The 72089-nt window shown below is 33.9% G+C and overlaps 6 protein-coding genes and 1 long non-coding RNA gene across 7 annotated transcripts in view; 2 read left to right on the top strand and 5 right to left on the bottom strand.

The window, feature by feature from the left end:
- The window catches only part of LOC140055119 (uncharacterized), an 8161-nt gene extending 5712 nt beyond the window's left edge, over nt 1-2449 (top strand). Inside the window, exon 8 of the mRNA XM_072100334.1 lies at nt 1-2449. This exon is cut by the window's left edge and continues 973 nt beyond it. The gene's annotated coding sequence lies outside the window, so the exon portion shown is untranslated.
- Nucleotides 2450-7788: 5339 nt separating this feature from the next.
- LOC140055013 (uncharacterized) lies at nt 7789-10295 on the bottom strand. The gene is made up of 3 exons (XR_011846602.1): nt 10197-10295; nt 9714-9863; nt 7789-9217 (listed from the first exon to the last, which is right to left on the bottom strand). It is a non-coding gene; the product is annotated as an uncharacterized lncRNA (long non-coding RNA).
- Nucleotides 10296-12081: 1786 nt separating this feature from the next.
- Nucleotides 12082-15705, bottom strand: LOC140054428 (cystatin-A2-like). The gene is made up of 3 exons (XM_072099408.1): nt 15162-15705; nt 14125-14226; nt 12082-12795 (listed from the first exon to the last, which is right to left on the bottom strand). Exons 1-3 carry the CDS (start codon nt 15258-15260, stop codon nt 12676-12678), a joined length of 321 nt encoding a protein of 106 aa, XP_071955509.1. The 5' UTR covers nt 15261-15705; the 3' UTR covers nt 12082-12675.
- Nucleotides 15706-16378: 673 nt separating this feature from the next.
- LOC140054381 (serine/threonine-protein kinase 40-like) lies at nt 16379-42221 on the bottom strand. Its single transcript, XM_072099359.1, has 8 exons — nt 42061-42221; nt 40263-41579; nt 39588-39722; nt 38731-38964; nt 32573-32741; nt 25643-25787; nt 22223-22342; nt 16379-20713 (listed from the first exon to the last, which is right to left on the bottom strand). Exons 2-8 carry the CDS (start codon nt 41511-41513, stop codon nt 20434-20436), a joined length of 2334 nt encoding a protein of 777 aa, XP_071955460.1. The 5' UTR covers nt 41514-41579; nt 42061-42221; the 3' UTR covers nt 16379-20433.
- A 306-nt stretch (nt 42222-42527) lies between these two features.
- On the top strand, nt 42528-47465 carry LOC140054440 (large ribosomal subunit protein bL19m-like). Its single transcript, XM_072099425.1, has 5 exons — nt 42528-42623; nt 43170-43419; nt 44171-44301; nt 44630-44817; nt 46821-47465. Exons 1-5 carry the CDS (start codon nt 42554-42556, stop codon nt 47061-47063), a joined length of 882 nt encoding a protein of 293 aa, XP_071955526.1. The 5' UTR covers nt 42528-42553; the 3' UTR covers nt 47064-47465.
- Nucleotides 47466-50420: 2955 nt separating this feature from the next.
- On the bottom strand, nt 50421-52153 carry LOC140054237 (cystatin-A2-like). Its single transcript, XM_072099157.1, has 3 exons — nt 51954-52153; nt 51052-51153; nt 50421-50924 (listed from the first exon to the last, which is right to left on the bottom strand). Exons 1-3 carry the CDS (start codon nt 52047-52049, stop codon nt 50808-50810), a joined length of 315 nt encoding a protein of 104 aa, XP_071955258.1. The 5' UTR covers nt 52050-52153; the 3' UTR covers nt 50421-50807.
- Nucleotides 52154-52706: 553 nt separating this feature from the next.
- Nucleotides 52707-61280, bottom strand: LOC140054199 (bcl-2 homologous antagonist/killer-like). The gene is made up of 5 exons (XM_072099103.1): nt 61091-61280; nt 60327-60567; nt 59850-59993; nt 58418-58595; nt 52707-55716 (listed from the first exon to the last, which is right to left on the bottom strand). The coding sequence occupies exons 2-5, from the start codon at nt 60512-60514 to the stop codon at nt 55609-55611; spliced, it is 618 nt and encodes a 205-aa protein (XP_071955204.1). The 5' UTR covers nt 60515-60567; nt 61091-61280; the 3' UTR covers nt 52707-55608.
- Between the last annotated feature and the right edge of the window lie 10809 nt (nt 61281-72089).

The raw sequence follows: 72089 nt of genomic DNA, 5'->3' as shown, positions 1-72089 counted from the left end.
ATTGTGGAATGAAAGAAGCAATGGTGTCTGCTATTGACCATCTCAATATGGAAAGAAGAAAGCAGTAAAGTCTGCTATTGACCATCTCAATATGGAATGAAGAATAAATTGATTTCTGTTATTGACCATCTCAATGTGGAACGAAGAAAGCAGTGATGTCTGCTATTGACCATCTTAATGTGGAAAGGAGAAAGCAGTCATGTCTGTTATTGACCATCTCATTGTGGAATGAAAGAAGCAGTGGTGTCTGCTTTTGACCATCTCAATATGGAAAGAAGAAAGCAGTGAAGTCTGCTATTGTCCATCTCAATGTTGAAAGTAGAATTTGATGTTTTCTATTGACTCTCACAATTCCAATATGGAATTAGAGAATTGTAGCTTATCTCTTTCCTAGCAGCGCCTTCCATGTGAGCTATCACAATATCTGCAGCATCTATCCTGGTAACCTTCCACAAATGCATCAATATTATTTGCGCTGTATTTGGTTTTATTTACCGTTTGTTATTGTATACAAAAAATAACAGAATGGTCTGTACAGCAATGGTAAAATACAAGTTTAAAGGTAAGGAAATACTAGCAACCATAAAAGCTGATGGTTTTCTGCCTGATTTGTCTCCGTGATTGTTTTGAGTGTAAAAGATATGTATATGAACTAATCGCTCATGAACTCAGGAATCCGACATGAACTCGGGAATCCGACAGTATAAACATAAACTGTAGCAGTACTTTTCGCAACAAAGCCATCAGTTTCACCTCTAAGTTTGCCATTAGGGATACGGCAGGATTTGCTTCTCCATATCCATACATTTATTCTTTGAATGCTAGCTTTACTTTCTTTCGTGCCCCCAAGTGCAAAACAAGATACTTGCTCTTACTTGTGTGTCTTACCACTTCTCCATGCGCGTCACTAATCTATCTGCACTGCATGTATCCAGTCTTCGATTTGTTGCCCAATGTTTTCGTGTGTAGCTTTAAAACAGTAAACTCAGCTTATACTACAGTATGGTTGCCTCCTGTTCTGTTAAGTGGGGTACCAATCCAATTGATACCTGTCCTCTATCGGCTTTTAATCCTATTTTTTCTATTCCTTGATAAAATAAATTTTTTTGTTGTATAACATTTTTCAGTGTTTTGTAGCCTTGGATTTGATGCTTTGGTTCAATTATATAAACTCTGGACTGTCATACTTTTGTCCACTCAATTAAGAGGCCAGTGTAGTTGCCAAGAAATGTTTGCAGCTCCTAGACGATTCCGGGTGAATTGTTGGATTATGTCTTTTTTTTTCGTCTTCTCTCGTCTCGTCTTCTTTAGACTATGTCAAATAATTTATTTCTGGTCGTTTAATCTTATATTACAAGTTGTTTTGAAAAGATTTCGGCCTTTTATTCAGTTCAGTGTTCTCTCTGGGAAAGCATTGTTAAGCCGGCGACGAGTTTGGAGAAGCATTTTGAATTTGTGAGTAAGCTCGTCTAATGTTGATGTCGTCTGGTGACTTCTCTTGATTTGATTTGGGTAATTAGGAAAATTCTCTCTGATCCATCTAAGTTTAATTAATTATGTTATCGAACTTACTCATTCAGTCGGTTCATATATTTTTTGTGATACCTTTTACTTCAAAGTCATCAAGTTATCTGTCCTGAAAGTTTTGTTATGTACGAAGAGTATCTGTGTCCATAACTGTGATATGGTTTCGTAAAATTACCTATATTGTCAAATCTGTAGGGATAACTCTGTTAGAGTTTTCCAGTAACTGAGTCCATTTCTTCTTCTTTCTTTAAGACCTAAGACCATACAGTATCGTACCTTTATATTTGGCTGGACTTGTGCATCGCCGTTGTAGAGGTGGCATGTTTTTCTCCTCTTACCTATCGACGCAAAATATGCTTGTCGGTCAGGTCAGTTGCTGCTATAGGCCTATGTATCTTTCCTGATAAGTTGGCGGGTAAACATTTGAGCCAACACGGAGCAAAAGCAAATGATTCGGGGTCAGAGGCTAAGGGTTCATTTCACCTCACCGGTTCAGGTGAAATGGCCCCTGTAAAAAACACAATACAAATCATGGCCAAAAGAGACTTTTAAACTCTTTTGCTTAAATTTATTTCTCATACAGTACTAACATGAGGTTTACTATCATTTCAACAATTGAATAATATTAAATTTATGATATTATTTGTAATGTATGAGATTGTAATAAATTACCATTCCCTAACATATAGAGTAACATAGTATTTACATGAACATTCTAGAATAAGATGTTTTGATTTAAGAAATCATGTATAATTAATAAGAACAATCAAGAACATTCCAGAAGTGCTATTAATAGAAACTGTAATCATGTAATAATGAGAAGTATAAAGAATGATCTAGAAGGATAGGAGCATCTTGTATATAAAGGGATGTAAACTATTGTAAGGTTGTTGGATTAGAGGTTGGATATTGTATTGTAAAGTCATTGTAAAGCTGTTGTTTAAAGTGCTTACTGGATTGTTAAAAGTTGAAGTTGATTGAAATTAAAGCTTTGTTTTGAGTTATTTTACAACTTTGTGGATTTTGTGTGTATACTTTTATGTCACAAGGGAGTTCCTAAAGTATTTTCAACCGCTCGGAAACATACGTGAGAGGAGTTCGTGACATAATTTGGTGGCAGCGGTGTTCGACAAAATTTGGTGGCAGTGGTGTTCAGCCTAATTTGGTGGCAGCGGTGTTCAGCCTAATTTGGTGGTAGCGGTTATTTCGATCTACTGTTCGACTTAACTGTGTATTTTTCTACTGTTGTGATATTTTGTGGTAGCAGTTTGATCTACTGTATTTTGCCATAGAGTGGTGGCTGTTGTAGGATCAACTATACTTTTATTGATATTTTGAGGAAGCGGTACTTACGATACTGTGATATTTTACGGAAGCCGTGGTGCTACGTTTTGTCTAATCGTAAGTACACACACATTGTTTTAAGAACAGTACATTATCTATTTGGAACAGTAGACTTGTGAACGTCTCGGTAACTACGATTAACTAGTAAGAAGACCCTCATCCAGATTTAAAATATGGCTGATAAACAATCAACAACAAGATCCAGTAGAGAATACAGCGGCGGCGATGAATCTGATTCTGATGTAGAATCGGTTCAGTCAATACAACCTGAACAACAGGCAGAAGAGTCTGGACCAACCAGTGGACATAACCCTACAGGGGCTGACTCATCTTCAAAAAATGTTTGGTTGTTGATGCAGCACCAAATGCAACAGTTGAATCTTATGATGCAGCAGCAAATGCAACAGCAAATGCAGCAACAGAATCTTATGATGCGGCAGATGATAGAACATTTTTTTTAGAAAAAGTTTCAAAATAGGAAACACAAAAATCGAAACAACCAGGAGAAAACAGTGAAAGGCACTCCTGAAGTTGACACTAGAGATCATGCTAGAAAAGAAAAACTAAGAGAGGAAAACGAATTAAATTCGGAAAAAGCTTCTGGGGTTATTTCACGTCAGTTAGATGATGTGGTTAATTTTCAAGAAGAATTTGGACATTTAGATGGCCAACTACTCAGTGACAACCCTCCAAAGGAAAAAGTTCATAAAACCAGAAGTGAGAAACGAAAAGTTAGGAAAGAGTTTGCAAAAACAAAGGAAGCTCAATCTAGCCAAGATAGTGAATTAGACATTTTAGATATTGGCAGAGATAAAATTAAGGATTTTCAGGTTATGGATAGAACTCTAATTCCACTTCGAGAACAGATGTTAGTACAGAAAGATGATGACACTATAAAGATAGTCTGTAAGGATGGAATGTTATTTAGGCAAGTTTTCACTAAACACCAGACAGAACCAATAGAGCAATTAGTAGTTCCATACCCTTGCCGTAATAGTGTATTGAAAGTATCACATTATATTCCTTTGGCAGGTCATTTAGGTAGGAAAAAGACATTAGATAGGATAAAGCAAAGATTCTTTTGGCCTGGTATTAGAAAGGATGTGACTGAATATTGCAACACTTGTGAGAATTGTCAGAAAACTTCAAAGTATAAAACTAAATTGAAGGCACCGATGATTCCTATGTCAGTAATTAGTGAACCATTCCGACAAATTTACATGAATATTGTTGGTTCATTATTAGTTTTCATTAATAATTATGTTCTATATGTTATTATGGCGTATTTAAGTTTTATAAACTAGGAGTGGGTTAAATTTTGCCACGTCCGTGTATACTTGCCCCTCAAAACTCCAAGAAAGAGTTTTGAGCTCAGAAAGAGGGGGGAGTGTAATAAATTACCATTCCCTAACATATAGAGTAATATAGTATTTACATGAACATTCTAGAATAAGATGTTTTGATTTAAGAAATCATGTATAATTAATAAGAACAATCAAGAACATTCCAGAAGTGCTATTAATAGAAACTGTAATCATGTAATAATGAGAAGTATAAAGAATGATCTCGAAGGATAGGAGCATCTTGTATATAAAGGGATGTAAACTATTGTAAGGTTGTTGGATTAGAGGTTGGATATTGTATTGTATTTTACAACTTTGTGGATTTTGTGTGTATACTTTTATGTCACAAGGGAGTTCCTAAAGTATTTTCAACCGCTCGGAAACATACGTGAGAGGAGTTCGTGACAGAGATATTAATAATAAAATAATAAGAAAATCATTCTCTTAACAGTACAGAATTTTTCAGTACAGAATCTTTCGCTAATACAGTTCAGCATTAAGTTTATGTGCATACAGTACAGATAAATTCAGCCTTAATTGCACAAGACTCATGAAACTAAAGTACTGCACACTTGGCATGCTATCCACTCTTCTTCGAATTCATCGTCATAGAAAAAACCATTGCACACCCCACAATAATTCTTAATGTCATCATCTGCTCCTTCGGGAATTGTATTGTTCTGTTTTGCTTGAGCCTTTTCTTTTCCTTTATTATTTCCTCCCTTCTTTCCTTTTCCAGTTGTTTTTCCTTTTTTTTTTCTGTCCAGCAGCACTTTCTGCTTGATTGATTGATTGATTGATTTTATTCGATATTCATACATAAAAAGTTAAAATATACAATGTATTAAAAGAATACCTGGATCCTTTAAACTATCCACATAAGCTAGTGATGTGATCAATCCGGCCCTTCGTTTGGCCTTGCCGACAATTCTTTCCACAGTTGGTAGCTGTATTATTTTATCAAATGTTTAAAAGTCAGCCATTGTTAGGACACATGGAGCAGACGGTCCAGGTATGTCTTCTGGTTCTTCCAGGATTGCTGGGTCATCTGCTGGGTTGTTGGTTGTCTGGATTTGGTCTCTCTGAAAATGTTAACGGTCATAGGCTTCATCTGGAATTGCTTGGGGCTTAAATGGAAATATCCCACATGCCTTGAATCCAGACACTGCATTGTTGACTGTTGGCAGTCTTTCCCCATGTGTTGTAGAAAAGGGCTGGGAATTTGTATTTTGTAATACCTTTTCCTGGATGGTTTCTCATCCAGTTGTTGGTAGCTGCTTTTATAATACGACTTCATTGACTTGAAAAGGGTCCTGTCAAGTGGCTGCAAGTATTTGGTGGTGTGTGATGGTAAGCAAACCATTATAATGTCATTAGCCATTGCAAATTTAATGGCATCAATAGACTGTACATAAGAACCATGCCAGTCCATTATCAGGATGACTTTTCCTACTGATGCGTGCTGTCTGAAATGTTTTAACCAATCCAAAAAATCTCTTTATTAATGTAGCTGGTGTCCGACATGGCCAGTTTAGATCCAGGAGTTAGCCATTCATCCTTCCTTCTCTTGCCTTTCATGATATATGTATGGTGGTACATAACCGCCAGCAGCATTACACCAACCAACATTTTCTCCCCTCTCGGCATTTTTTATGGAAACTACAGAGCGCTTCCCCTTCACAGCAAGCACCTTTCCTGGTTTGTTTACCAATTGACAGCCAGACTCATCCATATTGTAGATTTTGCTGGGTGAGTTGCGCAGGTGTTCACTGTTCAGAATACCTTCTAATATATATATAATATATATAGTTTCCTACCACAACACGATTCATAGCCACTGCACGGCCCCTTGATAATCCTTTTGCTTGCCGAATGGAAATGTGTGGATGCCAAATTGTCCGTTATTAAATATGCGAAAATCAACTTTCCAATTTCTGCCACCAAATTAAACTTAAGTTAGAAATCTGCAAAAAAAAAAGGAAAAAAAGCTATTGTTTCATTTATCGGTAAACATATTAATGCAATTTCCGCAACTGATCTGAAATACTCTTACTTTTATAGTAAATATAATGGCAATGTTTTCCTGTTTAGGTTTGTACTGAATGCCTAATTCACTTTCAAACACTCAATAACAATTGCAACAAATATACAAATGATTTTGCAATCCAAAATTAAGAAATGTTTAAGAAGTAGGTTTAAGTGTGCTTTGTTTTGTCTGTATTCCTACATGTATTATATTATGTAAGGTGGCAAGCTCCTCGCTGTTGACTTCAAATTAAAACAATATACTGTAATCTGTATACTATACGTATGTATGTAATTTTCCTTACTATTTTCTTCGAAAATTCTGTATCTTCAAGTTTCTTCTCGAATTCTTCTAATTCATCAACAGTTGTCAATGGAAGTCCGAATGTCTTGTGTTCATCAATTTCAACAACATTAACATTGACCTTTTCTGTTTGAAGTCTAGCAAAAGGGAGGTGTTGCGTTCCAGTTGCTTTTGCACATTACCAAAACTTTAAAAACTGTGGGTTGAAATCCTGCAAGTTATCAAAAGAAAGTGGAAAGAACGGAATATCACAGATATGTTTAACTGTTAAATCAGTATACAATATTTTATTTATTTTTATTATATTTTATATCTTTTTACATTCATAGAAAAGTAAAACGTCGCAAGAAGTATCAGAGCAAACAAGAAAAAAGTCACTTTCTCGCGGTTTTCATTACGGAACTTGTAGAACCCGGATTGAAGCTATTGAGCTTTGACTCTGAGGAGGTTTAGGCCTACTACTTCGATGTGGGGTGTCTGGCATTGGTGATGGTGGTAGACTCGGGCTCGTAAAGTCCTCATCTTCCGAAAAATCTTCTTCTGACTGCTGATCATCTGGGTACTCTAATAAAAATATCGGTTGAACCAAAAACAATAAACAAACAAATTAGAAAATAACAGACAAGTGGGCTACCCGATGTGCATACATTGCGGTATGATAGAAGGGTTAGGTATAGTAAGGGCTAGCCCATAATATGGCCCCGAATTTCCCCATAAGGGCCCCACATTATTTGTTACCTAGGAAGAGGAGGTGTAGGTTGAATTCTTCTCACGCTGACGTTCTCTTTGGGACGGGATGGCATACACCTTGACATTTGTCAACAAACAATCTTTTTATTTTATCTATTTATAAACATATTTCTACTGGATGACAATATCAACGTTGTCTCACAAAGGGGACATTGTTGTTTTTCAAAAGGTCCAGCATAAAACATAACATACATGATTATATAATACATCGTTTCTTAAAAATAGTAAAACATGTTAAAATTAAACAGTCTAAAATAATACTAAAATGTGAAAACCATACATTAAAAATACAAAATTATGATTAAAAATCTAAGTTAACAAAGATGTTCATAAAATTATATAATACATAGTTTCTTTAAAATAGTAAAAATGTTAAAATTAAACAGTCTAAAATAATACTAAACTTTAAGAACCATACATTAAAAATACAAAATTATGATTAAAAATCCAAGTTAACAAAGATGTTCATAAAAAGAATACACCACATAAAAAATACATTAAACAGATTTAAAACGTGTTTAAAGTATTTCCCTAGATAAAAAAAATGTGTTTTTATAACTCGATTTGAACGCATTAATAAAGATTGAATTTTGAATGTCAAAATGTATGTTATTCCATATGTTTGCCCCTGCTACCCTCAGTGATTGTTCTTTCATTTTATTCGTGTTTTGTATCGGGGGAACAACATTTAATGTCTCAGAAGATAATTGTTTAACTATGTTTTCACCCCTACTGTTTATGAAGTCGTGGTTCTTTGTAGTTATTCTTGCCGCTCGTTTTTTAAACCTAAATATTTTAATTATATTTGTTTCAGATGTATTTCCCCATACAGAAATGGCATAGTCGCTACATGGCTGTATAGTCATTCTAGAAGGCTTTTGTTTAGAAATCTACTTACTTTGTTAAAAATTGTAAAATGTGGGTCCAAGTGACTTACACAGATCCCTAACATGATAGTTCCACGTTAAATGTTCGTCAATTTCTACACCTAGATATCGAGTGTGCTTAGAATTGTCAAGCTTTTTACCATTTAAGAAAATACAGTATTAATATCACCATCTGGGCTAGAACGTTTTTCCCTCGAATTAACATAACTTTTGTTTTCTTTCTGACGGGCATTGTCTCCCATTCTCCAGTATTCATTACAAATAGCTTCCCTGTCTTTTTCTGAAAATTTATCAGAGCACCTGAACCTACCATTTTCACAGTTGGATGGCTGGGAAGGCTGCTGCTTTTTTATGTCTCTTGAGTCAGTATGCGCTTGATCAGTTACACATGCTTGCTTCCTTTTTTTTTTTCCAAGATGCAGTTTGGGACATTTTTTTTATTGTGAACCTGTTTTGAATAGGTGGGTGTCCCACTTTTGCATTGATTGGTTGCTCCCCCTCTTCAATGACTGGTGGTTGTTTAACTCCAGCTAAGACAAGTGGCTGCGCCTCTTCAATGGTTGGCGGCTGTCTAACTTCAATGATTGGTGGCTGCCCATCACTTGTAATGACTGGTGGCTGCAAATCTTATACAACTGGCTGTCTGCTTTCATCAATATGTGGCTGCCCTTCTTCTGCAATAGATGGCTGACAATTGCTTCCTCCCTGTTGTTTTATAGTTCGTTGTCGGCTGATCTTCTTCTACGGATAGAGGTTGTCCAACATCAATGACTGGTGGCTGCCCATCACCTGCAGTGACTGGTGGCTGCAACTCTTTCACAACTGACTGTCTGCTTTCTTCAATATGTGGCTGTCCTTCTGGAATGGATGGCTGACAATTGCTTCCTCCCCCGTTGTTTTCTAGTTCGTTGTCGGGTTTATTGTGTAACCACAGTCGTCTCTTCTTCAGAGCTGGTGATGTAGTCAGATTCACCAGTGTCTTCGTAGTCCTTATCAGTGTCCGAGTCATCAATTTCACTAAAACTGTCGCTTAACGTCTGCAACACCTGCGATGCGTTGAATGTTTTATCTGAAGCCGATTTTCCACTAGGCGAATTTGTTCGAGCGAATCGAATGCGTCAGGTTATACGCATGCGTATTCATGTTTCCATCTTCCAAATCCCTATCTACGCATGCGTATTCATGTTTCCATCTTCCAAATCCCTATCTACGCATGCGTATAAACTAACGCTTTCGATTCGCGCTAACAAATTCGCCTAGTGAAAAATCAGCTTGAGGGTGGAAATTCACACATAACCACCATAAAAAAAGATTTGAAATAGGCTAGATGTAATGAAAATCATGATACATCATACAAGTAATAAACACAAAATTATAAAAACAGGGCCCCCTCTTATATAAATTTGACTGAATGCAGGCCCGTAGCCAGGGAGGGGGTTTTATGGTTCGGGCGAACCCCCCCCCCCCCCCCTTTACAGCGAACCCCCCTTAACCGACTGCGAACCCCCATCCCCGACATGCCCAATACCTCACCCTCATCTCCGAAAATCGTCCAAATACGTGCCCGTAATTCGTAAACTCGTTCGGAATAACTCATACAGTACCTTCTTCCCTGTATGAGCGTACTTCGAGCGATATAGTCTGTAAATTTCTAAGAGTTGCAAATGAATTGCCGATTTTAACCTGAAAAATAAATGTTTGGTCCCTGCATTCAACATGATATTGACGCGTCTCACAGCGAGCTAGGGGACGAACGATTCGTACAAAGGACACCGCCAGACAACTGCGTACCAATTGTTTAGATCACTGGCAGTCAGGCAGCATGCATAAAGTATATAGCCTTCCGACATACATCAGTATTTATGTGTGGCTATGAAGTATAATGTATGTATGTAGTGAATATTAATATTTTACACTATAATATCTATGGTATCATGTACTGTAGTTCACATTATGGCATTCGATTATTTTTTTCTAGACCACCAGCCGATACGTACTCAAATGTATCAATATCACCTATTTACATTGGCATATTTAATTTCCTCAACAAATTGCTGTAAATAAATATTATAGATAGAGCTATAATAAGAATTGCATTTGCCTTCACCCAGTGTGCTTTTTCGTGGCTTCTCCTAGACGTACGTTCGCATTGAACTTGAACGCAAAACAAAATATCGAGTAAATGATCAAACAATCGGCGGATTCCGCACAGAGCACGCGCATCTAACATACGGCAACAAATGTTATCGTTTAAATAGTCCACGAGTCCAAGTACGATCGTTTTGCTCATTGGTAGAATGCTGCATGAGAGTGTCTTTTCCGGCCATCTAGGGGTGTCATTCAACAAAATTTGCTTCGCCTCAGGCCCCACCCCAGGGGGGCGGGGGGGGGGGGGGGGTGACCCAAATACTTAGTGTGCGAACCCCCCCCCCCCCCCCCCCTTGACAGATCCTGGCTACGGCCCTGGAATGGCATTGATTACCGGAACTTTGCGCCACCTTGAATATCATATTTTGCCGCAGGTTCAACGTTTGAACCAAAAGGCTTCAGGCTGATTTTTGTAGTTTTGCTTATTTCGGGCAGTTGGTGGTAAAGGGTGGTTGCGTCCTTTTCGATGCGATGTGGTGCGCCCGCATCACGCGACGCAACTTTGGTAAGGTGATGTCACGGCGGCATTCCAGGTACCTGCGTAAGGCCGACTCTGGTACTACTTACGGCACGTACAACTTCTTCTAGTATCATAGAATCCGGAATAGACTTCAGTTTTCGATTTAGTTGATCTTTTTTTCCCGGCTCCCCAATATGTCCAGATATCTTTAAATCTCGCGTAGTTAGCTAACCATGCCCGCATCTGTAGATGGGGTGGTGTTGGTCGTGGTGACTTCATGGGGCGATTTTTAATGACTAAATAGTCCGAATGGTAGATCATGTGGCCATCCATAGGTAATAACCAATCAATCACAATGGTTCTAACACGTTGTTAATTTGTATTATAATGTAAATGCCAGAATGTGTACGGTATTCTATCAATTCTATGTCAATGTCAAAGTATTCTAGTTCTCTATCTACACTTTCAAACTAGTTTGACAAAAAAAGGTGTGATGTGCCCAAATATAGTTATATGTCCAAATATGGTGGTGATATGACATCATGTTCACATTTTTTAGTCCCATCAAGTTTGGTAGTGTAGACAGAGCTTAATAGATAAAAAATGCACATGTCCATTCGTTTGCGTTGTGGGAACTTTATAGATACCGTAATATTGTGTGAACTTTTTTTATCATTATTAATATTTTAGGATCAAAGTTCGGATAATAACAAAAGCATATAGTATACTATAATGTATAATTAACAAATGTATGTTAACAAATATATTCATATTGGAATAAAATAGCTCGTATCGAATAAGAAGTACAGGAACTTGAAAAGAAAGCCCAACATAACGATGTGATCTTTCTAAATAAATAAAAGAAAAAGGTGTGAACTGAAATAACAAAGCCCTTGACAGACATAAAGTGTACGACGTATTGTGTGTTTTTACGCTGGATTATTGTTCATTGAAATTTGTCTGTAAACAATATTATTGAATAAAATCTGTCAACCCCAAGGTCATTTTACCAACATATGGGTGGAAATTATTTGTAAAGTATCTGTGAAAATACATGTTCTATTTTATTTTCCACTCGCATTTCAAAGCAGCAACCACAATAGGCCTAACTCTATACATTAGGCAACAACAATAACTCTATACACATTGAACAAACAATCCTGGCGGTATAAAATAGTCATTTTATGTTATTGTTTATGATTGTTTTGTCCATATAAGAATATTGTTTAAGTAGACCTTACATTGTAAACTTTGTATAATCACGTCATGTTTAATAATAAAAACATAACAAAAATCGATTCAATTTTATATTACCATTGTTCAATGTTGTTCTTAATAAATAATTTTTACAAATCCAATTTTTCCTAATTTAAAATGATCTCTTAACTTATTCAAAACATGAATGTGTTATGTCTCCAAGCTTAATTGATCAGATTAGACCTATACCCTACTTTATACTAAGTACATTATGCTGGTGGCACTCGAACCCACTACTTCTGGGTCGCTAGGAGTAGGCCTAGAGCCCATGAAGTCAAACATCTGACTAGCTCCCTGACGCAAATAATTAGTTATTAAATGTTACATGTCCAAAGATATTAACAGAATACAAATAAAAAAATAATAATAAAAAAACTGTTTGAGACATTATTTTTAGTACTGTAATAGTAGCCAACGATCAAGTGTAGGCCATATTACTTTATCCATCGTTCGATTAGTTCAGTGAGAAGCCTAGGTTTCTCATGGCCTGTATTTCATAAGAATACTAAATATAACTGGCTAGGCATGTTATTCAATCGGCTTAAAATTAGGCAGTCATCAGTTACAAGCTTCACCTGGCCTTTTTAATTTATAATAACAAAAATGCAGTATTTCCGGCTTTTTTTTTCTTCAGAAATAAAGGATTTCATCACTCTTTGCTTTGTTGTCCACGAGACAGGTAAATGTGACGTCACCGCCAAATACCTTGTGAATTTTCATATGAATGTAGTTGTTTTCTTCAGTTCGAACCTGAAAAATAAAACAAGTTTTAGATAATAAATTGTTAGGATATTTTACAGTATAATTAGCACTACTTTACATAAAACACAAAAACGTAGAATCGGCCTACGAACGGTACCGAAAAACATGTCACTTCTGCAAAAACCCATAGCCTATTATAGCCTATAGACCTAATAAAATATGTTTAATACATATTTTAATACGCCTAAAGCCACTCTAAAAATTATGTATGAGTAAAATAAACGCATGTAGAGGCCTATGCGATACTGTACAACACTAAAAAATTCTGTTGAATTAAGCCGTGTGAAAGTTCTTATTTTTGTAATGTGTTTTTCACAATTACTGTTTGTGTTAATTTAGCTTGGAAGACGCGTTTGTTAATGGCAATACATTTTATGAATCTATTTTATTAGTAGTAATAAGAAATATATTGTGTTTCGATTGTTTGGAATTGAAGAATATCTAACAAAAGTAACAAATTACAAACATAGACAAATTATGACTAAGATACGACTAGGAATTTTAGAATTAGAAATTGAAAAAGGAAGATGGAATTGTATAAATAGAAATGAAAGATTATGCAAATTATGTGCTTTACAATCAATTGAAGATGAATATCATTTCACTTTAGTTTGTCCATTTTATTCAGATATTAGAACTAAATATATGTTTTCCTTTTATACAAACAACCAAACTAAATTCAAATATATTTATCTTATGTCTGCCACAAATACTGATCTTATTGTTAAACTTGGAAAATATTTATTTTTTTCATTTAAACGTAGAACAGAATTTTTATACGCACTCAACTGATATTTATTTAATATTGTATTACATTGTATATTATTTGGGCCAAAGGCCATATATAATAAATGTTTCTTGGATCTCCAAGAAAGAAAGAAAGATTGTGAAGATATACCAGTGATATTATGACAGTACATCACTGACTGATGGCTGATAAATCAAACTGTTATCTTCGTTGGGACTTAGCACCAGATGGGTAACAGTGGGAACATTATGGTCACAGAAGGTAACACATTATCCATATTGTTCAAATCTTTTAGAAGGACAAATTATATCCAAACAAGGCCACTCCATTTGGTACAACTCCCTACCTACATGTAGTCACAGAGAATGTTCTTCTCATCTTTAAGCCGATTTTCCACTAGGCGAATTTGTTCGCGCGAACAAATTCGCCTAGTGGAAAATCGGCTTTAGGCCTACTCAACCTAAACAATATTCTCCCATGGTTGTCATTACGATTATATGTCTATAATTGTTTAAAATATCCAATCACGTACGTCATGTAATAATACATGTGTATTTAAAACAAATCACCTTTACAAAATAGTTGACACCATTAACAAGTTGAGTAGCAAATTGAGTAGCTTCATAGTGTGTAAAACTCCTTCCGACTGCTTGTTCGGCCTTACAACGAACCTATAAATAAATAGTTTACACTGGTTTATTTTTAGAATAGGGCCATGGTTTTATAACATGTTTTGTAGGCCTATACAACAGGCCAATTAGGGCTATGTCCATTTTAAGTTTTAAAAACAGCCAAAAAAAACTATAATCAATTATTCTAAAATAAACCTTTTAAAATACATTACGCGTTAAAATTTGTTCTTCTTTAATTGTATTATACCTGATATTAAACACACTGTAGCTTTTACCCTCAACTTTAACAGAGAGGAGGGCCTAAAGTGTCAATTATTTATAGGCCTAAAGGCTACGGTATTTTACCGTAGATAGGATGGGGAAGTTGACTGAAATGTAGGAGAGTTTCGATATTTCCATATCGTATTTTATTGCACAAAAAATATATATAATAAATATATAAAATTAAAAAATCGAAAAATCTAACGTTGGTGGGGGGTGGGGGTCGTGGGTGTCCTATATTGGGCCAGGTCTGCCTCTCTGTATGACATAGTCATAGTCATAGTCATAGTCATATATACTTTATTGTCCATTTAAAAAAACAGAAATGTGATTTGAAAACTGGCAAAAACAAAAATATAAAATACAATTTACAAAAAAACACAAAAAGTTAAGAGGCTAAAAATTGTTAAAATTAGATAAAAATTATCGGTTACATTTTACCTTTGTACTCTGGAGTTATATAAGTGTATAGCATTAGGTACAAACGAGCACCTAAACCGTTTTGTTTTGGTATTAAGTGCATGACATGATACGTGTAAAAAGATACATAACACCCCCCCCCCCCCCCACCCCCGAAACCACATACACCTGGGCTAATAAATTAGTAATAACCGTAAACAATACAGTAAAAACATTTTATAAGGTCTATTATTAATTGTGCACAATGTTAGATCTGTTCAACTAAATCGCAATTAATAAGGTGTTAAACTTACCTCATTCATCATAGATTGTATTTCATTGTTTGATTCTTGTGTATTTGTCAACGTACACATCATCATCGAAGCCTCTGCTGTCTGTATATCGGCCGCCATGGTAAAATACCAATGGCCTCAAGAGGGTCCTACAGCTTACTTTTTCAAAACCTTGAGTCAATATATTTTACGTGCTTTGCATCGATTAATCATGCAGCGAACCACCAACATAAACACAAGTTACTAAATGAACACAGCCGTTTGCCGATTCCCGCAATACAACTCCTGTAACTAATAACAGTAACTTAAGTTAATCAAAAATAGTTTAAATCCGGCTGTAGATATTTAATGAATGTTATTTGTGATCTGAATTCCACGAACCCTCGCGGATTAAGCGAACAAGAGATGACTCATAAGATAGGCTGCTAACTGCTTCTACTTCCAATCACTGATAGTCAATACAAATACAAATAGTTGTCTGAGCTACCGATAGTTTACAGTACAGGTATGTGTTGAAAGATAACGTTTGACTTGTACGCATAGAAATTGATCGATTGCGTGTATATAGCACCAACCAATTAGGAATGATTTTGACACATCAGTGTGTTATATCAATTGACATTGTCTGGCCTATATATTTACATTGTTCATTTGTATTATCATTAACCTGGGACAACTCGTGTCAAGTTCATAAAACCGTGGTAAACGTACACAACAGATTGTGAAGTTTTTGGATGGGTGATCATTGGAATTTTCTTGCAAACAATACAAAGTTATACCACATTTGATGACTTCACAAAATACAACAATAAAATCTCTGTTGAAATTTCAATCTTTTAGATTGAATTTCTTTCATTAAGAAAGAATACAACACACCTACATAAGACAAAAAAAGACAGAATGAACACACATTGAGCAGGGAGGTAACGTTAATATATAGACCTATTTGTCAAAGGAAAGCTTAGATAATTCTTTTCTTTTTTTCTATTAATTACGCATGTCTGAAGTTGGGAAAATATGAACGGGGCTACCCTTGAAATTTACGTTTTCACCCTATTATGACTGAAACACCATAAATAAAAATTAATGGATTGTTTTTTCTGGACAATGTCTACTGAATTTTAAAATTACTTCAAAACACCGGTTGAATTGATCAAAATACGTGAGCACGTTCTTTCTGGCGTAAATTGTAAGATTTTTAATCAGACTCTTTTTCACAATATTTTCAGAAAACTCACAACTTCTATGTAAATGAATGTTTTTTAATATACAATCATATTTTTCAGAATACAGTAATGAACTAATTAAGTACAATTTATAGTTTTAACAAGGCATATAATTAGCAGTTTTTTCTTAATTGTATTTTCACTTCCGATTTCAGTAGTATTTTAATTTTAACAATAACGGTCTGTAATCAATACTACTTCATTAACACCAGTGAGCCCTGGTTAAAACATACAACGTTATAGACCTTCTAGTTAGGGAATATCTTGATTTTTCTGTGAAAAAATTATTAACAAAGGTTTTTTTGCAGATTCATACTCTATCACATACATTCAGATGTATTAATGTAAAATGTTGAATGGTCAATTAAATAAAAAATCGTCCACTACTACTGAAGAATATTGTAAGACTTTTAAAACTAAGTAACAATAAGTGTATCAATTAAACCTATAGCACTCAAATCACAATTTAAAATAGTTTACGGTATTAATTATTTAAGCTCTAATTGTATGCATTGTGTAAACTTAGCATTGTATTTTAACATGGTACAGCATCAATCATAAATATTAACCGTCAGTATTTTCCATTTTTAATGATATACACAGCATCATGAATTTTAATATATAAATGCGGTCTAATTACAGCATAGGCTAACTCATCCAAATAATAAATTTAACATTGAACTAAATTACGTCTTCAGAAATACATTTTATTTAGGCCCAAATAACAGTTTTAGCCGAACATCAATCATAATTTAATCAGGTTTTAATAGAGTATGTATTCTTCATAAAGATGTACAACAATAAACTTACTAGTTGGTTAGCTAGACGAAATTGTGTGTTTTTTCTTTAATTATAAAATTAATTATATGACATAATAAAAGCCTGTTATGCGTTTCAGACGAAATTAATGGATTCGTCTTCAAACTTTCACAATTACAATTGAACCTCTAATATAAGGACACATTCAGGACCTAGTATCTACTAGGATTTGGCCGTATAAATAAAGATGTATGTCCCTCAAAATCATGAAAAATAAAAATTTATAAAATCCGCCCATTTTGTAGTTTTAATGAAGTTATTCACTTCCACAGAAAAACAAATAATTTGACTACTTTTGGGTTGTTTTTTTTTTCGATCCAATTTTTGGTCAAAAGTAGGCCTAAATGTAACAATTATTTTTTTCAGGAGGGCAATTAAAATATTATGTAATGTTTTCCTCGTTCATTTCGCGGGAATAAGGTTGTCTCTATGGGTTCTATACTGAATTAGTTTATGCTTCGATCGTTTATCCATGTTTTATGATATACCATTCACTAATAAAATGTACCTAAAACTATTATATAATTTTTTTAATTTATTATATTACTCTACTCACGATCCAAAATTGTGTAGGAATATATTCACTCCTTTATGATTTATAATTTGTTTAAATTCACAAACCATGAATAGTAACAATGTGCTTTAAACTATTTCAACCAACATGGCGGTAAAAGGAACTTGTGCTATATCAATCAACTATTTTTTTTCAATAATCAAAAAACCAATCATTATGTCCAATAAATTAATTCAATCAATAGTTCATTGTTTACGAAATTGTTACAAATCAATCTATTTTGTTATAAATAATATTCATCGCTGATTTTTTTAAATCATTATTTTTTAAATTGTAAACCAACAAATAGGCATACACTGTGTGTATCTTCAATCATCCTTTGTAACAACTTATTACAGTATTTAATTATTTAGTATTTAAACACAATAAACAAATAAAACATATATTTATTTATATTTAAAACATCATATTTAGGTGATTATTCTGTAAAATGACCAACTGACATACCATACTACTGGGTGAAGTAAAGTAAATAAATATTCAAATGTGTAGGGCTAAGATGGTACAGTATCTATACAAACAGAAGGGTAAATTGAATAGCTTTCATATCAAGATATACGACAATGATTTTGTCATCCTTTGATAAGGAAAGACTTGGATGAATTGGGTACGACAAAACATGCAGTTTGAAGGAAGAGAGACATTTAGTTAAGAAAAATAGCAGATAATAGTAAGTGGCCATCTAAGCACTACAGTGATGTCCAGACTAGTGGACATCAACTACGCACTAAAGTGATGTCCAGACTAGTGGACATCAACTACGCACTACAGTGATGTCCAGACTAGTGGACATCAACTACGCACTACAGTGATGTCCAGACTAGTAGACATCAACTACGCATTAACAATACATGTTATCTTTAGGAAGTTCACCACACAGAAGCCCTCTAAAGGATGCTGCAAGCGCTTGATAAGTTTAAACATAGCCTACGGCTGACAAGATTTTATTTCCTACAATAAACCCAACAACCCAAGTGCAACTCTTACTTTATAAAGTTCAGTGTCATTAATTTGTATTCACCAGTCTGAAACCAAGACCAGTTTTGAAACAAACAAAAATGTGTGCAATATTGACTAATTTTAAGTGCAACAAAAAATGTACACAGAATTATCTGCAAATACCTCAAATAGTATACATGCAAAAGCACACACCTCCAATAATAGTATGTGTACTACACTGACTCATACAGATTTGTGTGCGCTTCCTATAATTGTGTGTACACATACACAAATATGTGTCACACAACTGCATGTTGCGTAAAATACATACAAAATCATGTGTACACAACACAAAATATCATGTGTACACATACAGAATTGTGTGCACACAACAACAAAGGTGTGTATCACAAACATGAGTGTGTGTGTCTACACATATACAATTGTGGGCCCAAACTACCAAAAATATACATACAAAATAGTTGGTGCACACATTTAAAAGGCACTGACATAACTGACAACTTAAGGGCATCACTGATAGCTTTTTATACCAGTACATGATAATTTGGATTACCAGCCCCCAAAAAATGTGAAAACATGTTAAAGCCATATGCACATACAAATACTTATGGCCATACCCAGAGATAGTATTCTATAATATTAAATATATTTCAGATATATATGGAAACAAATATAATTTGTATATAATATGTAAAATTACAGTATAAGTAATAACAAGTAATGTAGAAGAGTGTATATATAATTTATGTATTAAAGCTAGAGTTTTCACAACACTGTACATCATTGGTGTAAGAACTTATGTACAGTCTAACAGCTATTTACCCAAAAACGGGTATTTATTTTTTATTTAAGTTAATGATGCATGGTTTGCAAAGCTAAAAATATTTTGTACATAAATTAAGCACAATAATTCAATTAATTAATTTATCATTACAGTAAATAATTAAATTATTAATAATAATAATTGTGTACAAATAATATAGTCTTATAAAAACAATGTATTACAGTACTGTGTGTGTTGCTTTTAGTAAATACTGAAATAAAAATCACACATTTGAATTCAAGTACATAATACTAATGTAACAAAGATCTGGGTGGCTATTCATTTCCCACAATTCATTCTACTAGCTACAAGAAAAAAATTATTATTATTTTTATTATTATTATTTACTTTCATGTTTTCTTTGTTCTTTTCCAATGTTTTCTTTAATCATGACGCTATGTACTTCATAGCATAATATGGAAGAAAGAAAAAAACTTTCATTTAATTAATTAATTACATTATTTGTAATAAAATAATGATTAAATTATTTTTGAAATTTAAAAAAAGTGATTCAATACAATGGTTACATTATTTGTAAAAAAATGTATTTAATACACAATGTTGTGGTCACATTATTTGTAATAAAAACATGTATTTAATACACAATGTTGTGGCCACATTATTTGTAATAAAAAAATTATTTATTATACAATATTGTGGTCACATTACTGTATTTGTAATAAAAAAATGATTTAATATACCATGTTTGCAGTCACATTATTTGTAATAAAAAAATTGTTTAATATATACCATGTTGCTGTCACATTAATTGTAATAAAAAAATGTTTAATATATACCATGTTGCTGTCACATTATTTGTATATTGGAAAACAATTGTTTAATATACAGTTTTGTAATTACATTATTTGTATATTGGAAAATAAACCAATATTATTGAGATATAATGTGACGGTGCGTAATCATTTCTGCTTGGGTCAGAGGTCGAGCATCATCTTCAACTCGTCTGATTTGTGGCATACCTATGTGTGAAGTAATTTTCCTAATTGATGCTAATGGCTTGTGTTCTGCTTTCATTGAAAGCTCAGCCTTTTTTAGTTTCGTCTCTAGTTCTGTTGGTTCTACTTGCTGTTCTTCCTTCTCCTCGTCTTCGACTACATCATCGATGTCTGGAACAACTTGCAGTGTATCCTTATGTGACCGCATACTGTTCCTAGAAGCATAGAAAACAACTTTTATAGCTGCTTTATAGTAAAACCAGGGGGTTGAATTCCTGGTAAGGCTAAGGAAAAAGCATTAAGGTTCTCATCAGAAGACCTATCAGCTCTCCCGATAATGGCAGGAGTCTTCTAATAATGGCAGGAGTCTCCTGATAATGGCAGGAGTCTTCTAATAATGGCAGGAGTCTCCCGATAATGGCAAGAGTCTCCTGATAATAGCAGGAGTCTCCCGATAATGGCAAGAGTCTCCTGATAATAGCAGGAGTCTCCCGATAATGGCAAGAGTCTCCTGATAATGGCAGGAGTCTCCCGATAATGGCAAGAGTCTCCCGATAATGGCAGGAGTCTCCCGATAATGGCAGGAGTCTCCCGATAATGGCAAGAATCTCCTGATAATAGCAGGAGTCTCCCGATAATGGCAAGAGTCTCCTGATAATAGGGAGTTTTCGCAATCTTACAAATACGATAACGAAAACGGATACGTCACACACACGTATTCGTTTTTCGTAAGCCAGGAAAAATCTGTTTCGCATGGCAACAAAATATTGAGGCTGCCGTCCAAAATATGACTGCAGTAAATTTGAGCGAAGCGCAGGTACGTGTTGCTTGGTGCTTGGCTCCCTAGGCCTAGCGTAACATCAAAGCGAGTGAGGACTTTAAAAACTGCTATTTATCAAAATTTACCTGGCATTTTAGTAAATTATTTTCAATAAAAGTATAATTATATTATAATCATGAATCATTCCTGATTCAAAATGTGCAAAATAGATCAAAAACTATACTCGTTTTGTAGTTACGAATATGAATGGTGATATTCGTCAACACGAATACGCTTTACGAATATGAAATGGGGATCAGCTCAAAAGTTTCACAAATGTGCGACGTATCCGTTTTTGTTATCGTATTCGTAAGGTTGCGAAAACTCCCTATTAGCAGGAGTCTCCCGATATTGGCAAGAGTCTCCTGATAATAGCAGGAGTCTCCCGATATGTTAAATTCATCATTTCAACTACTCTAGACATTAATAAGAGAATAGAAAACATACCAATATCGGTCCGTAGGATGTTTATAGCATGCGTTGGTTAATAAGTGAAATAATGAGTTGGCTCCACATTTTTCGTATTCGGCAAGCATTATAGATGCCAATATTTTTGGCTTTTTTAATAGCGCCTTCTATGGGGTGATGTATTATTATAGCGCCCTCTATGGTTTCATAAACCTCTCTATATTTCATTTTCCAAAGGTCCAAAAGCCAAATAAGTAAGCAGAAGACTAGTTAGGGTATGTTCAGATCGATCAAGAATACACGTCCCAATATCTACACATGTGCACAATGAACTAACATGACATAGTTTGGTCATCGGTTGATTGCAAATCAAAAGCTTCCTATTGTTCATTTCCCATGGCCTAAATGTATTTAATTTAGTGCTTTAGTAAAAGTACCATACTATTGAGACAGGGTGCTTCTTCATGGAAGCACTTAACAAATGTATTAAACCTACCATATAGATAGAGTATTAGATAGAGCATCGAGTACTTGTGAAGCAGTAAGCCTTCTTGTTGGATCCAACACCAACAGACCACGTATCAATGCACAATTACTCTCTGATACACGTCCATCACTGTGAAATAATAAAATATTATTATTATTATAGTATAAAATACTCAGCAAAAGGAGCTTAAATAATAGAACACTAAAAAGAACCATGGAAAAACTAGTGTATGCAGATTCCCATATTTCACACCATGTAAGCAAGTATTCCAAAAATTTAGTTTAGCTCATCAAATACCTCTTTAGTCTTAAGTTATGTTTTTTAATGTGTTAGGAAAAGTTTTAAAAACATACATCACACATTACAAAGAAACAGTCAATGCATAATTATTATTATTAAAGAGGTCAAACAGCATGTTACAGCAGTTCATGCTCTACATAGCATAGACACCTTTCACTCATACTACAAATCTAATTATAGCCAACCTGTCTTTCTTAATTATGTAAATAATTAATTTATTGAGTGATCAATTACATGCAAGGAAGATTTACTCTTCAACAGGTGGGGCAATGACAAAGGATGGAGTAACAAAAGCATTCATATAGTAAAGTGGTAACTGAGTCACTACCACTTCTTTATCCGTTTTTGACAAAGACTTGCTTCATTCAATTCCTGGATGATGTAAATGTTTTAATTACTTTAATTAATTGATTGCTAACATGAATGAATTTGCCTTTTTAAATTATACATACAGTAATGTAATTGAACCAAATGAGATTATTGCAGTCATGCTGTACTGACTTCCTGGATTCACATTCAAATCTACTCAACATTCAGTTCGAAACAATTTGTATAAAAAAGTATAATGAAGCTATAACGCACTACTGCAAATACACCAAACTGCAAATACACCAAATTTAATGGTGCCTATTCAAACATTCATCGCATTGTGACAGGTTGTAGGAATCGCATACAGACGCAATGGATGATCGTGTGTTTACCAATAAATAATCAATATATCGCAATTTTAGACTTATTATTACACAAAATTCCACAGAGCACTAGATTGGCTTAATTTATACAGAGTGTATACAAACAACTGTGTTTGTATAATGTTTTTAACTTTTGAAACTTTTTGTAGTGAAGTCTATTTTCAGACTTAATAGGAATTAAATTAATTTGGAAACTAACATACACTACTTAGAACTACAGTGCATTAATCATCACACTAAAGTGAAAGTATGACACTAACAGCATTATCATAAAAAAAATACATGAAAAAATTGTCCATAATAATAATAACTCTAGAATCTTCCTATTTTACTGAAACAGAACGACACAGTAGATTATAAAAATATAAGTTTGCCATTTTAATAGTATGGTAAAATTTACTAATATAATATTATTATTCATTTCTTTTCTAAAAAAAATCATTAATATATTTAGAGATTTTTAGTGTTTCATTAAAATTCAAAGTCACTAATTTATCTTGAATGAATACTCTCTGAATGTTACTTGACAGTAAAATATGAATAAATTATTTCTGACTTTATTATCAGTAAACATTCTTCTGAAAATAACCTAAGAATCGTTGTGTGTTGTCAAGATAAACTGAATGTCGAAAAGAAAGCCATAAATAATTTATGTTAATTATAAGTTACTGGTACATCATTTTGTGTTTTAGTTTCTTTATTTCTTCTTTGCACGTCAGTTTTATTACCTAATACCAAAAATAAAAGGAGAAGATACAACAGTTCCGTTGGCGGCGTAAACCACATCCGGGTTACTATTTGCCTACGCCTGAAGGTGGCGCACTTCTTTTTCGCTAGAAGAAGTGCGCCACCTTCAGGCATGGGTAAGGTAAAACTATCTATAAAAATGCAAACGATGATTATTTATCAAAATGATTATCAAAATATTAATAATATCAAAATTAGTAGAGCACAGACGCGAGAACACATCAGATCATCACGATCCATCCAAACGTTGAATTAGACGGGAACCATATCTAGAGCCCGCCGTCGTTCGGCTGCTGGATTCTTACGCGTCCATGAAAGCACGTCCGCGTTTCCTATCCTTCTATATATAACAGTGTGTACTGTTGATTCTTTACCTATTAATATTCTTTGCTAAGGTTATAAGATAAAAACATTTTTCAAACCCCCACATTTACTGTTCTTTTAAAAGGTTATTTCTGTGTTTAATACAATCCCACTGTATTTACGTTCAATTAGCTAGAATGCACAACGTACATTACCTCTGGTAAACACTGAAATACCCATTGCCTTAAGTATTTTGTGATGAATTTAAAATGTGTGAAATCTATTAAAACGTGCTATTAAATGACATTAAAACTTCCGAAAATTGTTAACTTGAGGGGATTACAGTAGAACGTCTGTATTTTACATAGGATAAACCCTAACCCTATGTATACTTGACAATTTGACATGTACAAGTTTTTAGTTGGTAAACATCTGAATTATATTCAGTGGCGTATACGATAAGTACGAAATAGTAGCGGCAACAAAGTGGCATGCCAGTTCCTTCAACTTTAAAATTCCATCAACACTACTTATCTATATAAACACAGTTGGATGTTCCTTATTAACTACGGTACATATTATATTCATGACCGATAGAGGACAATCAATCAACAAAAATACTAAAAGAAATCAGTTATTTTTTAATTTAAAAAACACAAACTTGACATAACTTTTATCATAATTTACAATTAATTCTCTACTTCCAATGTTAAGATACATTAAATTATTAATGACCAATTTTAAAACCAAATTGAACTGTAAGAAGCCTAGGGATAATTCTATTATTAACTGCACTTAATATCCGAGACTTGCCTAAATTAACCTAATATCAACAACGAGGTCAGTAAATTACAAAAATAGTTGAATATTAATGCTTTGCTATTATTTTTTATCCTATATATCCTCCTTGAGACTACTTGCAGCCTTATTTAATGAAAAATAATAAATTACAAATTTGTAAGGCTTAAGAAATTTGCAAGCATTTCATAGGAAGACACAAATTAAATTGATCAAAAATGTGAAAGAAAAAGAAAATGACTTGAAATTTAAGGTACAAGTACAGTCTATTTCCTTAAAGTACTGTACTTGACAAGTTTCTAGACTTTTACGTTCAATGGCATTAATAATACATACCATGTAGGCTCATATATGATTTATCTTGCTAAAGAAGAGCAACAATAGGTAGGTAAATTTAGAGAAGGGGTCTAGTCAGCTGCAGTTCCTATGTTTAAAAGGTGAAAGGGAGGCCTTTTCTATGAATGGTTTTTCCGTTTAAACTACCGACAGAAATTATTGAAAGGAGGTGTAAAGTTTGTAGAAAATCATATTATTTCATTAGTTATATTTAGTTATTTTTCAAACACACTAAAGAATTGAATTATCTTACTTTGGAATTGAAAATTCTGCAGCCTTTATTTTACGGAATAATTCATCTGGAACGATATCGTAGAATGGAAACTGACCAAACAACATTGTGAACAGAACGACCCCCAAAGCCCACATATCACTTGGCTTTCCAAGGTATGGTTTACCTGAAAAAAAAAACCAATGGTTTTACATAATATACATGACTAGAATTACTTTACTTAACAATGTTATGCCAATTTCAAAATTAAGCAGGTAAAACTGTTGTGCAATTTGTATCTTTCACACAAAATGACATGCATTGAATTGAATTTTTAATTTAAAAAACACAAATTCTATCATACTGTAATTCACAATAAATTCTCTATTTCCAATGTTAAGAAATGACATGCTTGGGTAATCATCAGGAATAGTCCTGAACAGGGAGATGAGCGCCCCTGCCCACCGATGAGTTTCGGGATCCCTTTGACCCGGAGGGAGAGTACCCGTCAGGGTCCCTACCAAGGGTTACAGGTCCCAGGTTTTTAGTTGTTTTTAAAATTAATTAGTGTTCCATGACCTTCTCATCAAAATTAACGTCTCTCATTGTTGTGCTATGCCAACATAATGTCAATGACGGCGAAATGTCCCCAATAATGAGGATAGCTATGCAAACAAGCAAGCAAGTAATGCATTGAATTGTAGATTGCAATGTGAAATTAAAAGCCTTTTTCCTGTAAATATTCTTAATACGAAAAATGTTTCTGAGAAAAATAGTGGCAACTGAAGTACTGTAAATGGCTAAACTCTATATCGGGCAATGGTAGGCATACAGATGTATGATCATCTCTCTGTACAATATTTTTGTGGCGATAAATTTACCATTTGCAAATTGTGAACACAATTTATTTCAGTTCAAATTGTACAAAAAAAAATATCAGAATTACTTTTTGTAAACTCCATAAAATTTAGTCAGTTAAAAATCTGGCATCTCTGATTATAGCCTGGGTGCAGTACAAATTTTGCGGGAAAAAAGTATAGGAAAAATTTTTCTTTTTTTTTCTGATAGAGTATACCATATACAGTAGAATGTCAGAAAAAAAAAATCCCCAAATTTTTTACGGCACTTTTAAATTTTGCCCTATATAACACACACAAATGCCTATTAACACACACAAATACCTATATAGGGGATAGGGAAAACCAATTCACGTTTTTTTTTACTTGGAGTTGTGTTATGATGATTAAAATTAGCTGAAGCTTACTTTAATAACTACTTCTCATAGTAGTTGATAAATCGAGTCGATAACAATTACATCATCATGCCAGAATCCAATATGGCGTCCAATTTGGTGGAAAAAACAGGGTATTGCTAAACCCCCGCAAACCTCCTAAAAAACATAGCAAACCCCACCAAACCAACATAAAAGTGATTGAATCATGTAGTATACAACCCACTGGGTGTATCCATGTTAAAAAAAATTAATTTATACTGTTAACTACTTATATTTGGGGTAAAACATCATTTTTTGGTAAAAAATGATTGATTGATAATTTTTAACCAAAAAATGATGTTTTATCCCCAAAATAAATAGTTAACAGTAGAAATTTAATATTTTTTTTAAATGGACATACCCAGTGGGTCATACACTCCATGATTCAATCACTTTTATGTTGGTTCGGTGGGGTTTGATATGTTTTTTTGGAGGTTTGCGGGGGTTTAGCAATACCCTGTTTTTCCCGCCAAAAAAAAATGGCATGATGATGTCATCGAGTTGATTCATCAACTACTATTCAACTACTATTCATCAACTACTATTCAACTACTATGAGAAGTGTAGTTATTAAAGTAAGCCTCTACTAATTTTAATCATTAAAACACAACTGCGAGTAACAAAAACCGCTAATTGATTTTCCCTATCCCCTATATATAGGTATTTGTGTGTGTTAATAGGAATTTGTGTGTGTTATATAGATATAAATTTTAAAAGTGCCATAAAAAATTTTCCCCAAGACCCTGGGATGGGGATTTTTTTTCTGACATTCTATATGGTATACTCTATCAGAAAAATCAACAAAAATTTTCCTATACTTTTTTCCCGCAAATGTGTATATTATTGTTCTGCACCCAGGCTATTACTGATTTATTGCATGGAGACATAATACTATAGAAACTGACAGACTAGCTGTTAATACCATCAAAACAAAACCCATAAATGAGTAATTGATTGTGATTAATTAGTTGGCATTGATGCTATTAAAACAATAAGGGTGTATGAATGACAACAGTTTCACATCAATTGTGAGTTTTTCCATGAAAAATAAACTTTTCAATTAAAATTATTCATTTCATTATTATTATTCATTATTCTATCTACACATATTATTAGTTTAGTATAGTCAACTCTGTGGACATGTTTAATTAATTCATGGAAACTCTGGAATGGAAGGTAAAACCTGGTAAACCAGGGGTTCAGAGCATAATAGGGCCTGTTTCTGCTGCAACTGCTCAAAATACAGTATAAATATACGGTATTTTCTATACGATTGCCATTCATTTATTTGGTCGATAATTAAAAGTCGCAATAAAGGAAGTTTTATGTCTCACTTTCAACAGCCTAGCCCCAGTGATAGAGATGTTGTGAGAGCACAGAAAACATCGTAATGGGGACAAGTAATTCGTTCCCTCCCCGAGTTATTGTCTTTTGCAATGTTGTACTGCTTCGCAGGCTCTTCAGCTTTGAATTTACTTGCTTGGAGACAAGTGTATTCCGTACTCCTGCTGCTTTATTTTTTTAGAAATGTCTTTATAAATGTGGTTGTCCCTTTTATTACCTTTTAGTTGGCCGGACATCTTAGCTTCCCCACCCCCTTCTTCCCCACACAGATTTATATAGTAAATACTGTGACGTCTTCGCTCCACATTTTCGCCGAATATATCTATACACGTGTGTAAAACCGCTGACAGCCACAGAAAATAAAAACATGTTGACCTCATGTCACAGGTAAAAAAAAATACGGTATTTTTTATTGGCAGCAGAAAAGGGTACAAAAAATATGGTATAAATTTGTAAATAAATAAGTAAGTAAATAAATTTTGTGGGGAAAATACGGTATACAAAATACAGTATTTTTTTTATGAGCGCAGTTTCTGCTGCCAAAAAAATACGGTATATATACGGTATTCAAGAAATACCGTATAAAATACGGTATTTTCTTGGCAGCAGAAACAGGGCCTTACAAGGCTAAATTAAAACAATGCTGTAGTGTATCAGTATACGTTACTGTCTGTATTTATCAAACTACCAGAGTGTTTAGAATATCTCCCTTTTGTAATTAAGTCAGTGAACTCTCCCAATAACAAACTCTTTGAAAAGCAGACTTTGGTTAAAGGCTAAAAAAGGAACAATTTCTTCTTTACCCTTCACATATTTTCAATAGGGTTGGTGAAATTCAGTCCAAAATACGCAGAATTTTTTCCAAAATATGTAAAGTTGAGGGCGCTATACTAATCCAAAATACGCGAGTCTTTCCAAAATACATCGACTTGAGGGCGCTATTCATTTTCCAAAATACGCGAATTGTCCAAAATACGTAAAGTTGAGGGCGCTAGTCATTTTCCAAAATACGCGATTTGTCCAAAATACGTCAATTTGGAACCGCTTGTAATTTTCCAAAATACGTCAACTTGAGAGCGCTATTCATTTTCCAAAATACGCGATTTAAATAATTACTTTACTTCTTCTAACCAATTATTGATATTATTTTAATTACAATACCATATGCTTTTTATTATTATTATATATTATATGAAATAACTATTATGTTAGATTTCAGATTAGGTAACTTATTTGACCATAAGTACTGTACATTAAATTGAAAGCGATGTTGGTCTGTCGAGCTCGGGAAAAATATCGATTTTTCAGATCACCAAATACAGTCAACTCTCCCAATACCGGACTCTCTGAAAACCAGAAACTCTCCCAATACCAGACTTTTTTTGAGGACCAAAAGGTCCCAAATTTATATTTACCATTAAAAACACATTCCGAATACCAGACTTTCCGGAAAACCAGACTTATTTGGCCGGCCCAAAGGTGTCCGGTATTGGGAGAGTTGACTGTATATAACACATGCCCATGACTATGCTTAAATACTATACGTACATGCTGCTTTTGTAGCCGGTTTATGCCTCATTTAAACTAGCTACGTCTGGCAATGCAATCGTACATTGTTCAGACATTATTAATGTATATTATAGGCACTGTCTATTGACTGATGTTGGCACATATTTGTTTTTATTCAGTAATAAATGATTACATTGAAAAATAATAATTGGCTACTCTATGACATTTTATTTACAAAAAATTCTGCCTTCCAATACTTTCATTTATAACTAAAATGTACTTGTTTGTTTTACTCTAAGAAACTTTTTTTTAATACATTAAACTGTAATTCTACCTTACACTTTCAATATGATACATTTGGAAAGGCTCTCGTATTTTGGAAAAAAGTTTGCCGCCCTCAAGTTGACGTATTTTGGAAAATTACTAGCGGTCCCAAATTGCAAATTGACGTATTTTGGACAAATCGCGTATTTTGGAAATGAATAGCGCCCTCAATTTGACGTATTTTGGACAATTTGCGTATTTTGGAAAATGAATAGCGCCCTCAAGTTGACGTATTTTGGAAAGACTCGCGTATTTTGGATTAGTATAGCGCCCTCAACTTGACGTATTTTGGAAAAAATTCTGCGTATTTTGGACTGATGTTCACCAACCCGACTCCATATTTTGCAATAATATATACATGTACAACTTCAAATATAATTTAAGACTTTCCAGAAAGCCAAACATATGGCCAAGGATTTCGAGGAAGGTTGATTGCAAAACCAAAATCAAGCCACCCAATCAAATATCAACAAGTTTCTGTTTACACCCAATGTACAGTATAGTACTGTAGGTTATTGTTATGGCAGTGGCACATTTATTAAGGATATTCTTGCAGTAATGAGGGACTTTATGGTTACCTCAAAGTGGAATTTTTTGGATCAGATATTTTCTTCTGAGAAAGTTTATCTCTTGGTCATGTTTCATCACTACTTCTAAAATTCAGACATATTTTTTTTTTTATTTTATACAGGATGCATCCAACAGTAACTCGCCAATTACAGGATGGATAAACTATTTTATAGTTTATCGTGCTTGTAAACTAACGCCCGTATTCTTAAACCGGACTTTAGTCGTAGTTCGAAGTTCGACTTGGAAAAGTCGTAGTTCGAGCTATTACTTCAAATTCGATTCAAAAACGAAGTAGTCGAAGTTTGCAGTTCGACTTAATGAAGTCGAGCTTTTAGTCGAGTTGCACACGTCTGGGTAACAAAGGCTATACATTGGCCAATGACAAGAGAGTATTTGAGGAGCAGACGAAATTTTGCGCATTGATATCACTTTCCATTTCTTACAACACTTTTTACGCATCAGGACTATATACATGAAAAATAATTTTAATCGTTAATTATTAGAACAATATCAGTATTAATTTAACAGTGAAGTATATTTGATTAACAACAAATAAAATCTTCAAAATATATTTAGGAACCATGGCGGTACGGTAACTTTTATATTTTCTAGGCCTCCAACAAAGTATGATCGCCACGAACCACGCACTTCATAGCGTGACAAGAAAGCGCTAGGCCCCCTAAACATTCCATCGCGTGGTGAATTGCCGCATCTCCCATTGTCGCTATGGCGTGACGTAGCTCAAGTCGGACTTGCGCGAAGAAAATAATGTAATTTGTATACAGTTGTAAATAAAGATGATTTTCATTATTATAATTTATACCAATGTATATTTAATTAAAGACCCCTTCCCTGCAATTTTGGACGTTTTTTGGAAAATAATACATATATATCACTTTAAAAACATTAAACCATGTCATTCCTTGTCTTAAATGTACGTTTTATGGTAAATTATGATAAAAAGTGAGAAACAATGCACTACCTAAGTAGCTCGCGGCGATCGACCTCTCGTGGACGGTCTCAGGCCTAGCCTAGCTAGGCTTAGTTTTGTAGGCCTAGCTGGTAAACATCGGTAACGTACGAACATCGTACGCTAGCTATATACCTAGCCTGACGTTGTATAGTTGCTGCATTAATTGTCTTTCTATTTTTGCCAGACTCCGTTGATACAAATTGGGGAAAACCCGGTATTTTCGCTGAAAAGTTAGGAGTCTTCCATTTGTTTTGGCTTCACGATCGATCGAAAAGTGGGCGAATTACAGGTGAAAAACAACAATATCAATCCGCGCGCAATGCATTTTGGGATTTATAGCGGGCCGCTATAATTATTAAAATCGATTTATTTTTCACATTTTTAACCGTTTAAAGACGAAAAAAGTTATCGCAATAGGACCATATAGTATTATTTTTACATTAAATATAGTTTGTGATCTTAAATTAGATCTAAAAAACGTAGGGAATGGGGCTTTAAGCTAATATAAATATAGATATTTCATTCTTCAATATCTGGCCAATATAACAACTCAATGACTGTTACGTTTTTTATAAACATCGTTTAAAAAACATTTAGTCGACCATTTAGTCTGCCCCCTCCAGGACTAAAAAAATCGATCAAAATCCGTCTCGATTTAGTCGAGGTTGGCCTGATTTAGTCGGTGATTTAGTTGAAGTTCGGTTTTTGAATTAAAATGACGTCATTTTTTTAGTTTTAGCTTGAACTACCACTAAAGTCCGGTTTAAGAATACGGGCGTAAGTCTCCTTTGTGGCTTAAGGAGTGGAGTTTAAAGAGCTGCGAGTTCAACCCTGGAACTAGATCAGGATTGAACACTGGACTTTGCGATTGGAAGGCAAGCATGTTTAACACCAAGCTAAGACTCCACTTTTAAAATATAAACTAAAAAATACCGTATATATTAAATATTGCATAAAATACTGTTGCCTCATGACTTACCACTAAGAACATCAGGACTGATATAAGCAGGGCTTCCCCTTTGATCTTTTAAAAGATCTTTCTCGGACACAAGATGTTTACCTAGACAAAAATTTGTTAAAGTGATTCGGTGAGTCTTCTTGTTTAGAACCATATTTCCTAGTTTTAGGTCACGATGCACAATGTTCTTCTGCAATTAAAAAAAATATATAAAACTCAACACAGAATTAAAGTAAGGAATTACATACTGTACTGTACTGTACACATAATAATCTATAATACTCTAAAGTAATACATGACTATGTTACCTATAAAGGAAACAGTCAATTCCCAAATCAAACAGTTTCAATTTTATTTATGTAACATACAAATCTACATGGAATTAGGAAAAGCTTTTTGATTGATGTTTAACAAAAAACAAATATCATATCAAGTTCAATATAGGTTTTAATGGACCATAAACAAATTCAATTTAAAAGCAAGGAAAACTACAGACTTATCGCATACAACAAGATATGATTCATCTACCCTCATATTGCTTAGATTAAACAACAAATATTTTATTGAAATATTTTTTTTTCTTTTATATTTGTACCTGTAGTTTGCTTAATAATAACATTTAGTATAACATTGCATCTAATGGAAAAATATAAATCATACTGTCAAATTATAGAAACAGGGCTCATATTCGGAACATGATCTCAAAATCGCGTCAAGCATACAGTAGCTCATCTGCGAAAGTTCCGTATTTTTTAGTTGTATGAAAAAATGTCTTTGGCGGGATTCGAACCTGCGACCTCTCGCTTACAGGGTAAAATATCTTGTTCGCATGCTATTACAATTAGGACCCTCTGAACTTAAAAGCTTGAAACTATTCCTACTGTATCATACTGTCAATATCACTTCTACATTACAGTAGGAACTTGGCACAACATTGAATTAATGAATAATCTATACATTTGCTCGATACTGTACAGTTGGTTTCCAAACAGACTACTGTAGTTTAGGACCAAATATTCACTGGGCTGCTGTTATAAATAAATAGTGTTCTAATTGTACAAATAATCAATTGTAATAGAACTTAAATAAAAATAGTAATATCAACATTGTAATATTTGTATTGTTGATATATAATTTATTTTTATAAAGAAACTAAAACAACATCTTTCATTTGAAACACCAACAGTAGAGTTCAACTTCATAAGGCTATTTTTGTAATTGTTAGTCAATGTTCTCATAAAAATGAATGACATGGTCACTTTCTAATGCATTTTAAAATAAATATTAATGAACGCTTGTTACTAATTTTGTTTCTGCTATCTAATATTATCTGAAGATAACTTGGTAAATTGCAAATAAGGAAATATGACGAGGTAGCTAGTTTGATGTAATTTACAGTGTTTACTAGGTTTCCTGGAAACTAAACGAATTTCAGAGATACGTGAATTCTATATTCTAAATACATAAAATTGACATGGATAGACAAAGCCATTAATGCACGTGTCGCAAGGTGCGCTACGATGATTACACATTGAAACAGAAAGCAAAGTGAAATCCTGCCACATGGTGATTAGTCATTGCGGTTATGTAATAACTTTCTCAGTTTGTAGTGTACGCGATAAAAAAAATAAGTTCCTGCTTGTAGACAAAGAGTTTCTTTTTGTCGTTTCATAGTTAAATTCAAAATATCGACAATGAAACAATGTTTACATATTGAATCAAATAGGTAAATAACTGTACATTTACGAAAAAACTGTTATAAGTTCTGTCTACACTATGAAACTAGTTTGACAAAAAAGTGTGATGTGCCAAAATATGGTAGTGATCACTCATTAATACATATATGGGCACATCACATATTTTGTCAAATAAAGTTTGATAGTACTTAATAAAACAGAGCTTCAGAATGCATGTTTCAAACAGTTATATTAAAAACCCCAATTATCACAAAAGAAAAAAATAATTTCATGAAAACAACTACACAAGTTAAAATAAAGTACCTTATTAGGTTTGTTATTATTGTTAATGTCCGATAATTCTACAAAGGGTTTTTTTTTTTTAATAATTGTTACTTTTCACTTTTCAGGTACTAAAATTTCCAATTGGGATTATACAATCTATGGTCTTTTGAGTAATCATGAAAAATGCAAGTGGTGAGGGAAGAAGGAAAGGTTGATCAGTTATACAGTTTTATTCAGAGATGGTGAGGGAAGAAGGGAAGGTTGATCAGTTAAACAGTTTTATTCAGAGATGGTGAGGGAAGAAGGAAATGTTGATCAGTTAAACAGTTTTATTCAGAGATGGTGAGGGAAGAAGGGAAGGTTGATCAGTTATACAGTTTTATTCAGAGATGGTGAGGGAAGAAGGGAAGGTTGATCAGTTATACAGTTTTATTCAGAGATGGTGAGGGAAGAAGGGAAGGTTGATCAGTTATACAGTTTTATTCAGAGATGGTGAGGGAAGAAGGGAAGGTTGATCAGTTATACAGTTTTATTCAGAGATGGTGAGGGAAGAAGGGAAGGTTGATCAGTTATACAGTTTTATTCAGAGATGGTGAGGGAAGAAGGAAAGGTTGATCAGTTATACAGTTTTATTCAGAGATGGTGAGGGAAGAAGGGAAGGTTGATCAGTTATACAGTTTTATTCAGAGATGGTGAGGGAAGAAGGGAATGTTGATCAGTTATACAGTTTTATTCAGAGATGGTGAGGGAAGAAGGGAATGTTGATCAGTTATACAGTTTTATTCAGAGATGGTGAGGGAAGAAGGAAAGGTTGATCAGTTATACAGTTTTATTCAGAGATGGTGAGGGAAGAAGGGAAGGTTGATCAGTTATACAGTTTTATTCAGAGATGGTGAGGGAAGAAGGGAATGTTGATCAGTTATACAGTTTTATTCAGAGATGGTGAGGGAAGAAGGGAAGGTTGATTAGTTAAACAGTTTTATTCAGAGATGGTGAGGGAAGAAGGGAAGGTTGATCAGTTAAACAGTTTTATTCAGAGATGGTGAGGGAAGAAGGGAAGGTTGATCAGTTAAACAGTTTTATTCAGAGATGGTGAGGGAAGAAGGGAAGGTTGATCAGTTATACAGTTTTATTCAGAGATGGTGAGGGAAGAAGGAAAGGTTGATCAGTTATACAGTTTTATTCAGAGATGGTGAGGGAAGAAGGGAAGGTTGATCAGTTATACAGTTTTATTCAGAGATGGTGAGGGAAGAAGGGAATGTTGATCAGTTATACAGTTTTATTCAGAGATGGTGAGGGAAGAAGGGAATGTTGATCAGTTATACAGTTTTATTCAGAGATGGTGAGGGAAGAAGGAAAGGTTGATCAGTTATACAGTTTTATTCAGAGATGGTGAGGGAAGAAGGGAAGGTTGATCAGTTATACAGTTTTATTCAGAGATGGTGAGGGAAGAAGGGAATGTTGATCAGTTATACAGTTTTATTCAGAGATGGTGAGGGAAGAAGGGAAGGTTGATTAGTTAAACAGTTTTATTCAGAGATGGTGAGGGAAGAAGGGAAGGTTGATCAGTTAAACAGTTTTATTCAGAGATGGTGAGGGAAGAAGGGAAGGTTGATCAGTTAAACAGTTTTATTCAGAGATGGTGAGGGAAGAAGGGAAGGTTGATCAGTTATACAGTTTTATTCAGAGATGGTGAGGGAAGAAGGGAAGGTTGATCAGTTAAACAGTTTTATTCAGAGATGGTGAGCAGTGTTCTCCCCAGGATTCACATCAAGCGTCACGCTCCCCCCCCCCCCCCACGAGGGGGGGGGGGGCATTCCGACACTAAGTACTTGAGTCACAGCCCCACCATGGTTGGGGCTGTGGCGAAGCGATTTTTGGTAATTTACACCCTAGATGGCCGGAAATGGTACTCTCGCACATAACATTTATGTTGAATGACACCTCTGGTTTGGCCGGAAATAACACTTATAGCGCGCTAGCAAACAACAAAACGATCGTAGCCAACTTTTTCCGCCGGTAAACATACGCGAAGAAACATTTTTTGCGTTCATTACGAACGTCAGGGGGAAGCCCCAATGAAAAAAATAGGCCTAATCTATTAGCCTACTCATCAGTAGGACAACTCTAGTTGGCCGGAAACGAAACTTTATAGCGCACTAGCAAACAGTAAAACCATCGTAGCATACTTTTTCCGCCAGTAAACATACGCGATAAAAAAATGTTTTTGCGTTCAATACGAACGTCAAGGGGAATTCCCCGATGAAATAAAACTAGGCCTACTCATGAGTAGAACAACTCTGTAGTTGGTCGGAAAGACACTTCATAGCGCGCTAGCAAACCGCACGATCGTAGCCTGCTTTTTCAGCCGGTAAACATACGCGATAAGAAACATTTTTTGCGTTCATTACGAACGTCAAGGGGAATTCCCCGATGAAATAAAAAATGCCTACTCATCAGTAGGACAACTCTGTAGTTGGCCGGAAAGGACACTTCAAAGCGCGCTAGCAAACAGCCCGATTGAGCCTACTTTTCCGCAGGTAAACATACTGTACGCGATATATGAAGAAAAAAATATGCCTCATCAGTAGGCAACTGTAGTTAGCCGGAAACGACACCTCATAGCGCGTTAGCAAACATTAAAACGATCGTAGCCTACTTTTTTTTTCCGCCGGCGGGTAAACATATGCGATAAAAAAAACATTTTTTGCGTTCAAATACAAACATCGGGGGCAAGTCCCGATGAAATAAAACTAGGCCTACTCATTAGTAAGACACCTCTAGTTGCCCGGAAATAAGACTTCATAGCGCACTAGGAAATAGGAAAACATTCGAAAGAGAGACATGGCAGTAACAAAACACGTGCTTACATCTCTCGGCGGCGGCCGGTGAAAGCACCATGTGACATACAGTATCGCAGTACTGATATCACAATACCATGTGACATCCCTTGTCACTCGACTTTCTCACGAAGTAGGTCCTAAAACATTCTAGCACCGATGTACAAATGTACTTTAAGTTAAGTGAAATAAAGACTTTAGCGCACTAGCAAATAGGAAAACGATCGTAGCCTTCTTGAATGTATTATACGATCAAAGCAGCTAGCATTGAATTGCGCCTAGAAATCATTTGATGACGTGCGTATGTTACCAACGAAAGATAAATCCCACCGATAGAGTCGATTAATTCAGTGTGATATTGAAAATAATAATATCATCGATATTTATTTTTAATACACATAACATTTTTACAAGAAAAACAATACAATCAATCATTTACTTTATTTACAATATACAAGTTACTACACTTTAGACAACAGCCAAATACTAGAGATCGAAAGAGAGACATGGCAGTAACAAAACACGTGTTTACATCTCTCGGCGGCGGCCGGTGAAAGGGAGTCTCAGTTTAGCTGTTTAACACTTTGTTACGCAGTCTTTTGTTTTTCGTCTAGTGGTCATGTCACGTGTCTCGTATGCATTAGGCTCTTTATGCATGCCGCGCCTCAGCTCTAGAAAAAGTACCGTACCTGCCTGTTAATCTATTTTTAGATTGTTGTGGTTGATATTTTTAAGCGTCACGGATAAGGTTTTAAGCGTCACGGCCGACCGTAAAGCGTCACGGTAGAGAACCCAAGCGTCACGGTACCGTGACGCTTCAAAGGCCTGGGGAGAACACTGGTGAGGAAAGAAGGGAAGGTTTATCAGTTAAACAGTTTTATTCAGAGATGGTGAGGGAAGAAGGAAAGGTTGATCAGTTAAACAGTTTTATTCAGAGATGGTGAGGGAAGAAGGGAAGGTTGATCAGTTATACAGTTTTATTCAGAGATGGTGAGGGAAGAAGGGAAGGTTGATCAGTTAAACAGTTTTATTCAGAGATGGTGAGGGAAGAAGGGAAGGTTGATCAGTTAAACAGTTTTATTCAGAGATGGTGAGGGAAGAAGGGAAGGTTGATCAGTTAAACAGTTTTATTCAGAGATGGTGAGGGAAGAAGGGAAGGTTGATCAGTTATACAGTTTTATTCAGAGATGGTGAGGGAAGAAGGAAAGGTTGATCAGTTACATGATTATGCAGACTAAAAAAAACAGCAAAAAAAGAAATCAAATATGCAGTCAGTAGGCTATAGAAAATATAACATTTCATCTTTCACCTCTGGAAATTATTTGTACCATCAAACAATATAAATATTCATTATTTGTAACAATACAAACTAACATACCTTATGAAGACTTTCAACGATACGCACAATATCATAAAATATGACAATTGTTTCTCTCTCACAGAGTTTCTTTTCTCTTATGACATAGTGTTGAAGGTTGATGTATTGCGGTGTAGTTGTGCTAAAATCGTGAGCCACTAAACAGTCAAGAACGAGACACAACCGTTGCTTGTAACTACCAACTAGCTTCTTATTCTTAGTTGTATCTGTATGCTTTGGTACAAAAGCTTTGTCCTGAGAAATAAACAAATAAGGCAGTAAAGTTACAATGTTAATCATTTGATAGTTTGTGTCTATTTTCTTATATTTCTTCATCAAAATATACAGTAGTAAAAATAAAGAGATCACATTAATCTATTTTATCATTTTCAAGAATCTGATGAGCAATTGTGGGAAAGATATTGACGGCACTTGACAAGTTAAGCTCTGTCTACTCTACCAAACTAGTTTGACAAAAAAAAGTGTGATGTGCTCAAATATGGTAGTGATACTGTATGACGTCATCATGTTCATATATGGGCACATCACATTTGTTTGTCACATAAAGTTTGATAGTGTATAGAAAGCTAGCTACAAAGTGGGAAAACGTGACATTAGTATTGGAGGATGAAGCTGAAGAAATTATTCCAAATGTTATGTTAATTTAAAAAATTTCATTTAAAATTAAATATTAATTTTGTGTTATTAGTACTACAGTATACAACAGCAGTAATTGTAAACAATTTGTTTCCATGTGTTTACTTTTCTGTCATGTTTTTCTAAAATAAAAACATTTTAATGTATGTACTAATACTATACAGTACATTTACTATGTGAATATTGTAAAGAAAAAAACAAAAAGAGAACAGAATTCCCACCTGGAATAATCCGTGATGATGAACTACTCCTTCCTGGTTATGTAGTAGTGACAGTAGGGAATATTCCGTATGGAGTAACATCTTTCCCTGACGTTCATCATCACTTGTTTCTTTGGTGTTAGACATTGTCAAAATCTGTCAATAATATAGGTTTTTTTTTATATATTATAATCAAATGGAATTTAATAAAAATGCATTTTGGTCATCTAAAGTAACAAACCACCAATGCCATAAAAAGGTGCACTGTTACTACTGTAAAATCCCTCCTTTGGGATACAAAAAATAAAATTTTCTGTGGAACAAAAATGATAGTTTTTCTTACTTTAATAAATTCTCTGTTCAGTGGACACCTACAGAGACACACAAGTCTAGAAAGGATTCTACTGTATATTCTCCTCATTCTTTTCTACTCAATCTCAAAACAAAACTTTGAGAAATGTTCAATGTGTGTCAATATAATCACTTTGTGAAATTAATATGAAACCACCTTCAATTTCAAATTTTTAACTTATTTCTTTATGCGGTACCGTAATGACAATGCAAAAAGTATGGTGTATACTGTACTTTGTAATTACTACTGAGAGCCATACTGTAATTAATATAGATCAATATAAACGTACGAATTTAGTAAATTGAAAAATGAAAGAATGACAAAAGGGTGTATTCTGTTATTACCTTTATACAATAGAAATTTCTTGTTCCTTGCTTCCTAGCAAGACATTGAACTATACTTTTAACAGGCGATGATCCTAGTCGTGGGCCTAACAAATATGGCCCAGCTTTTCGAAGCATCTTGAAATTAGTACAGTCATCTGTTTGTTCTGGAGGATCTGGTACTGAACTTCCCGAAGGTGGGCTAGAAGAATTTACAGTTTCGTTGAATGTTACATGAAGGGTTGAGGCTTTCTGTGCAGAGGCTAAACTATGAGTTTCATGAGATTCAGAGAGATTGGCTGGGTTGGAAAGCATTGCTAAAGACAAGGAATGCGATCTGGCTCTTCTTGTTATTCTGGATGTTGATAGATTATGATGAAGATTCACCTCCGGAACCCTGGCATTGGCAGGGGGGCGTTCATCTATTAGAGTGTCGTGACTACTGGAACTTTGCTGCCTCAACTGATGAGGTATACTGGATGAGCTGGTTGATGGTGCGTCACCAGAGTTTGGTAAGCCTTCATTTGTAGATCGGAATTTACTTTGGCAGCGAGGTGGAATTGCTGATCTATGTACACTTCTTGCAATATTGTAAAAGGGATTTTCATTAACAGTCATTGCACTTGACTTACTGGAGAGACCAGAAAACGATGCTCTTCTTGCTGGTCTCATACTTTGAACAGGAATGCTCTTGTTTAATGTACCTGGTGGTGTAGTATTGGCAAAAAAGATGCCATTCTGAGGAATTACAGGACTCGGACATGGAATAGGAGAATATAAAGGTGATTGCGGCCTACCCGAGTGAGACATTCGACGAGGTATATGCAAATTACTGCTGTGAGAATTACTTATTCCGGTCACAGTTGTGTGAGAACCGACTGCTGGGCCAGACACTGGAATCAATACCGTTCCTGTGCTTGGTGATGGGTTTAAACTAGACACTGAGATCGCTTGTCTGTATGTAGTTGTATTGTGATGGCGACCTAAAGGCTGATTGTATGGTACACCTGCTGTTAAGAAGTGGGCACGTAATGGTGATGATGGAGAATGGCAGGGACTCATCATGTAATGCTGGTGTGAATGACTGGATGGCAACATCATCTGTGAGGAATCGGTCTCTGGTGAATCTGGATTTGACAAGGCTGGGATTAGTGATGGTCTGAATGAGGTTAGATGATCATAGTATGGTACAGCATTGTTTGGAGTAGACTGTTGAGAACGTCGTCTTCGTGTCACTGGTTCTTGGTGACTTACTGTAGCCGACCTCTTCATGATGTTTCAGGGAATATATACAGTTTATTAAGATAAATTAAATATGGTCACCTCAACATTATGGCACTGAAAAATTAAGTATTAAAAAGTCTTAGCATATAGGCCTAGTTATAGTTTTAATGGTTAAGTGTTTTTAGTTAATTAAATTAAGTTTTTTATTATCATTTATTAAATAATTAATACTAGGCCTTAGGCCTAGGTCTAGGCCTACACAAAACACAAATTTAAAAATAAAAGGAAAAGATCCTACAAATTAAGTTTAGTTAGGGGCCTATTATAATTTTTTTTAGGGTAATAGTAGTAGGCCTCTAGGCTAAATCCATTAGAACTGTGCCTAGCCTGAACTAGGCCCTAGGTAGCTAAGCGAACAAGCCTTGGAAACCGGCTAAATAGTATATATATAGGCCTAGTAGGGATCTACGGCCTATCACTTCTAGGCCTTTAAAGCTAGGCCTACTACACCACCTAAATATTAGACGTTGCTTCTCCTTTTTTGTGGATCTGTAAAGATTTGTTCACAACGTAAATAATTACACGATTTACTTACCTGTCAAATAAACATTATCAGAGCCAACACTGTCTGACAACAACTGAAACACAAACTAATACCCAAAATGTTCAGCAGATCAACAGAAAAATGCAAATTAACGAAACGTCATTTTATCACAGCTAGCGTTGTTTTCCTGCTGAATTATGTGACACCACAACCTCGATACGCTAGCTCTATATCTCCTCATGCAGCAACAACTTCTTACTTGCAACCACATGGTCGTTACCAATATAAAACAGGAAAAAAGCGAAAGTTTGTATTTTATCAATTGATAGCAAACTATATTTAAACTGAAATCATCAACTGAATTATTGCAATATTTATATTATATATATATATATATTAAGCATAACGCTTAAAAAAAAAAAATTTAATTTGATATACAGCATTCACAAACGAATAATTGTTTAACCCGGCCCTGGCCTAAAATGAAATCTTCCATAAAGGGTAAGAGGTGAGGTCAGGTCACACTCATTTTATAAAAAAGAAAATGGCGATCCCCATGTCTCCGGCGTTAATTGTACGAACTTTATTGAGATCCATCAGACGACAGCCTTCAGGTAAGATATAACATACTCTATTTTGTAAATATCTGATTCAGAACCTAATAAAGTTGTTTAGAATTTCTAAACAACCTAGCTAGGTAGGCCTACTAGAGGCTAGCCTAGGCTAGGCCTAGCTAGGGCCTAGCTAGGCGGCGCGCCAGCTAGGCTACTAGGCTAGTTAGTTTAGAGCTAGCTAGTTAGGCCTACTTTTACTACTAGGCTAGTAGGAGGCTTACCTTGCTAGGGCCTAGGCCCTACTAGCTAGAGAGGCATAGACCCTGGGCCTAGCTAGGTCCTCTAGGAATACAGCCTCAGGCTAGGCCTCTACTAGCTAGGCTAGATAGTAGTAGGCTATAATAGCTACTAGAGGGTTTAGGCTAGGCCTAGCTAGATTTATTTGCCTACCTCCTAAATGACGTAGCTGGGTAGGCCTACAGTAGTAGGTAGGAATGCCCAGTCAATAGATAGCATGACTACAGACAGTACACTATTTGTAGGCATTATTGTGTATGTATGTTATTGTTAAAATATTTTTACAGCATTAAATGTTTAACCTTTTAGTCAATAATTGTAAACAAGTAACCCTTGCACGATGCAGTAGTTCATTAGAAAACAAGATTGTTGAAGTTGTCGGAGATGAAGAAGTTATTCAACTTCGCAAATCTGATGAATATGGAAGTGAAGAAACATTTATGAGTCCAGAATTTTTTCCTCCAATTGGAAAAAGATCCAAACTTCAAGATTACTTGGAAAGACAAGACTGTTTTAGAAGGCGATTAGTTATTGATATTCCAGAATTTTATGTTGGTAGGTTGTACTGTACTGAGGCAGTATTCAATTTATGGGCTTCTTTTTGTATATCTGTCAATTTATCAATTAATAACAAAAAAACAATTGCCAAAAAAGTATAGCATTAAAAAAATATATAATTTGAAATTTGTATTATCACCATGCATATTCAATTTACAATTTGTTAACAATTTTTTTGTTATAATAAATTTTATTTTTTTTATTTTTATTTCAACAATATTTTATGAGCATCAGCTGATCATTAGGGACCCTCAAACAATACAAACAGTAATACAAAATAAACTATAAAAACACAAAATTAACAAAGATATAAAAAATAAAAATATATATAAATATAAAAATACAGTATGCCTACAATAAAAGAAGGATATAAAGAAAAAAAATCAGAGAGAGAGAAACAGGTGTTTTTTCAAAAGAGATTTAAAGGAGGAGAAATTGTTAGAGTTACGAATGAATTAAACTTGCCCTCAAGTCTAGATTTTTATGCATTTAGAATTTTTTTCTGAAAGACAAGATTATATGTATGACATGCCATATGTGCCAAAATATTCATCTTTTTACTGATATTAATTTGAAACTCTGTCAGAACCTAGACTATAAATAAAGTTAAGAGCTGAGAAAAGTTTATTTTTTAACCTTTGACCACATTGTAATGGTAGCGCATACACAGTATGAGTAAATTGTGTATATGCACATAACCTTAACTATTCTTTTAGTAGTTGTTTCATTTAAATGTCTTATTTTTCAGGTAGTATACTAGCTGTCACTACAGCTGACCCATATGCACTGGGTAAAGAAAAGAGATTTGCTGGTATCTGCATTAACAGAAAGGGTTATGGGCTAGGTCACACATTTATGCTTAGGAATGTTGTCGATGGGTTAGGTAAGGCAATATGAAAACTTTTTTCACAAATCCATCTTTCAGAATACAATAGAACACCTTTTAAGAGGGTCTTTATTGTGTGCTCAAGGTGTCCCCTGGAAAGGTGTTGAGCGTAATGTTAAAACATATTGCCCCTTCATTCATCACAGAATGTGTCCCCTTAATATGGTTGTTTCCTAAAAAGAGGTGTCCCAAAGGAGGTGTAGCAATGCTGTCATATCTTCCAATGAATTCTACAAACCACACATATTAACATTCAAGGCAATGGAAAAGGATATTTGTGTAGTAGTAGAAATGACTTAATATTCATCTGTACTGTATATTACAGGTGTTGAAATTATATACGATATGTACAGTCCATTAGTTCGAAAAATTGAGGTCCTTAAACTTGAGAAAAGACTTGATGTTAACCTGAGGTATCTTCGAGATGCATTACCAGAATACAGCACCATAGATCCAGATATGATACCAATCAAACATGTGCCAGGCCATCCAATACCTGTAAATAATATCAAGGTAAGTACTGTATTGTTGACCCAGTTCAATTGTGTCTCTGGACACTAGAAGCTAAAATTCAGTAATATAGAGAATTTCCAGAGAATTTTTGTATAGATATATCCAAGCATGCAAGTGCAAGCTCAGCCCACTCTTTGTAAACGCATTAATTTGCTCATGCGTAAGTATTAAAGACAACTTTAGTTAGGTGTGTCGAGAACATTATTTCTATAAATGTATTGAAACATAAAACCTTTTTGTAGAATATTTAAGTTTTATACAGTACTATTATTTAAATCAAATTATAAAAAGACCAAATTCTATTGCCCAATGCTTGATTTTTTTTTTCAAACGTATTTCAGTAAAAATCCATTTTAGAGACCACATTATGAATATTAATGCCTTATAAAGACATAGAGGGCACTATATAATCATGAACATAGATCAAATACTGTTCTAGGTTTTCTGCTAGTCAGTTCTTTGGCTGAATGGTATAAGTTCAAGTTCAATTTAAAATTTATTGCCAAATACAAAGTAAATGAAATTTGCCTTCCAAGGTTGAAATTACAATTAAAATAACAAAAGTTAAAAACATACAATACTATACAATGGATAAGATAATATATTATACAAATAATGAATGTTTATGAGTGCAATGGTACAAATAATGGCACGAGGTGAATGATGAAAGGTTATATCAACGAGGCAAAGCCGAGTTGATATAACCTTTCATCATTCACCAAGTGCCATTATTTGTACCATTACACGAATACAAAACATTTATTATTTGTTTTATATAACATCTAAATAACAAACAAAAATGTTTCAAAAAGTACTATTTAACGATCGTTGAATAGTGCGTACTATTGCACGCCATGTGACCCACATTCGTCCAATCAAATGACAGGAATTTATATAGGTGTTATATAAAAGAAAATATGCTATGTATAAAACATGGTAACAATATAAATATATAAAAACACTATATATAGCTTGTAAAACTGGAGCCATTGGTTCAAAACCTATCGGATGTTATTTATTTGTTGACAGAGATTATTTGAAGGGTTAGGTTCAGTTATATTCCAGAAAAAGGTCAGGTTATATTTAAGAAAAAGGTCAGCTACCTTGCAATTTCTCTGATTTTAGGAAAAAAATACACAGCTTGGCTTTCCATTATTGTTTTATTTTTTAATAGATTGAAGATATAATCCATTAAAATTCAGATTCAATTTAAAATTTGGGACAGCCCAATGGTATGGGAAAGTTGATATCAAAATAGAAAGTATCATGCCATATTATTACACATTCGCTTGTATTCTTACCATTTGATTGGTACTGTAGCTTCCGGCCTAGTCTTGAACGATGATTCAAGGTCAATTAATTGTGTAAAAGTTTAGTTTAAAATAGTTGGTGTGTTATAAAACTAATAATGAATGTTTTATATTTGTGCAGTGAAACAAAATGAGGGAGTGATTGAGCGGTTAAGACAGTGGAACATTAATTATGGTAGCCATAACATTTAGCAAGGGTCCGATGCTCACTTGGTTCTGGTGGTAGATCGAGTCTTCTCCGATAGGACTATAAACCACAGGTCCAGTGTATACATCTAGCTCATGTGCACTTGAAAATCTTTTGAGAAGAGTAGGGGGTTACCCCAGTGTACTAGTCCACACACACACAGCCACTATCGCACACCAGGGACTAAACCGGTACCCACACCAACTCCTTTAGGAGCATGGTGTAGAGGTGGTTGGACACCTAGTTGGTACAGTACTAAAAACAAAAACCAACTACAAGGGCCATCCAGAAAAAACCCTGCCAGCCTGGAGAGGAGATAGGCACCACTTGAAGATATGGCTTAAGCCTGTATATCGCATCATGATGAGTACTACTACTGTATTTCATCTGCTACGCCCCTATGATCCTCAAGGTCATTGGACAACTTGAACTAGTTTAATTTATAGTGAAAAATGAAATGTTATATTTTCACCTCAAGAAATTATTTGTATATCTTTTGTTTGCAGGTGAAATTAAAGCCAAGACCTTATTCAAAACGGTGGGAAAGAATGGATATGCAAGGAATTGATTACTCTGATATGCCAGAAGAAAAAATGGAGGAGGGGAAGGAATGGCATATGAAGGATCACACCAGGTACGACTTGCTGCAACTTTGGGAACTTCCTGAGGATTATAGAAACCAGATTGAAAGAGAAATTGAAGAGCATGAACGAGAAAAAAAGAAAAGATTAAACGAAAGTGGCGTATGAAATTGAGAAAGTACTTTTACCTTGATTCTTATGTTTGTTCTGTGCAAATTAGCCAACATTGAAATAAAAATGCATTCAGTGAATTAACAAAAACAAAATATGGATTTCTTTGCTAGAAACTTACTTTAAAATGGATATTTCTCCATTGTACATTGTTTTTTTATGAGGAGGTTGAGTATGCAGGATTTAACTTGAACGTGTTTAAGAAGAACATTTCTAAACCATATATTCGTCTACCTACTCAAACTGTAAATTGACATACAGCAAGACGACAAGCTGACCTTTGAGGTTAACCTTTAACATGACCTAAAATGTTGATCACTGACCACTATTGACACATTATTATGAATTAGCTTTAATGAAGTTATACTGAAAATAAAACAAACACAAATGTAAATGTTTTAAATGATCTACTGTACTCTCATTGTGTATACAGGACATATGTTTATATTTATTACAGTACAAACAATGGCTGCAACTACCTACTTGCACTTTGAACTTTGACCTAGTCTTCTTGCGTCGCGTCTCGGTAACCATCGGTTCTTCTTTATTCTAATGATGGTGTCATAAAAATGTAAACGGTAGTCCGTGAGAAAGAGCAAGAACATGTAAAAATGTATGTTAAAATTTTAGATCAAATCAGGCTCGGATAAGGGAGGTACGCTTTCTTGTTGATAATGATGATAATTTTTTACTCTTAATTGGGCTTCTTTTCAGGGGTGGCGCCAGGATCTTCCCGACGCGGGGGCTACATTCCCCGACGAGGGGGCTATGCGAGCGAAGCGAGCATCACTAGGCTGGGGGCCAGAGGGCCGCCAAGGGCCCCCGGTGGGGGTCCAGGGGGCGAAGCCCCCGGAAGCAACGCGTTCTAGCGTTATTTGAGGTCATTTTAATCAGATTTAGGGTAGCCATTTTTTCCATTTTTTATAATGCATAAATAAAATACTGCGTGCAAAAAAACGATGCGCGATGACTGTTTCAATCCATATTTTTCAATTTAAAAAATAAAAGTTCAAAGAAAATTTAGAAAAATAGAGTTGGAGGTCCCGGAAATTGGACTTAATATACTTCAAAACATGAAACAAAATAGTCCCTATCATGGTTGTGACTGAGCTAAGAAATTTTTGAAAAATAGAGATGTTAGGTCGCGGAAAATGCACTTCTTGTACTTCGAAATATGACCAGCTTTATTGTTGGGGCTGAGCTAAGAAACTGTTTAAAACTAGAGCTGCAGGTCTTCAAAAAATTGCATTTTATACTTTGGAAACATCAGGCCTAGAGGCTTAAAAAACGCAAGCGTAGAGCTTTTTCAGTCGGGGAAATAAGTTTATTCCTCCCAAGTGTATGCGTGCGTACTATCTGGACTTCCGAGTGGTGAGAAATTCATGACATACAGGACATTGAAAATGTAATAACTTAGCTATAATAAGAAAATGGCATGTTTTTTTGTTTAGTAATGGATGAAAAATTTATTTTAGGTGCCCCACGGTACAGAAGGTTACTTGTAAATTAAAAAATTGGTGAACATACGAACAATTAACATAATTCGTTTTTGCTGTAGTGTAGCGTACGTCAACGCAGTACACGACGTAACCGTCAGTAAACTTCGCCTGGAAAATAACTACAGTACACATTTTGGTCCCTGGATGGAACATGATATTACGCGTCTCGACCCAACGTTGAACGATTCGTACAAAGGGATACCGCCAGACAAGTGCGAACCTAGCTATTGTTTAGTAGTAAGTTAGGTCGCTGGCAATAATGAATGCATATAAAGTGCATAATATCACTCTGACGTACTCTCACGGTCAATGAAACGTCGCGGTTTTCTAGGCGCTGAAGCTAGCTACGAAGTGAACGCGAACGCTTTTTACTGTATATTATATTCCCCGACAAAAAGTACCCGTGTTCCCTTCGGTAACCGTCGGTAAACTTCGCCTGGAAAATAACTACATTACACATTTTGGTCCCTGTATGGAACTTGATATCACGCGTCTCGACCCAACGTTGAACGATTCGTACAAAGCCAGACAAGTGCGTACCTAGCTAATGTTTAGTAGTAAGTTAGATCGCTGGCAATAAATGAATGCATAAAAGTGCATAATAGCCCTCTGACGTACTCTCACGGTCAATGGAACGTCGTGGTTTTCTAGGCGCTGAAGCATGAAGTGAACGCGAACGTTTTTTACTGTATATTATATTCCCCGACAAAAAGTACCCGTGTTCCCCGACGGGGGGGCTAGGCTCCCCGACGAGGGGGCTAGAGCCCCCGTAGCCCCCCCGCTGGCGCCACCACTGCTTCTTTTCAAGATGTTACCTGCCAATTTTACATATTTGTGATCAAACTACCCTTTTAAACTATAAACTCGATCACACGTTTCTAGCACCATAGGATCACATCTCTGCGCACATGTATTAATGTACGTGCATGTTGAGTTTGCGCGATTTTTAAAATCTAAAATTAACTTTTATCACAAATATCACCTCTACAATTATAAATTCTTGTTCTAATTTTCACGTTTCTTAATTGAAACACCAGTACTACTATGGCGTATATTCGACTGAAGCAAGTATAGCTTGTTTTTCTTTTAATCTCTAACCATTCCTAACTAATATTGTTGTTAGCAGTTTAAAGCTTAACTTGCAGGCATATGGAATGCTCATTAATGTATGCCATCATTCATTACAATATACAACGCTGACGTTTTGTACGTCCTGCCCACTTTTTATTTCATATGTGAAACTGATGGAAGACCACTAATTCGAAAATAATAATCATAATTTTTTCAAAATTTTTTATCTTTGATCGACAAAATAAACGAGATAGTTATATGAATTTCGATAGCAGCAACACGACACTATTTTAAAGCCTAATCTGACGTTGCCTAGTCTACACTGCTTCCTTGTGTCTTCACTGCAGCTCACCTATGTGACCAAATCCTAACCTTCGTTCACACTAGGATAGTACTCAACGCATTTTATTTTATCAGGGTCGGATAGCGGGGAAACGCCCCTGCTTTAGACACCTAAAAGGATCACATTATGAATTACTTATTGATATAAATGTTTACAATATAATAGGACTACTGTACACCGTTAAACAAAACAAAAAGATCCGCCCCTGGATTTTATCAACTTACAAAAGAAGGCTGTAATTAGTTTGTATCAGCTCAAGTGTGAACCAAACTTAACATCGAGTCGTTCTTCCTTTTAATATCAATTAGACGTTTTTCGATTTAGAAAAACACCTACGAGTTAATGACCCTTGGTTGTATAGGCCTAAATTGTAAAAGCCTATACCTTATTGCTCCTGCAGTGACTATTGTTGTAACAAAAGAAAACGATTATAAAATACCATTTAATTACGGTACCACTACCGTTTAATTACAGCGGCATATTTATTGTATATTTTATTCACCATACTTTTCATTTCACAATACCTTACATCTGTTTTTCAAGTTTTTTGGTACTTTTAATGTTCTATACCTTGCAAAAATAGAGGAAGTTGTATCATCATTAATTATGTTTGCGCAATTGCTAGCCCATTTTTAAGATTTAACGACCTAGATAGTATTCATACTTTATTTGCTTTATCTGTGCCTAACCCGTACTATACAATTGAAAAACCCACTCAAATTTCCCAGACAAAAAGTAGGCTTATAACATTTTTATTTAACAATGCATTCTTTCAATAGACGATTGTTCTCAAGTTGTGTCCTTGTTTAGTGCATCTATGGAAGATGTTTACTTTTTAAGTGGATCGCTTTCAGATTTCTTGTCTTCAACAATGAGTAATGATAATTGTCCATTGATTGGTTTGTATAACTCCAAATGAATAAATTCACTGTTACCAACATCAACCTAACGAAGAAATCAAATTATTATTTAATCGGCGTAAACCATGCAATACAAATAAACAATACCGTCGATAATCAACGTCGTTTTGAAGGTTGTTTAAAGCTTTCGCTAATCTGTAGGACTATCTTACCTTCACAAAATATTTATAACCATTCACTGTTTGCGTACAAAATTGTGTAGCCTGGTAAACAGAAAATGTTCTGCCTAGTTTCTCTTCAACATCCTTCTTTACCTGTAGATTAAACAACACAAATTAATACCGTCAACAGTTTTGTTTTGTCATTGTTAGGAACACAAAAACAGTTTTGACGCGAGCGATCAATGCGTTCAACCCAACATGGGGCTAATCATAATTAATAGCTCTTGCCCATAGGCCTATTGATTATCAAAACAAAACAAAAATAAAGAAAATCATATTTTTTCGAGGAATGACAACCGTTCTGAATTCAATTATTCTTGTCCTTGCCGCCGATATTATTTTATTAGGAATAGACTGTGTTCCGAGTCATTCCAAAGCTTAGGTTTGTTTTGGTTGTTGTTGGGAATAATATAGGCTAAAACCTTTTCTGAAAATGATAACATAATTGTAAGCTATAGGGCCTACAAATGTTTTTATCAAAGTTTCCTTTTGAAATACAGTGTAGTTCCTTTTTATGGGCGTGGCACAAACTTTACGGGTACATTTATTCAGGTTTTGAATGCATAGGATGATCGAATCGAATTCCATAATTTAATAAGCATTACTAATAATACGAACATTGTATACACACAATAATCATAGAAATAAATCTAATCTTTAAATAAAACTATTTTTGGAACATGTTTTAGTACTACTTTAATGTATAGAAATAGGCCTACTTATGGTAAAATGAATCACGGTCGAATTTGTCCAAAATCATTCATAGGATCGGAAACTAAGCGTTATAAAATTACAGCTATAGAATAAAACAAACCTGCAACTGCCTGCATCATTTTGTTTTACTAAGTAATAATTAATGACAAATATAATTTTTTTAAAAGAAGCATACTTACCAATTCGACATTAGATTGAATGGCTTGAGTTGCGGGTGCAGGGTCTGAAACAGCACCTAATGCAGTTCGGGTCGTCGCTTTCATTTGTGGTTCCATATTCTATTAGTATTACGTATAATCAAACTTTAATACGCGATACGAGCGGCAATAATTACTCTTGTGAATGACTGTGTAACAGCTTGTTGTCTAATATTAATAGAGAGCTTCCTGACGTACCTAGATATATACCCGACGTGACGTCACTATCACGTTCTCAACCTTGGAATTTTTGACAAAGAAATAGTAAAAAGATATAACCTACTCACTGGATTTCCCTAATCCAGTAGTGTGAATAGAAGAAAGGCGCGATTGTTTCTGGAGTATCATGTGGGCCGACTATTCCACCACGCAGTCAATCTACGTAAATCAGAGCATGAAGGTCAACATATAAACAATGATTTCAATACCGCCTCTGGATTTTTTCATTGACTTTTGACTGAGAGTTGATTTGCTGAAAAATCGTACGTTTTTGACAGTTGCTGTGGTCGCAATTAACAAAACCATGGAGTAATAATTATTACTCAATGCAAAAACTAATCATTCATTTCAACATGTAATTTTAAACCCGGAGGTACACTATTGACCAATCAGATCAATGGGTTTTAACAAGCCTATGTCGCAATTTGGGAGGTGTGCTTTATATTAACAATGAACCTTATGTCAATCACGAAGATATTACTTTGTTATGTCGAAATTTCGATATGTAAAAGTAAATATAAATTCATTATGAAACACCCAGATTCCAGGTGGGTTTTACAACTCAACTCAACACATTTATCTATTTATTGATTAAAATATTGCAAATACAACTTTAATCAAATGCAATAACTATTTCCCCCTTGTTTCCCAGGACTTCTTTAAAGTAAATCAAACGTCTAGTCTATGGACACATGAAATGCATACATTTGTCTTTATTCTGTAATTGCACATACAAATGTTAAAACATCACTTATGTTTTTATATAACATTTTTTCCCATATTAAAAATAGACAAAAACGTTTATATAAAAGTACCTTAAAAACATATAAAATTTGATATTATATTTTTAACACTTATTCATGAATGGCAATTATAACACCCTACTACAATCAACTTTGGAATTGTTTATACACTTCTCTATATGGTTATCTAAATTAAACCTTAAAATCACTCTCATTCATTAAAATAACTAACTTTTCAGTGATAATGATAAAACTGATTACTGTTTATTATATTCAATTCAAATATCAAATATAATCTCCTTACTAGATCTGAAAGATTAATATAATTAAGAAGTGATAAAATACAAAAAAATTGTATCAAAATGCCTGGTAAATTTTTGATCATGGAAGTTTGTTGTAATACAATATTGTGTGTATATATATGTGGAATGGCGTTTTTATTTGAGGAAAAAAATAATGCACTGGGCCGGGGGGTGTTTATTCTACATGATTTTCTATGTTTATTCGGAAGAGAGTATTCAAATTTTAATAAAAAAGGTAAACAAATAATTATTTATGGATCTGCCATTTCAAGTGAAAAAAAAAATTAGAGAAAATTGAAATTATCACAATTAATCAATAAAAGCTGAAACCATAATTTGTAACTTCTGATATTGTGTGATTCACAGGATCTTAATTAAAGAAAGAGTAACTGTAGCATTCCCAAGAATATAAAATGGCCAATTATGTACTAAGATTCATAAAACGGGTAACAATCCGCAATCATTTATTAGCATATAAAACCAATTATTATTTATTGCTACTGTTTCTTAAATATGAACGTTCAAAACAATGGACCAATTAATATTAAATTCATAGTAAAATATAACCAGGGAAGAGTATAGCAAGACAAAAAGGTTTTTATCAATAGAAAGACACTTGAAATCTCAACAAAAAAATAAATATTGGATAATAAAAGTCAAAAGCATTAATAAGAAGCAACGTTGGTACGCAGGAAATAAATTAGGAATGTATTTAGTAAGTTAATAACTATTAGGGAATAGATAAAAAGGTAAATAATACTGTTATTACATCAGTTAATTACAAATAAATCAACTATTATTATCAATCTTACAGTATAATACTGAACAAGAAATAAAAAGAACCATAAAGCATACATGATGCTGATAATCAAAATTAGTTACTCATTACTATTTAGGAAATTTAACAGTAAGATGGAATTAAAAAACAAAGCAAACAAAGGAACACCAAATAGCCAAAAAATTACATTTTTAAGAGTCACAGAGAAACTCTAATCCACTCAAATCACTACCTAAGAATTATGAAACACTTTGTTGGTATTTCTGATAATTTAAACTATAAATATACTTGATAGACATATCTAATTCCTAATGATTCTTGAAATATTGAATCCTATTCATTCATTCATATTTTTATTCAGAATATCAAAAGAAAAAAAAAATCATGTTTTATTCAAATTTAAGTAATTATTTGCATTTTGAGTACATACAACAGTACACTGACACTGTACAGTTTGCTTATCTTATCAGGCTATTAAAACATCATAAATGTTGTTTTCCCTCTGGTTTTCATGTCACACATAGAACGCCAGTGGGAAAATCCTGCAACCACAATGATATATATCTCATTGTTTAGAGTAATATGCCTTAAAACCTCAGGCCATGGGCTTCTTTTTTAAGTACTAATGGGTAGGCTTCTTTTCAAGGTGGGCTTCTTTTCGAGATTACTTTTGCAAACTAAAGAGAGGGGCTTCATTTTGAAATGAATGCGAACATTTTGTGAATTGCTACTACAATACGGTAATAGGATTTTTGAGACATTATCTGCCAATTTTACATACTTGTGATCAAAATACCAGATAAACGTACCGGGCCGCGGCGGTGAGAGCTGTTTAGTTAATGTTGATACGTTTTTAAGTATCTTTGTTATTTTATGCCTTAGTGTTGAGTATTACAAACACCGTTATACTCTTTATTTTGATTCATACCATGATTTATTTATTTATTTTGTGTGTATCTGAACATTTTTATATATTTTGATTCTGCTTAAGTTTGTTTGTTTTATTTTTTGTTTGTTTTATTTTTTGTTTGTAAGACTTATGTTTTGTATTTCACACTACATTCTATTATTTTTTATTATTTATTATTTTTTACATTTATTTTGATTCATTTTTAAGTTAATAATTTTATTTATTCTTGTATGCTGTATTTCACACAACATTTATTTTGTTTCATTTTAAGTTATTACTTGGATGCACCTTCATCATCAAAGTGTGCCACTGTTGTAAAAGTGAAGTTTCCAATAAATAATTATTATTTTAAACTGTAAAATGAATGTACAGTATGATATAAATTCAATCATCTGTTAGCGAGCGTACCATCTAGTATATTATAATTATCTGCATCATATATTATCTGGCAATAAATTACCTTTGATTTTCAACAAGTCTATCTCGAAAAGAAGACCATACTAATGTATCTTGAAAAGAAGCAGACCAAAGAGTGGTGGGGTGGGGGGGGGGGGGATGATTCTTTTTAAGATGAACTTAATGGACCTTCCAGCATAAAACTTGGAATGTAAAAGGATGTTTTGTTGTGACGCAACACTCCTGATGCAGCCCACATACAAAACATGTTCTTCTGTCATCGGTACGTTTATCTTCGAGATATGTACAACGCAGCAATTACCAATACAGCTAGAGCAGAAACTATGTAAAAGCCTCTACCTCCAGTGTTTCTAGTCAAGTCAGTCATTGCACTAACCTTGAAAACAAAAAGAAATATTTTTATTTAATTACAGAGTTAAAAAATAAATAATATACAGTAATATGAATGCATTATATAATAGATGAGTAACTTTTACATTACATTTTCAGGTGTCTATTTATATCATAATATTATGAACAAAAGTATACTTTAATATGTACATACTGGGGCGGATTGCTATAAGCGGTCTATAAACGGTCTTAGCGCTTAGCCGGCTATAATTCGTGACGTAGCAAGTAGTCTTTATTTATAGACCATTGCTATACCGCGGTCTAACCTGTAAACGGTCTTTAAAATTAAAGCCTGCTCGAAGGAGTCTAAAAACAGTCTTAAACCTCTATTTTTGTTGCTTTTACGTATTATTTATCGTCAAAGACAACCAATTGAACGAGTTTTAAGTGTTAAATCAAATAATAATGGTGATTTTATTCTTATATAGGCCTAGAATGGATTTTCTCGCGTAGAAATGTACGTACTGTTATGATTGTGAATTGAACAAGCGTGACGAACATTACCTTATTTGGTATTCTACGCGCAAAGTACGCCCTCAATTTGTTACTTTACGCGGTCTTATCTAAGACTGTTTTATAGCAATGGTCTAACAGGAGTGGCTTTAATAAGACCGTCTATCTGATAAAGCCGGCTTTAATCGGGGAGTTAAGACCATCAGTTAAGACTGTTTTATAGCAATCCACCCCAGTACTTTAAAGATGTATTGTCCCTTGAAACACAAAAAATGAAGGTTAAAATATTCTAAATTGGCCATATCAAAGTAATATTAAAGTTAGTCAAAAATTCGAGCCAAAAACAGCAAGTTTAAGTAATTAACAGGCATGATGCTAATTAGGATTGTTTACAACTCGTCACGTTTGAGAAGGTGTTTTCACACAGATCACGAGGAAGTTTTATGATTATTCATACAGAGTAGCCAAACAAGCGCGTTGCATTAAGAGAAATGTTTTGATTGAAAACTTTGACTTTGGAAGTCAAAGTTATTTTTTTGAAAAACGGCTGTATTTCAGTTAAATGGTTTTTTTCGACTAATTTTTGGTGAAAGTTATTATAAAGTATTATGATACTTCATTTTTTCGAAAATTTTTTTTTTCTTTATTTTAAATTAGTTAAAGGGACAATACATCTTAAATATATTATGGGTATATAATCTATATATAAATTTACGTAAGGGCAAAATTTGGTAAATCGCGCCTTACTTCTAGAATTTTTACTCGATGGTATATAAAGTTGGTTCGTACTTTCGGTACTGATTTTAACCACCTGATGTAACCCTGTTTACTAATTAAATTAAGTTAGATAATTAATTATTGACGATTAAAACGAATTTAGGTTCAACGATTTGCCCCAAATAGGGGTGTTTTCCGATCGTGGTATACACTGTCTAATGGATGTCCATCTTGAAAAATACCCGCCACAAAAATGCGAGGAGGCTTCGCATTTTCCTATCTCCTCCTACGATAATTGTTTTTAATAGCTGAAAACTGGTTGAACAGCTAGAGTACAGCATCATAATGTTGAAGACAGGCCGATTTTCTTAAAAAATACTATTTTGATAGATTTAATATATGATTATACAAATGTATTGATTTGCGATGAATGGAACATCCCAGAGTTTGGTTTAACACAAGTAGGTACATTTATGAGCCCTTGGTTTAACACATACAGTAGGTAAATATATGGGCCCTTTGAGAATAAACTTGCAATACTTTGACAATACTGTAAATATCTATTAACTATTTTTGGTCCTCATTTGAATCGAACATTTCTTACTGTGAATGTTCGTACTGTTAGATGTAATATAAAAATATATACAAATAAACTTTATTACTGAGATTGTGGTTAGGCTCTACTGTTAGATATAAACACATTATTATATACAAATAAACTTTATACTGACAGTTCCTTCTCAACGTTTGTATTAATTAATAATTACCAATAATATAAACGTCGTAGTGGTGTATCGTGACATGTACTTTAATATTTCAATCGATTATGACAGTGACAGTTTTAACAAAGTATTAAATCGCAAATGTTTGACTGTATTTAGAGGTATATTATTTATAGGCCAATAAAACATGAACAAAATATTTCGTTACTGAGTGAATAAAGAATATATTTAAAAATTGTTCCTCTTTGTACCTATCCGCTTTCCCATCCCTCAACCCTAATGTTACATAAAAACACAAATTGGGTTTCTTTAAATGAGTTCAAATCAAAAATTTGGACTCATTTTGTGATAAGTTTCTCCTTCGGAAGTAATTCCCAGGGTGCTAATTTTAGTTGACTACATAAATCATCGTGTCTTTTTATTCATTTCTGTAAACGACAATGTATTATAGTCCTGCGGTACGTACGTTTTAAATCACCAGTTTTGTTACGCTGAAATTACTGTGTATTCGAGAACCATCTGTGGGCACGACCTAGATGTTACGCGAGCGAAGCGAGCGTACCATCTAGTTATTATAATTTGTGTTTATAATAATAAATTTATTAAAGTTTGTTTATAACATATTACACTATTTTAATAATATACAAATTTGTGTCGATATTTATATTAATGGTTGTTTTATTATTTATACTGAGCTACTGTAATAAAGTAAATTTAAAAAACAATGGAAAACCAATTACCGTAATTGTAGCACTCGCAAACAGAGAGTGTAAAACTAAATAAAACAACACTTACCCAACCTCCTTGCTCAGCTATCCATTTTGAAATCCGGTGAGTTATTATAAACCTAGCAACTGTTTTTATAACTTGTTTAATCATATTTGCTGCATTCCTTGAAAAATCTATTGCAATTCGGTAACCAAACATCAACAAAGCAACTATCCTTCCCCAATTAATTCCATCTTTGAACAAACTAATAAAAGACAAGAAATACTCAATTTCAATTACCAATAATAACTAGATTTGAACTCATCACTATGGACAAGTTAGATTATCCGCCATGCAAACACCACATGCACGTCATACATTAGAGTATTGCGCACATAAAAGAGATTATGCCATTGTGACCTTAAGAAAATAAAATGTTAGTGTGCTCTCTTATTTTTATAAGTATATATAGTATACACTATATACTGTATATACTACATATAGTGAAGAATAGGTGAAAATAATGGGACCCGCCTTTCATTCAACTTTTTGACATGATGACGTCATCAAAATGAAGCACGTAGATAGCAATTTTGGAAGGGAATTATCTGAGCTACAACATATTCCGTGTTGAAGAAATTTGGATACATAGAATATGGATGCGCTCTCTTTTAAATGTTATGAACTATGACGCAAAATATGAAAATTCAACGTTTATAATTCAACTGGCAATATGATGATGTCACAACATCCGATCCACAAAATTTGTGCATTAATTCATATCTAAAATTCAACAGCTTCCTATAGCGCATATAAGAGATGCTCATTTTTAGGTTTAGCACTCCTAAGAGCCCACCCACTGACGCTTGGTAGTTGCATTTGGTTGCTCATGCTCTCAGGCCCCTTAAACTCTGGGGCCCCTCGGTATAGCAATTAAGCACCCATAGTCCTTATGCCACTGCTGTAGGCTGCTAAACACCTTAAGACATATTTCTTAAAGCCATTGATCTAAAGCCTAGATTCTCAGTAGTTTTCTAATGTGGGCCCAATTGTAACAAATACTCATACAGGCCATTTACAGGAACTAATTCCCATCATACATATGGGAAGCCTGGGTTTTAATAAATTTCATTTTATTTTTTCAAAGCAGTAGCTCTTCTCAAGCCTTATGAAATGCACTGTATGCCGAGAACCCTGGAAGTATAATACAGTATAAGGACCTTCAGTAGGCTCCATTATTTCCCTATAATTATTAACAATATTGTACAGCATCAATTTTTAATATGCGGATAATACTATTATCATCCCGATTATCATACATTGATAATAATTAACATAGATATTGTAGAATAAGAAGTAAATTATATATGGTGTCTGAACAGATCGATACCATACAAACACAGAAGAAAAAACAAAACAAGGGATATTAGGATGGTACCAGGGATAGCCCTCTAAATCTCCTACAAGAAATTTGTATCCTGAGGGGTCCCTTAATCTAGCAAAATTCAAAAGGACTTACAGTTCTGCAATACGTTCAAATGCTTCAAAGGCTGTACCAGGTCTTATATTGAGTGAATGAACTATTGGTTGAATAGTTCTGTTATACTGTGTATCAAACTCTCCAGCAACTTCAGCAAGACGTTGACCTAGTATTCTTGAATTGCTATACAATGGTGAGAACAAAAAATAGTATACAGGATAATGTAATTATATAAATCATTGATAAATGAATGATTAAATTAAATAATAAAAAGCACTATATAGTTTAAGCATGGAAATCGCACAATACCTTTTCACCAAGCCAAATGTTTGGTCGAGTGGTATAGGCTCATGCATTATTCATGATTTCTGCCTAAAAAAAGCATCTACAGTAGGATGGGTGGTGGGAATACTGGGGTAAATATTACAAGAACAAAATTTCATAGATGGAAGCCTGTTTCATCTTTTAAAAAGCAACTGAAACAAAAAACTTTAATTAATTAAATTAAAAACAAACCTTGGCGGATGTGGAGACTCAAAATCAAATAAACTGGGTGTCGCCGAAGTTACATTTTCCTCCTCATTTTGCAGGTCAATATACAATCTTTGTGACATAAACCCCTGTACAACATCTTCAGTCTGTTCAGTCTGTTCATCATTCTCAATGACCATGGTTGTAGTCGAACCCCTAGCTGGGCTAGCCATATTTGGCTCTGAAGTATTCAAATATAGCGTTATGCACTATAAATTATATCATTCTGTTGAAGAATAAACTTTGTTGTTAAAAAGGTACAGTATTGTGCTCCAACTATAAGAAGTGGGTGAAAAAAAAGAAGAAAAACGAAAATATCAATCCGCGCGCAATAAATGTTGGGATTTATAGTAATCGACTTATTTTCACATTTGTTACCGTTTAAAGACGAATTAGATCTAAAAACGTAGGGAATGGGACATTAAGATAAACAAAATTAATTGAATTACTATACTAATACTATTTAGGCCTAGCTAGGCCTACACTATTTTGTATTTATTACCAACTTATTTATTTTTAAATAAGCTCGCTCTTTTTCAACACGACCTCCATTCCTAATTAGACTAGGCTAGGCCTAGATCTCTAAGCAGGGATGGGATGGACCCGGACCTTCTTACTTGTCCTATACTACAAAAAGGTAGGTCTATCGCCTAGGCAGCTACTACTAGGCCTAGGCCTAGGTAGTAGGCTAGATGAAGCCTCTAGCTAGGCCAAGGCCCAAAAAACACAATATAAAAACTTTGGCCTACCAGCATTCACTGCCCAATGAGTTCAATTCAAGAAAAGAACTGTGAATGATTTCTTTCAATCAACTCTACTACTTGGCCGCTTGGAGTATAATTAATAATGATATAAAACAATTTACGGCAGCGGTGATCGATTAATATTTTGTTGTGAAGCCGATCACTCCGCTCCGGCCGCGCTTCACTCCGGCCGCCGTATCAGTTTAACGCGATGTTATGCACTCCGGCCGCTATTCAATTCGACTTACCTGTGCAAAAAGGGGGCCGTTAGTATGGAGCGCCCATATCTACGTTTTCTATACTGTTCAGAATAATATAACAAATTCTTGGTGACCAAAAGAATTTTAAAGAAAAAAGAATTTAAGCCTAAATGGAACTAGTTGAATATTTATTAGCAACAATTTTACTTTTTTCATTAACATTCAAAGAAGTTGGAACTGCTTTTTCTTTCAAACTAAACTTAACTTAACTTTTTCCTTTCAAATAATCAAATACCCGTTTAATGCTTGAATATTTAATTTCTTTCTATGTACATTTTATAGCTTTACATTAACATTAAAAATTAGTTAAAAACCTTATTTTTATAACACTTATCTTGCCATTACCCATACTTATTACAGTCCAATTTACAATGATTTTATATTTTAATTTATATATGATAAAAATGATATGACATAATTATAGGGTACATTGCAATCAATTACATTAATTAATCACATACAATTAATATACTCTAGCCTATTACATTAGATAAAACACATGAATTATTTTGTTTTAGCATTAGACCTGATTTAAAACACTTGCGATGTTGTTGTGATCCTGAAAGAGAAAAAATATACTGTATTTTACAAATGTTTATTTTGATTCTCTACAAAAAAACGTGTCAAAAAAAAAGATTCATTGGGCGCACCATAGCTGCGGCCGGAATGAATCGCGGCCGGATTGAAGCGCGGCCGGAGTGAAATCAGTAAAAATACATTTAAAAATAAAAAAGCAAGCAAAAACAACAAAGATATGACCAGCAATTAATGTACCTGTGTTATCTGTACCTTTAAATGCGTACCATCCAATCAGTGCTGCTGATATTTGTTTTCCAAGTCGGTAATAGCATTCCCATATAGGTATTTTTCCCCTCTTTTCCTACAAAATGTGGAGAATAGCTTCCTGTTAAAAGGATAAAGACATCAGTATCTACAGAAAATATGTCAACATTGGCACTTTGGGTCTTTGTTCATACAATCAAAGGCATTCAATAAGACCAGTTGGTCCCCTTCTTCCAATGTGTGTTGTCCGTGTGTCATCTCTGGCATCATGATAATTTCTGAGAGATTGCACTGTTTGCCATCATGGACGTGTGATGTTTTACTAGGACCTTCTTCGTGTTGTTCTTGAAGTGATTAAGTATCTTCTCTGACAGGTATTTTGTAAGTTCAGCTTTGGTCTCTATGTGCGATAAAAATGTCTTAATGTTCTTAATCTCAGTGTTGTCATTGACATGGTAGTAAATGGTAGTTATTTTCTGTGTTCTCTTAGCTTGTGTAGATTCTTTTAAAGATCCTGATAGATATTGATCAAATAAAAGACGAACTTCATCATAATGGTTCGCTTATACCAACAATCAGGTTAACAAATTCAGATGCAAAGTCAGAAGAATTGAACTTATCAGACACCTTCTTTACATTATTATACAAGTAAATGTATATGTACTAATAATAAGTATGATTTCCCAGCAAACACTGTTTAAATCGGTTTAAAAAACACTTACCATTTAAACTCATGAAATCTAATCTGCTTGAACTTTCAGCCAATCACAGGCTAGGATTATGTATGGAGATAATGAGTGGCGTTTGTTTATTTTAAAACCTTAGTTTCCAAGCTTAAGTGAATATTTTAAAGCATCAATAATTGAAAAATCAATAATGTGTTACAAATATGGATGTTCTGAGCAATCTGTCGAAAAAATGTTATCTATAACCAACATGTTGTATCACACAGGTTATGGTCAAAGGTCAGATATGGTTTTTCCGGCCATCTTGAAACAAACCTTTGCATTAAAGCAAATAGAAACATGTATTTTCTGAACAATTTGGGATAAATATCAACTCTTTCTGACCAATAGTTATTGAGATATGATAAGATCAGGTCAAAGGTCAAAAATAGTATTTCCGGTCATTTTAGGGAAAAATGTTTCATTATAGTGAATAGAATTATGTACCTTGCGAACATTTTAAGACTAAAACCAAGTCTCTGCAATTAGTGGTTGCCGAGATATAAGTACTTGATAGCATAGGCGGCCATTTTGAAAAAGCGCCCCCAGCGAATGAAAAACGCGTTTAGAATTTGGACAACAAGTTGGAAGTTGTTTCTTGTGATGTCCTTGATCACTTAAAAATGAAAAATCAAACTTGGCTAAATATATGAAGTAAAGTTAATATAGTGACAATGCTGCCTGACGAACATAATTTCCAAAGTTTACCAAAATCGGACGTCAGGAAGTGTGTTAATTAGCATAAATTCAAAAATGGCCGCTATTTACTATATCATTTTGAAGCCATATATCTCCTTAATGGTGGTTTTAGATCACCAAAGTGCATTGCGAATAGATTATATAAATGTGACATTAAACTTCCCAATTAGCACATTTAAATTACCATATGACGTAAATATGACGTCGAGGTAGACAACACAATTGGTTATAAGACGGTGCTGACGTCACGATGGTAGGTAACGCTAGCGCCAGAGCCATATATAGAGTTCTAGGGGAAATACGTCAGGGTCGTATTTTTTTCCTATTAGGTTGAGGCAGAAACTATAGAGGGCGTGCATATATCATGAATATTCATGATTCATGCCCGAGCTCCTGAGGTCATACTTGCACGTTCGCAGTGCAGATCGAAGTTACTGTACTCTTTTTCTCTAGATGTTGTTGTTAAAGACATTAGACCTGCTATATCTGACGTTTTGTATTAAAAGTTTATTCAAAATCTAAATCACATTAAAAAATACTGAATTATAGTAATGTTTACATTGTTTAAACAGTTTGATTAAACTACAATTAAAAAAAACAAGGCCAACAGCCATTAAGTCGCGTGCTACAATGCATAGTGATACCGGACCGACAGACAGACCGACAGACCGACAGACAGACCGACCGACCGACATAGTGAACTATACTGACCGAAATTACTGAACATGTTTAAAAATGTTGAAATGTTTAAAAACATTTATATTTTTTTAATTTACACGTGCATAGCCTGTCACTTTTGACGTGCTCGTATAACGTAATTTCGAGTTGAAAAGTAAGTCAAGAAAACAGAAATCGGGCAAAAAGAGTTCGCAATAACATTTAATGCGCAGTGCGCACGTAAAAATATGCGCACTCATGGCAATTTTGTAAACGCTTAAAATTGCCTGAAACGTACTCTTATTTCATCGAAAATAAATTTTGAAAATTTTAAGCGCGCGTACGCATGCGTAACATGCGCTACGCACGTAATTGTATTGCCATATGATGATTAATGCCCTGAAATTTATGAGTACCAAATTTTATTTAATTGTGATTCATGGTTGTGAAGATATGATTACAAACGTGATTTCGTTAAATCGTGCGTAGACCGCGTAATTTTTTATTGCGCACCGTGAAAACATAACCACATCGATTCCTGGCCATAAGGAATATTCTGTGAAAAATTGACTTAGCTAGATTAAACTGATATCCAGATAAGGTCAGAAAGCGATAAAACGCATAGTGATACCGGACCGACAGACAGACAGACAGACAGACAGACCGACAGACAGACCGACAGACAGACAGACCGACCAACCGACCGACATAGTGAACTATAGAGTCGCTTCCACGCGACTAAAAATCAAAGACGAATAAAATACACAATAATTATTATGTTCTTCGAGGCTAGGTCCTAGGCCTAGTATATTTTGTTCTGTTAATAATAATGATAAAAATAAACTTAAAATTGAATATTGCAAAAAACATCAAACTGAGTTCAGCACTTCACTTCACCATTCCCCTATTTCAACATCCTGGATCCTCAAATAATCCATGCCAGCAGCACGTCTCATCCATTTTTTTTTTCATTATATTGTTTTTTATTTAAAAAAAAAAATTAATAATGAAGAGAAATAACTCTTATTTTGAATCTATATATAAATTTACGTAAGGGCAACATTCAGAAAATCGCACGTTACTTCAAGAATGTTTACTCGATTGTATATAAAGTTTGTCCATACGTTTTTTTTAGAAATAAGGCAACATACAGGCAGTGTACAATAAAAAATGTTTTTTCTGTATTCTAAGTTTATTCAAAATATAATCACATTACAAAATACTGAATTATTAATTTTTACATGGTTTAGAAAGTTTGATTAAACTACAATTTAAAAAATAGCAAAGATGAATACACAATAATTATAATTTATTATTATAATAATTATTGATTGATGATGATATAATCGAAGTTATTATTATGTTAAAGTGATGTACTTTTTCATTTCAGCAGCATATATGGTCAGAATATCAAACATTTGTATGCCTATAATAAAAGACATAAATAGTTGCAATACTATAATAATGTTTAAGTAAGTACTGTATAATGCAAGTAACTTCAATTTTAGTAATGCTGAGTCAAATTTCCATGTTGTATGGTGGGACACATTACTGCCGTTATGTTTAAATATTTTATTGCAATTTTTTTTTAAAAAGATATGAAGGATTGTTTTACTAAAGTTATGTTTATACCAGATATAATCAATTATTATACTCACTTATAAAAACTGATATTAAATGTTTTAAAGATAAAGGCTAATGAATGCTTTAAAAATATAACAATTAAATTATGAAATATTTATTTTTAGTGGAGATTCTTTGTACTTTGCTTAATGTAATGTTTATAATAAATGGAAATAAATAAAGAAAGAAATATCTACTTTTAATTTCTTAGCAACGCAAATGAATAGAACATTTCAAATCAAAATGTTGTTAAAATAAATTGTCATGTATTGTCTGTAAGTTTTTTCTACTACGGTATTGATAATAATCAGTTTGTCTGTCTGGAAATGTTTTACTATACTCTAGGCTTCTTTTCGAGATTACTTTTGCAAACAACAAGCTTCCTTTCGAAATGGCCTTCTTTTTGGGATTATACTGAAAAGTTGTATAAATTTAAAAATCTCCTAAAAGATATAGTGGGTTATTTGTAAAGTAGTTTTCTTCAGCTTAACTTTCATTGTAGGTTTAGGCTTAACTGTCAATTGTAGATCTGTTTAATATGAACTTAGGCCTAATGCTTTTAAAATAAGGTACATTATTTTTTTATTCTGCAGATAAATATAATTTTTTGTTGAAAGGATTAAAGAATTTACAATACTCGGTAAGCCTTTGTTCCCAAATCTAATAATTTCATTGTTTAGATTAATTAAATTTCCTGTCACTTTAAAAAGACGGTGTTCAACAAATATCAATAAAGGACGGCACATGTTACAATGCAATACACAAACATATGAAGTAAATTGTCTTTCCCCTTTTAGTCGCGTGCAACGCGACTCTACAGCTCACTATGTTGGTCGGTCGGTAAACACTAACTTGTATATGGCCTTGTCTTGATATCAGTTTCATCTAGCTAAGTCACTGCGCGTTAAATGTTAATATGGACTCTTTTTGCAAGATTTCTGTTTTACAACCTTTCTTTAATAATATCATCATATTTGATTCACTTTTCAACTCGAAATGTTCAGCAATTCGGTCGGTTGGTCGGTAAACACTAACTTGAGCACGCGACTGCAGCCATCTATATGGCCTTGTTTACAAAAAGAACACAAGTCGGATTCAGTTCATCCGATCCTGAACAACCTTTCATTTGTAAAAATAATTTTGTGTAAGTATTTAAATTGGAAAGATTTTACTTTGCCATCAATGTGTAACTTATGAAGTTAAAAAAAAGTTTTTTAAATCAAAATTTCCCTTGTTTGAGCATTTCAAATTTACTCCATTGATGTCGTTTGTAACATTTGCTACAATAGTGGGAAATGCTTTATTAAATGTTCTTTTAATTTTAAATACAGTTTCATGACAATAAATATCAGCTTTATTAAGCATTTTTTGGTTTTCATTGAGAATTACCTTCCAGTTTATTGGGATAGAATCGCATCATACAAAATAAAGTCTATTTTAATTCCATACTTTGTTTCACGCTGCAAAGAGGAAAGATCCTTTGGAATTAGTTATAGGCCTATCTTTAATATTACGGAGACCTGCATTCTACCACAAGTTTTGGATATTAAAGGTTCTCTTAACGAAATAATTCCAAAGTACCTGACTACATATTTCATTTGCAGTACCTGGATTAGGTAAATAAGGGTATGCACTCCAGGCTAGCAGCACATCTCTATAAAATTCGGATAATTTTGTAAGTCAAGAGATTTAAAAAAAAAAATTACAAGTGACTATGTTTTTATTACCAATGGCCTCTAACTCTGTGGTTAAAAAAACTTTCCAATTTGCATCCCCATCATCCAGGTACCGTTTTATCCAACAACATTTGTAACTCGAAATAATATGGCATTTTAAACCACCCTTGTCTAATTCATTACACAATATTTTTCCTTTTAGTTTGGGAGGTTTTACATCCAAAAGAAAATCAAAGAACATATTTTGTACTTTGCTAATTATATTCTACATCAGGTGTTGGTAAATTAAATTAAAAATTATATTGGTAATACCAAAGACTTAATTATTAATACTTTTCCAATCAAAGATAAACCTTTTAGTTTCCACATGTTGGGAACCCTTTTAATTCATTTCAATTTAAGGCAAGTGTAAAAACTTGATCAGCATTCCCCGAAACATAATATACCCTGAGGCATTTGATTGGCATATTATTCTGTCAACACACAGTCAATTTTAAAATTGGCATGCCTAGTCTTAATATATTACTGCCATCAAAGTTGAGATTTAGACCAGACAATTTATCAAGAATTTCTATTGCTGTATTTAGTGAATATTCATCCTGCAAGTAGAACACAGAATCATCTGCTAGTTGATTTATTCTTATATATCAGTATTTGTAATAGTAATAATACCTTTAAAGTTCCCAAGCATTTCTGCCGAAATTATCAATAAATTTGGAGATTTTGTATTTATCTTGACCGTATTGAAATAAATTGTTGTGTCGCACAATGAAAGAGTGGGAATTCCAGTTTATACCTGTTGTGCTCCTGTAGCGAAAAGACAACAAACACAATTCAATTCAATTCACATTTATTTAGTCATTGTTTATAATTACAGTTTCAGTATATAATTTATGGCAAGGATTCTGCATAAAGAAGTTTACAATTCTGTTTCCGCAGGACCCTTTTACATAAAAACATAAAACAATAAGACACAACATAATTAAATAAAAGTTAGTAAGAAACGACATTTCCTATGTATATTTTAGTGTTGTTAATCAGCATAAAGTGATAAATAGTTTTTTTACATGTTTATTTATACATTTATTTCAAATAAACCATTATTGGATGAAAATGTAATTTATTATAATAATGACGAATACTTAACGTGTATAGTTGATAAAACATAGATGACACAAATCACTTATAGTATAAAACTGAATTATATAATATAAAATGGCTTACGCCCTATACACTAAACTAAATTGTTTGGTAAATTTTGATCAAAAATGAAACAAAATAACTGCAAAAGTGCCCTGTTTTCGTATGGCCTGGTTTTCAAAACGTCAAAAACGCTGGGAATAGGACATTTTACTCTGTTTTGATAAATATTTTGCAACAACATTTATTCCAATCTATATAATAATAATTTTCACTATTTCTATATAGAAAAATATATTTAAAAACATTCACACTTCACCAATATTAAACTTAACTAAATTAATAAATACTTGAATCTACAATATATCTATTAAACTATATGCATATAATGTCTTCATTTTTAGATTGATTAATCCAAACATGAACCTAACTTTCTCAATATTTTTTTAAAATACAAACTAGTCTGTACATGGATCTCCAAACCAATTTTGTTCGTTTAACAACAGCCTTTAAAGATCTAAGTGAACGTAATAACTCACTTGAATCACAACTCAAGAGCCTTAAAAACGAAAGGGAATATCAAACATCTGATCTCCAAACAAGGTCTTCATAAAACCAAATATCGTTATTTCTATTTTTAAGACAAATCCTGACGAACTAAGCACCCACATTCCAAAAACAAGACGAACATTACAAAGCAAGCAAGCTCAGGTAGACTAAATACAACGTTTACTTTTGAGCCAACCACCGAAGAGTCACCGAAAGTAAGTACATCAAATTCATGTCTTAGAAACATGACCATCAGGGATTCTCTCTTAAAGCACATCAAGACTAATGATCTATCAAATACACAGCTGCGTGGTGCTACAGATTAACAAATTTGACCAGATTAACTTGAGTAACTTTACCATTTAAGCACAGACGAGTGTAGTAGTTCTAGCTACACACTCGCACTCAAGAAATCAACGAAATGCTAAAGATAATGTATATGTATCGCTCTATTATCGATTTATTGAAAACGCAAAACAACAATATCAAGGCCTAAATTATATTAATTCGAAATATGGATATAAAAGTTCAACTAATGCGTATTGTTATTTCTAATACAGTACACATATTAAGAGAATAATTTCAGATCCCACAAATTATCCTTTTAATAGGGGTTATACTGTATTCAGGAACCATCTGTGAACACAACCTCAATATTTTGTTGCCATGCGAAACATTTTTTTACACTTTTTAAAGAATGCGTTTGTGTGACGTATCCGTTTTTCTAGGCCTAGCTAGGCATGTTTAAACTTGTATATTGTGTGACAAATAGTATATTACACGGTAAACAATTCGTTTTTTTTTTGGCTTAAGGACCCATTTCCTACGTTTTTTTCATCTAATTTATGGTCACGAACCATATTTGATGTAAAAACATATACGATATGGTCCTATTGAGATAACTTTTTTTGTCTTTACACGGTTAAAAATGTGAAAAATAAGTCGATTCTAATAACTTAAGCGGCTCGCTCTAAATCCCAACATGCATTACGCGCGGATTGATATTTTCGTTTTTCTTATGTAATTCACCCACTTTTCGATTGATCGTGAGGCCAAAACAAAATTGAAGACTCCTAACTTTTCAGCGAAAATACCGAGTTTCCTCCAATTATCAATGGATTCTGGCAAAATGAGAAAGACAATTAATGCAGCAACTATACAACGTCAGGCTAGGCCTACAGCTAGCGTACGATTTTCGTAAGCTACCAATGTTTACCAGCTAGGCCTACAAAACTAAGTCTAGCTAAACTAGGCCTAAATTTCCCGCGAGCTACTTAGGTAGTGCATTGTTTCTCTCTTTTTATCATAATTTACCATAAAACGTACATTTAGGACAAGGAATGACCTGGTTTAATGTTTTTAAAGTAATATATGCATTATTTTTACAAAACGTCACAACTTGTAGTGAATGGGTTTTTAAATAAAAACTTAACTGTAAATTTACAATTTTGTTCTACAGAAATGCAATTACTTGCGATATAGAAATTGACGATTTCTTGCTACGAGGTTTAACAAGGCCAACAGCCATAAGTCGCGTGCTAAAACGCATAGTGATACCGGACCGTCAGACAGACCGACAGACCGACATAGTGAACTATAGAGTCGCGTCCACGCGACTAAAAATGTGTGGGTTATATACCGGTAGTAGAAGTAACATACATACATCAGTGAAAACTAACGATAAGAAAATGAAATATTTCTCTTCGAACATTCTGTAACCATGTGATTGATTACATCACCTGATAGATTGCAATCACTCATAAAAAGCCTCTTCAAATTAGGAGACATGATCAATAAAGAACCCAGTAAAGTACAATCAGTGATGAGAAGATTATTACCAGATATATTAAGCGAAAATAAAGGTAATTGAATTCGTTTTTGTAAACATTCTGTGACCATGTGATTTATTACGTCACCTGATAGGTTGCAATTACTCATGTAAAGATCCCTCAGCTTAGGAGACATAACCAATAAAGAACCCAGTAAAGTACCATCAATGTTAAAGAGATTGTTACCATCGATATCAAGCCTTTCTAATGCTAATAGATCTCGTTTATTTGTACACTCTGTGACCATGTAATTGATTACTTCACCTGATAGATTGCAATTCTTCATGAAAAGGCCCCCCAGCTTAGGAGACATAATCATTAAAGTACCATCAATGTTGTGGAGATCATTATCATTGATATCGAGCTTTTCTAATACTAATTGATCTCGTTTATGTGAACACTTTGTGGCCATGTGATTGATTACATCACCTGAGAGATTGCAATTCATCATGTACAGCCCCCTCAACTTAGGAGACATAATCAATAAAGAACCCAGTAATGTACCATCAATGTTGTGGAGATTATTACAGCGGATATCAAGCCTTTCTAAAGATAATTGAACTCGTTTATGTGAACATTCTGTAATCATGTGATTGATTACATCACCTGATAGATTACAATTACTCATGTAAAGTTTACTCAGCTTAGGTGACAAAATCAATAAAGAAACCAGTAAAGTACCATCAATGTTGAGCAGATTATTACCAGATATATCTAGTGAACCTAATGCTAATTGGACTCTTTTATGTGAACATTCTTTAACCATGTGATTAATTAAATTACCTGATAGATTCCGAATTGTAACTGATATACATTTAGCTTCAATTCCTAAAATGTGGGCAATAACCTTTTCCTTGCACTCTGATGCCATCCTACTACAAAAGGTACCTAAACTATATTCCATACAATACAGTTGTATGATTAGATGTATGAAATGTCCACCACAATATACACCTGGACTAATGTGATCAATAAACATTCTTATAGAAGTAGATAATTCAGCCAAATGCTTCTTTATTTCTAAATCGTTGCTGGTTATGTGATTAATTAACTCATTTACCACA

This window comes from Antedon mediterranea, chromosome 7 (genome assembly GCF_964355755.1).
Source record: "Antedon mediterranea chromosome 7, ecAntMedi1.1, whole genome shotgun sequence".
NCBI classification, from domain to species: Eukaryota; Metazoa; Echinodermata; class Crinoidea; order Comatulida; family Antedonidae; genus Antedon; species Antedon mediterranea.
Note: the sequence above shows the minus strand (reverse complement) of the source record. Positions and strands in the feature narration are given on the sequence as shown.

Coding starts and splice junctions, on each gene's coding strand:
- LOC140054428 (XM_072099408.1), bottom strand. CDS start 15,260: ATGGCGGCCGATATACAGACAGCAGAGGCTTCGATGATGATGTGTACG. Junction 14,227..15,161: donor TACAATCTATGATGAATGAG/GTAAGTTTAACA, acceptor ATTTATTTATAG/GTTCGTTGTAAGGCCGAACA. Junction 12,796..14,124: donor GTGTCAACTATTTTGTAAAG/GTGATTTGTTTT, acceptor TTTATTTTTCAG/GTTCGAACTGAAGAAAACAA.
- LOC140054381 (XM_072099359.1), bottom strand. CDS start 41,513: ATGAAGAGGTCGGCTACAGTAAGTCACCAAGAACCAGTGACACGAAGA. Junction 32,742..38,730: donor TCGTTGAAAGTCTTCATAAG/GTATGTTAGTTT, acceptor TTTTAATTGCAG/AAGAACATTGTGCATCGTGA. Junction 25,788..32,572: donor CAGTCCTGATGTTCTTAGTG/GTAAGTCATGAG, acceptor TTTTTTTTTCAG/GTAAACCATACCTTGGAAAG.
- LOC140054440 (XM_072099425.1), top strand. CDS start 42,554: ATGGCGATCCCCATGTCTCCGGCGTTAATTGTACGAACTTTATTGAGA. Junction 42,624..43,169: donor CATCAGACGACAGCCTTCAG/GTAAGATATAAC, acceptor TTAACCTTTTAG/TCAATAATTGTAAACAAGTA. Junction 44,302..44,629: donor GAATGTTGTCGATGGGTTAG/GTAAGGCAATAT, acceptor TGTATATTACAG/GTGTTGAAATTATATACGAT.
- LOC140054237 (XM_072099157.1), bottom strand. CDS start 52,049: ATGGAACCACAAATGAAAGCGACGACCCGAACTGCATTAGGTGCTGTT. Junction 51,154..51,953: donor TTCAATCTAATGTCGAATTG/GTAAGTATGCTT, acceptor TTTAATCTACAG/GTAAAGAAGGATGTTGAAGA. Junction 50,925..51,051: donor GTTATAAATATTTTGTGAAG/GTAAGATAGTCC, acceptor TTTCTTCGTTAG/GTTGATGTTGGTAACAGTGA.
- LOC140054199 (XM_072099103.1), bottom strand. CDS start 60,514: ATGGCTAGCCCAGCTAGGGGTTCGACTACAACCATGGTCATTGAGAAT. Junction 59,994..60,326: donor GAGTCTCCACATCCGCCAAG/GTTTGTTTTTAA, acceptor ACCATTGTATAG/CAATTCAAGAATACTAGGTC. Junction 58,596..59,849: donor TTTGAACGTATTGCAGAACT/GTAAGTCCTTTT, acceptor GTCTTTTATTAG/TTTGTTCAAAGATGGAATTA.